The sequence below is a fragment of the Oreochromis aureus genome, linkage group 4, assembly GCF_013358895.1.
Source record: "Oreochromis aureus strain Israel breed Guangdong linkage group 4, ZZ_aureus, whole genome shotgun sequence".
In the NCBI taxonomy this organism is placed as follows: domain Eukaryota; kingdom Metazoa; phylum Chordata; class Actinopteri; order Cichliformes; family Cichlidae; genus Oreochromis; species Oreochromis aureus.
The window spans coordinates 20,574,345-20,638,717 of NC_052945.1; the positions used below are offsets into that span (position 1 = coordinate 20,574,345).

A 64,373-nucleotide genomic window follows, 5' to 3' on the forward strand; every position below is an offset into this window, starting at 1 on the left:
GGTGAGTATTAAACAAATGCATATGAGCCAAGAACAGACACATACATACATAATACAGTATGTAACCTTTAGTCAGATCTAAATGTGTGTCTGACTAAACTCGAACATGACAAAGGATTTTCCAACAGCATGTCAAAACTGTCATGTGTTTTAGTGTGTTTGTATGCATGTATGTGTGCAAGTGTCCTTTTCCTGCTCCTTTGACCTAATGAAAGGCCCCATTCTGGGCAAGGCAGCAGTCAGATCACAGAGCAGAACTGCAGGCAGCCAGCAGCCTGGGTAGTGAACAAATGTCACCACAATATATACAGCGACAGAAGGGGTAGGGAGCGCAGGGGGAAGCAGCACTGGAGAGAAGGCAAGAAAAAAAGCAGGTGCTGCTACCTCAATAGAAAGAGAGACACAGTAGGAATGAATGGAAAGAGACAATGTAAGAAAGGGGAATGAGTAAATGAGATATTTGATTTGAACATTCAACGAGAAGGTGAAGACGAGGGCAAAGAGAAGCGATGGAATGCAACTTGAACACAGAAACGGTGTCAACAAGGCCGAGTTCAGACATGATGGGATTAAAATGATGGATTTACTATTGCCTTCACTTATTAGATTATATCTCACAGGAAAAGACCAGAGACATTAGATAATAGGTTTGATTGACAGAAATGAAAGGCAGAGAAGAGAAGCGGAATGATGGCGTCTACACACATGCAAATGGGTTTACATTTTACATTCTCGCTCATTTGTCTGCGCTAGATTCTGTTTTCTCAACATATCCATCTGTTAATCCATCGTTTAAGCTGACTGTCAAATGTCATTCCTGCTATCCTGCGTGTTTCTATAAAGACACAGTAAGCCTCTTTTATGTATCTACCACTGCTACACACCGGTGTGACGCTGCAGGCTGATGTGATATAGATGAATGCGATGCATGAGTGATGCATTAACAAACGACAGTGTTTGCATGTCTCACTGTTGATGTTCAACCGAAACGCAAATTAGCTGCAAAGCATAAAAACTGCAAAAAAGCTAAAAAAAAAAAAAAAAGTAAACTGATGATATAAATCTATTTAAAAGTTGTTTCTTAACAACTTTGCAAATTTTAGCAGCAATACAATCACGTCGCTGTTTGGGAGTGGTGGCACAGATTGTCGTGTTGAGGGGATTATGTCCACTTGTGTGTGCATGGGGTGAATGGTGGGGACTTCATGGGTTAGACGAAGCAACCGGTGAATCCAGTGACTGCTCCTTTCTGCCCAAATTTCTCTGTCTTGCACAAGGACACCACACATGCACTGAGCAGACACTCAGTGCAGCAGTATGTCCTTATGCTTTAATAAGAGCAATCACGAAGCCAAGTTCCTCTCAGCATGGTGCGATAGAGCGACTGAAACAGAGAAGAGAGGTGAGAAGACAAGTGTCAGCACGACAGCAGGAAGTAGTGAAATGCCGAGAGGATAAGGAGGTACAACAGAAGGAAACTAGAATGTCCTTAAAGCTGATCTTTGATTTCTTTTGCCAATTTTTTCTATTTTACCACTCGATCTGTTGGTAGATTATTCTCAAGTGAATTGTCATTGGGGGGAGACAAGATTAGAAAGGAGTATATCAGGGGGATAGCTCAGGTTGAGCAGTTTGAAGAGAAAGTTAGAGAGGTAAATCTGGACATGTGCAGTGGAGGGATAGTGGATACACCAGACAAAGGATGTTGATAATAAAGATGCCAGGCAGGAGGAAAAGAGGAAAATCAGAGGAAGACTTATGCAGATGGTTGGTGTAAGAGAAGAGGATGCAAGGGTTAGGGTGAGATGGAAGCAGATGATCTACTATGCTGACCCTCTAAAGGGAGCAGCCAAAAGAAGAAGTGTTATCTGATGACCTCAGGGCAATCACTGTTAAATGGCACACATTGGGAAAAAAAAGCCAGATTTGTTTGAATGGATTATGCATACACTATTTTATCAGCATATATTAGCCTTGTTGACTACCCTTTCTAAACATAATGGCCTTCATTAATGACATCTATTTTATCCAAGTGGTTTTGTGGCCCTATTTGGAATCTAGTGTCATAAACATGTAGGATTTTATTCAACAATAGCTTGACGAAGAGTTGCAAGACTTTGAGATGGTTATTTATTTGCAATGATTTTTTGTTGACTTCTCAGAAAAATGGTCAATAAATAACAGCAACAACAAAACAAACAAATTAAAAAAACATCAGCATTGACGAGTGGAGTTTCACAGCGAGTCCATCACTAAAAGATGACTGACAAGTGCATCATGAGCAGTCTTGTTCTAGACCTGACAAATCACCCATGAAAATCCAATGGAAATGATGCTGTGCTGAGTGTCTGATACATTATGAAGCACTGTTTTGCAGGTTCAGGTATGAAGTTAGGACAACACAGGGGTCAGCACTGTCACCTTACAACAATAATGCTTCGATACAAAGGTGGTGGTCGAGGCCTTTCTGAGTGGAGTTTGCATGTTTTTCTTGTGTCTGTGCAGGTTTTCTTTGCATACTCTGGGCTATAGCTGTGGATTTAATTAAAAATGGTGAAAACCTTGTCATTGATTGACAACTCTGCTTCTCCCCAGTGTCATCTGGGTGTCACCAGCTCCACCCCATCTGCTGCTAAGTAAATTGATGGATGGGTGGATGGATGGAGGTGTGAAATGATCAGATTCAGGGATTATTTCTCAAAGAAGCAACCACATTGGTGTATAGCCTAAACAGCAGCCATCACGCTGTAACCCTCTCTGTCAACCAGCTGTGGTGTATAGCAATATTTACAGAGCAGCACATAGTGTACACACATAGTACATTCCCATGATGCATTGAGGACGCTGCCTGCAGTCAATACATTTTGCACACACGTGGCGCACTCGTTCTTTGTTGTGCTTTCTATGAATGGCCAGTGTGTTTTTAGCAGTCCAGCTCTTTGAAGATGAAAGGCTACTTGGCCTTTCTATCAACCTTTGGTGGAAACCTTTGATAACACAGTGACCACATGGGCGCGCGCACACACACACGCACAGACATTTCCACTTCAAACATTCTTTTCCGTGTCCTGCTCGCCCTCCCTGCACTTGCTGGCGCTCTCTTCAAACACATACAAAGACAAACACACAAATAGCACTTAGCATGTCTGAATACATCACCGAGATTAGCTATTTACTCTACGGTCTTATTCCAAGTCGTCTGATTTGTGGGTGTTGACCTGTGTGTTGTAGTTAATTGTCAGAGTGGCTTGGCAGTGAAAATAAGCTGGTTGGGTTTTTTTGTTTGTTTGTTTGTTTTTCTACACCCACTATTGATTATTAGTCTAGTTACATTTAATTTACAGCTGTTCTTGCATTGCATCCTCCTCTTTCTTTTGCCTTCCTGTACCCGTGTTAGGATTTTTTGATTAGATTCAACAGCTAACAAGAAGCATAAAAAATGAATGAAGCTAGAACGGCTATTTCAGTCATTTTGAAATCATGTGAAACTGAGTGATGAATTTGCTAAAACTATTTTTATACCAAACAATGATTTTTTGTCAAATCATGGTGTCTTCAACTGGTGTTGAAGACATTAGCTAGACCACGTTCACCTGGAGCCAATTTTAGCTGGGCAAGAGGTGCAGTACCTCCAAGAGGTCACAAGTCAGTTGCAGGTTTGACACATCAGAGTTCCAGCCTGGTCTAAATAATTATTTTCATTGTGAGCTTCCTAAGCAGAATTGTGTAATACTCCACACAGAAAGGACCGAGCTGGCCAGAAACCTCCATGCTCTGAGGTGACTGTGCTACCCACTGCAAAACTGCACCATCCTTAAGGAGTATGCCTTCCTGTTTAAAATGTGTTTTGAGGTTATTGCAATTCCCTGCAGCTTTAACATTCAGATAATTAAATACTGTCTAGGGCGGTCTAGAGGTACTACCTCCCCATTTTTAAAAAAAATGTGTCTAGAGTTGTGCTTACCAGACTAATGCAAAGCTGTATGTGATGCTTTATTCCCACAGTTTACAATTTATTAAAGGGAATTTCATTATAAAAGAGGATATGAATGCAATGAAAATGTATTTGCAGTCTAAGCAGAACTGTCAAAAACTGCTCAAATGTCCCTCTCCACAGTCACTGCCACCAGCTCTTTGAGGAACGAGGGGCATACCAATGTGCTTCCAAGCCAGCTGAGAAAAATGTTCTTTCCCGTGTGTCTTGGGTCTACCCTGGGGTCTTTTCCCTGTTGAACATGCCCAGAATAACTCACCTAAGAGGCATCTAAGAGGCATTCTATTCAAATGCTAAACCCACCACAACTGGCTCCTTTCTTGTGTAGGACAGTGGCTGTACTTTAAGCCCCTTTTGAGTGACTGCACTACTCACCCTATCTCTGAGGATCAAGCATTTTGTGTGTATCTGCAATCCTTTTCTGCACATTGCCATAGGTGAGGATAGAAACCCAGATCAGCCAGTAAATTATCAGCTTTGCCTCCTGGCTTTGGTCTCTTTTCCCTACAATGGATCTCCTGGCCCACCTGCGGGAGGAGACGTGGGCTCTTGTGAATTCTGGGAGAAATTCTGGGTGTCAGCTGATCGTCGAGGTCTGATTGGTGGCTTAAGAGACACTTAACATTTTATTGATGTTATAAAAACATTAAAGAGCATACTGGTGCATTTAATGCAAAATATTTGAATCATAGTCACAGACGCAACCAAGGAGACAAGGACAGATAACAGGAGCGCTTGGAGCAGAGATGGTGAGATTCAGTCAGTGATGTGGACAGAGATATTTAGCTGGATTTTAGCTGAAGTCAGCAGGAAGCTGCAGAGGGAGATAGCAGGGATAAATGTTGTTTGTATAATGCGTTGGATTCTCATCAGAAGTGGAGAGATGAGGTTTTTGTTATAGCGATGTTGCTTCATCTGATTCCCCTTAACCATTTGCTCTCCTTTTGCTTAAATGCAGGTGTGTGTGCATTCTGTGTGTGAATTTAAAGATGTACAGTAGAGAGTATCTGTTCCTGGCAGGGAAGAAATTGTTTTCCATTGATTATTCCAAATGACCCACTTTCCATTGTGCACACTTGAATAAAATTATTTTCTCTCAGTATGTTTTAGCTCCAACCAACACCCATTTGCTGTGCAGATGCGTGCATCTGTGTGCACGGGTGTTTTTGCATGTATCGGTGTGCAGATGTGCAGCGTTGCATGTAAGCTGCAAAACATTTACATTAAATAGAAAAGAAAACGAAAAAAACAAAACAATCAATCTAGCTCCTCCCTTGGCCCTGTTACCAAGGTGATACAGAGATTCTATCAATGAGCCAAGGTCCCTGTTGCCATGGAAACACTTATGAATGAGAAAGGACCCGGTAACCGTGGAGACAGTGTGAATGAGGAACTGCCTCATCGGTTTGACACTATTTGTGATGGCAGATGAAATCACCATCATGTTATTACCATCATCGTTGTTACTATCGCCATCACAGTCATCATCATCATCATCATCATCATAGTTCATTATCGTTATTGTCCAATCATCAGTGTTGTTAATGTTTTTTACTGTAATCATAGTCACATCACAGAAATAGATAAAATAATTGGATTTGTAATCGCAGGTTGTTTTTTTTGGCAAATAGTTTCTGTATTGTAATTCCAAAAATACTGACACAGGTACACGCGTTCACCTTTTATATGTAAATGTAGATGTGTTTCTTCATGCCAGCACACAGATGTTTTTGCAGCATGATATACAGGTTTTTCCTTCTACAAAATTCCACTATTCTCCTTTTTATATCAACACAGCTCAGTTTAGAGGGTAAATATTCCAGCTGAGCCACTGTTCTTTTTGCCCTTACATTTAAAATCAGTATTTCATCTATCGAACTCACTCTTTTCCCCCCAGTTGCACTTATGGTAAATGTTTTTTTCCCCTTGTGCAATACATACTGCAAATTTACCATCCTCGACTACATCATCTTCATCTTCCCTTCATGGCTATCCTAACTTGCATTAATGTAGCACTCTGTTGTTGCCAAGCATCTTTCAGGCTAATGTATCCTTGAGCAAAACACTAAATCTGTACTTGCTTTGTTGGTCATCTTGTGTAGCAGAGGGCAGCTCGGTCATTTCCTGGTAAAGCAGCGTTTTCAGCAATAAAATTCACTGGTTTTTTTATGCAGAAAACATAGTAAAGCAAATTATTATTATTATTATTAAGATGCGAAACTACAGTTATTTACTTGCATTCCTGAACTTATTAATTCTGGGCTTTCAGATAAGTCCAATGAGTGTTCTGATTCATTTTTTAAAAATATATATATACTCTTTTTTGCAATACTTAAATACAGTTTCTGCAACTTATAGGTTGAGTTCCCATTAATATAACACTGAGTATTATCTCTGTGTGATATCTGTTCTTTTAGAAATATCATGCAGCTGAAGTGCATTAACGCCTCCTACTAAACTAGGATCCTCTCAGTTACAGGTCAGCGTCTGATGAGGCATTTGATATCACACAATGTCATTACAAGGACCCCAGCCTATACACTCGTGATGAAGCACCAACCACTTGGGGGGTGGGCTTCCTGGTAATACAATACCACATTCGAAACCACAACCAGGCATACCTTCAACCAAAGACCTGGAGTTGGTGTCAATTTTCCGTTCTATTCAAATGTGAAGGAATCAGGCAGACCTTAAACCTGTGATTAAGGCTCTGCAATGTCACTACTAGGCCTCTTAGAGGAACACAGGCAGGTAGAAATGTGTCAGAGAGGCTGGACGAAAGAAAGACAGAGGGAGAGAGATAGAGAAGTGGGAAGTTTGATGATTCACAGTGTGCGTCAGACGATGGGACTGACTACAAGTCTGGTGGCACGAGGGAACATTTTAATCCTCTATACTTACCCATACGCACACACACTTGCTGTTTATGGCATTTATTTTGATGATGAGTGATTATATAGTTGCAGTAGCACACGCTAATATGTGTTTACTCAGAAGAGAAACATCAAACATGTAACAATAAATAAGCAAGTCACAATCTTTCTGTTTTTCACTCTCTTTTTATTTCCTTAATCCCGTTCCTTCCCTCTGCTCTCCATTTCCCCATCTTTCTCCTTTTTCGTTGCCTGGTCGCTCTCTCGTCTTGATACAAAAACACTTTCCATTCAGCCCATCCCTCTCTCACCCTGATACACTCCTCTGTCTTACTTCACTTGTCAGCCGTATCGATCAGTTCAGCTCTTACAGGATTTACATACAGAGCTCACCCAGTTGTTTGTAATGATCTGGCATGGGTTTGTGCATGTATGAGAAAATGGAGAAATGGAGAAACTGCGAGGTTGACAGACATTGACAAGCTCGGCTAGCTTAAATATTGATTCTCTGTGCTCACTTCGGTGCATTTGTCTTTTTCCCTTTAGGATTCTATCTACTGTGGGCTCACAATTCGACTTGCGGACACTCAGGGCTGTGCGAGTATTGAGGCCTCTCAAACTGGTGTCCGGTATTCCCAGTAAGTCGATATTCTTCATCTGAGAAAGATTTGAAAAAAAGACTTTCTTCACCTTTACCTTGAACCACATCTTTGTCGTTGCCTAACAATTGAGAAAGCGATAAGTGCAGAACATCTTTAAATTTTATTTGAGGATCAAAATAGCATGGAGAAGCATTTTGTGTCAAGGTTTTATGCAGCTTCTGTGTTGCTCTGCATAATGCAACAACAAAAGTGGTACTTCTGTGCACACTTTGCTCATTTTTTAAATGTTATAGTGGCAGTAATGTTCTAGCACTACTGCCACTGCAGTGTTATTAATAGCCTGTTCTCCACTATGGGCTTGAACAGGCATACCAGGGCTTACTCATCATAAAAGTCACTTGGGTTTCTATGAAAAGCCAATTAGAGCATCATACCAATAGGTGCTACAATATATATGTTTATGGTTTATTTCACTTCAGCTTAACATGTAAAAGTTTAATGATTGGATATAAATGTGTAATTAGGATATTCAAGTATTTCTTCACAGAAAGGTAGCTTAACTGCAAACTAACTGAAATTAGTTGTAGGATAAAGAGAGCAGACAGATTAAAATGAAAACGTATGAAATGATTCTTCATAAAATCTTAATACTCTATACCTGTGTGCTTTAGGCTTACAGGTGGTGCTCAAATCCATCATGAAGGCCATGATTCCTCTGCTGCAAATTGGCCTGCTGCTCTTCTTTGCCATCCTCATGTTCGCCATCATCGGCCTCGAGTTCTACATGGGCAAATTCCACAAAACCTGCTTCGACAACATAACAAGTAAAGGATTTTGTGTTTACACTTTGGCAATAATTCAGTCGGGATTAAGTTGCTCCAAGTTTTCCTCAGAGAAGAGTGCGCCTGTTCATGCTGAGGCAGACTTTAAATAGTTGCACTGCTGAAATTAGAACTTAAAATAGTACATTTTTGGTATACTGTGCAGTTTCTGCAGATGTAGCCTCAATCAACATCTGAAGTATTTGACGTTTCCTCAAGAGGGATTTAAAATTACTAAATACATTTGCGCATACATGGCATTTGATTGCTCACCCTTGTTTTATCCCACTTTTACGCATGTTTAGAAGAGATCCGGGAAGAGTTTCCATGTGGGGTAGAGCTTCCATCTCGGCTGTGTCCAGAGGACACCGTTTGTAGAGAGTACTGGCTGGGACCAAACTACGGCATCACCCAGTTTGACAACATCCTGTTTGCTATTCTCACCGTTTTCCAGTGTATCACCATGGAGGGCTGGACTGACCTGCTCTACTATGTATGTCAAGCTGAACAGCATTTGCAACACTAGTACACATTCAGCGACCAACTTTTTGGCCACACCAGTGCACCCAGGAAAGCAGAGGATGTTTATGTAAAGGTGTTAAATCTAGCAAGGCAAAAATAAAAGACTTAATAAAGAAAGTCTTGTTCAAGAGAAAAACAAATGTGCCACAGCATGCTAAAAGTCCACAAACCTGCTCTTATCATGTTTGCCTGTTAATTAATCTTAGAAAAAAAATACAGTATCTCATGGTTAAAACCTTCACATTAGCTAAAATATCTATAACAAAACAGCAAACAAAAAAAATCTAATGAAGTGCACCTTAGGTTAGCTTTCATGCTTGTCAGACTTATTTTTAAACAAACTTCTGTTAACAAACTGGAGAAAAATGTACGTTTGACTCCAGTTTGTTAACAGGAGTATTTTCAGTCAAAGCCATTTGAGAGTGCGTTCTCTAATCAAGTACAAAAATTAGACTGTTAAAACCTTCAACAATTTCACCTGTGCTCATCTACCTATTAAACGAGTACCAACAATGCCATCACTCATGTCCAAGACTGAATTGTTCCCTGCTGTCAGGGGCAACGGTTGCCGTGGAGACCAGAGGCAGATGAGGGTCTTTGACTGTTACTGTAGTCATCTGCTTTTCCCATCTCCTTTCCCTCTCCGTCCACCCAGTTCTTTTACCTTTCTCCCTCTGTCCTTCCCTTTCTCCCCTTATTCCTGCTTGTCTTCCTGTGTTCTGTCCCTCTCCCTCTGTGTCTCTCTCCTTCTGTCCCTCCTTCCCGGTGCTGCTCTATATTTAAAAAGGCCTGTTCAGCCCAAGTTATTCTTGCAGCTGCTCGGGAGGGGAGCAATAAAAGTTTAATGGTAGAAAAAGGGTCTGCGGTACACTGGGTACACAGCGGCTTACATGCAGGAAGAAGGAAAGATGGAGGAGACGGGAAGAAAAGGGGAGGGAGGCTATGAGAAAGAGAGCTCGAAACAGGAAAGAAAAGCTGGGTCTCAAGTTGGGATTGATAAAATCACTGTAAAGGTTGTTCAGTGACAGTGAGGAGATGGCTATGGAGAAAGGAATGAAGAAAAGGTTAAACTAGCATTGAAATAGATAAGGGAGGGATGAAAAGGCAGGTGGAGGGCGTTCTTAAGGGGTTCCATAGGAGGAGGAGAGACAAAACAATAAGAACTGAATAAAGAATGATAATGAAAGGATGGTCTGTAAGGGAGAATGGTAGGGACCGAGAGCGAGAGAGCAAAGCATTTGTTATACATTATTTACTCTGTCGGAGCAGCTAAGTAGAGTGGCAGATACGCATTTACTTACTGAGATGACTTAAAGTAAAATCATGTCATGCCTGCTTTTGTTTATGTTTCTATAAGTCGTGGACAGCAGTTTAAAGCACGTTGTTTCCATTCTTTAATGACAACGTCAAAGAATTAGTCACTAGAAAAGCACTAGGTTATTTTTAATTAGGCTATATAAAGCGTATATATGTACATGAACGTACCTCAATGTGACAAAGCAGGTATGTAGAAAATGAATTTTGATGCCTTCAGCTTTCGCAAATCAAAATGTATATATAGCTACAGCTGCTCAGTTTTTCACATGTACCCACTTTGTTGATTTCAATGAATGAAAAAGGGTCATTTAAAAAAAAGAAATTCAACCTTTGATTCAAATTAATAGAAAAGTTCGTCTTCTTAATATTAATCTTTGTTAAACTTCCCAAAGCTCATATTTACAAACCATCATCTAACATTATCTGTTTCTATTAACTCACTTTCCGTTGTATCAAATACTCAAGTAAAGAGCAAAACATTGATTACTGATTAATTATGTTTGTGTGTGTGTGTGCGCATGTGTGTCCTCACGTGTGTTTCCAGAGCAACGATGCCTCAGGGAGTGCATGGAACTGGATGTACTTCATCCCCCTCATCATCATCGGCTCTTTCTTTATGCTCAACCTGGTGCTGGGTGTGTTGTCGGGGTAAGTTTATGTGCATGTGTAAATATCTAAAAAGGAACAGTCTCAGGTGATGAATATTGATATCAAATGATGTCACACATTCGGTGTGACGTGCAGGGTATATACTTGTGTCATGTCTGTCTCTGCAGCGAGTTCGCCAAAGAGAGGGAGCGTGTGGAGAACAGGAGTGAGTTTCTGAAGCTCCGAAGACAGCAGCAGATTGAAAGGGAACTAAACGGTTACCTGGAGTGGATCTGTAAAGCTGGTATGTGTGACTGAGTGCATGCCTGGCAACATTTGACCATGTAAAAACACCTGACATGTATTACAGTGGAATACATGTCAGATGTCATAGCAAATTTCTGCTTAGATATTAACACTCAAAACACTGGAAATTCAGAAGACTTAATATATATTCAGCTGTAATTTTGAAGACCGGCTTGTGTGATGCTGGAATGAAAGTAAACCATCACTTTTTCCTGGAACTTCAACGTAAACACTTAAAAAATAAGGCAAAAAATCTCTTTTTGTGGATTTTGTCAGAAAAAAGCAGCCACAGTAAACATGAGTTATAATCACAGAGATGACATTAATACAATCACTTGCACAAGAGTTGTTATTCAGGGAAATAAGGATCCATATTACATTGTATTTTATAGTTATAGCTGAATACACACTGACACCTTAGCACTGACAAGTTTTGATTAGCTCTTATTAAAAGGTTTCCCATTGCAGCTGCTCTATATGGATGTGCTTTCTTTTTGCCATTTTTTCAATGTCATTTACCTTTAACATAACACATATCCAGTAAAGCAGTGACACACATTTAATGGAACTTATAACACATATTATATCTTAAATATCTTACAGATTACAGACCCTTGGATAGAGAAAATTAGTTTTGTCCACCTCTCCGGCCTGGTAGCTATCTATTAAAGGCAGGAAATGTGAGAGAAAATAAGAGTAAAGGAGGGTCAAAGCGGTTAAAGGGGCGGATAGAGGGGACAGAGCTTTGATCTTCCTGAAAAGACAAATTTTACATAAAAACACAGAAGCTAAAAAAAACAAAAGAGGGACTAATGAGTGAAACAGAGACTATGATTTAAAAAGATATATGCAGATGTTGTGGAACTTACACATAAATGTATAATATATTCACATTTTTGCTTGTGTGTTTTGTAGAAGAGGTCATCTTGGCGGATGATGAGAATGAAAATGAATACGATGGTATCAATTTCCTTCTTCTTTTCCAATATAACATATAAATATGCATAAATGAATAGCTGAACTGTTGTGTTGTGGGTAAATGTATAAATATATTTGTACTGTATAACAGGTTCTCGTAGGAGAGCCACGAAGAACCACAAAAGCAAAGCTGAGCTTCTAAATTCAGAGGAAGGGGAGGGAGACCTGGGAGTAGGTAAGATGTGTTGTGTTTCTCTCTGTCTTTCTACCACACACACACACACACACACACACACACACACACACACACACACACACAAAACAAAGCCATTTTACATCCCTTCAGAGAACATTGCATTTACTTTTGTTTTTTTTCTGCAAAAGCTCCCAAACCCACATTTCTACCACAGCTCTTAACCTAAACCTAACTTTATGATAGTCTTGCTTTAAAACACACTTATTTCCCATTATGACTGTAAAAAGGGAATTTATATCCCCACATTAAGAGTAGCACACAGGAGAAACAGACACACAGTCAAAGGCAAATTGCAGGTACACAGAGATGCTATCTTATCTTGCATATCAGCATTACCTGACCCTCCTCTCCATCCCTCTCCCGCCCTTCTCTCTCCTTTCTCCCTCTCTGCTGCTCTGCACTCCTAATGTTACATTTTCACTGTCCTCGAGCCCCTCATCTTTTTTCCCCCTATCTTTAACCTGCCCTTGTTATCTCATTCCCGTTTCTCTGCTCAAACCATTTTTTCAGCACAGTCATTCAAGGCATTTCTCTAAGATTCTGAAAATGAACTTTTTTTCTTCATTCTTTAGAGCAATAATGGACATGGTGCAACCTAGAAATTTAAATTTCATAAGACAGCTTTGATCATGTGCTACCTTTAAGTGAATTATACATCAATTTGTACTTAAAAAGCAGATTCAGTGTAGGAAGGTTGATTTAATTGTAGTGTTCCAGCAAATAGAAGGTCCATCGATATAGTTGACATCTTTGGTAACCATCCACTATAAAACCATCCACTATAAAACCATCCACTATAATGCATTCTTTTACTCTCCTAATAAGTTACAGAAATAATGGGATGGGATCTTTTGCCTGTATAAAAAAAAGCAAAAAAATTCCCTTACATAGCATTTTAGTCCCAGTGATTGTGTCACCTTTTTGGTTACTCATTGACTTCTTTTCATTTATGTCACAGTGCAGCTGTTGATACAAGATGTGCCTCGTTTATCCTTTGTGAATGGTAGGTTCACCGTTTGCTCGTGCCAGCTTGAAGAGCTCCAAGCTGGAGGGATCGACTTTCAAGCGTCGGGAGCGACGGTTTCGCTTCTTTATCCGTCACATTGTTAAGTCCCAGGGCTTCTACTGGACCGTGCTGTGTTTGGTGGGCCTCAACACGCTGTGTGTGGCTGTTGTGCACTACGACCAGCCTGAACCACTTTCAGATTTTCTATGTGAGTAGGAGGTGAATGCGTGCATACTTAGTGCAAGCATGGGCCGATTATCTCCACAAATGCACAAATACTTTCATCACAGATTATTGGAAAAGGAGTGGGTTAGCAAATTCTTCAGTAATGTGGCTAAATCCATGAAAGAGCTGACCCAGTCATTTACCACAAGCGCATCCAAGCACACACAGTTTTCCTCTCATGCAGACTAAGTCTTGTTCAAAAATGGTTCTGGGACAAATACACACACAGAGACTCGCTCAGGTTTTCACCCTCGTCTCTTTTTGTGTTCTTCCCTCTGTGCAGATTATGCCGAATTCATCTTCCTGGGAATATTCTTGACAGAGATGTTTGTAAAACTGTACGGCCTGGGCAGACAGGCCTACCTCAACTCCTCCTTCAACTGCTTCGACTGCATTGTGAGCCCCTCTCAGCTTGGGTCCACACCCAATAAAAAATAACACAATGTACAAACTCATAAGCGGGTCTATAGGCTTAGGCTTTATATCTGTAGGATGAAAAAAATACATGAAAAAAACCTCTGCTATAGACTTTACACAAACACAAATGTGCCATACTGCATGCTGATGTCTGTCGATTATTTGCTCAGTATAATAAATAACTATGTATGCTTGCATATGCTTAAATTTCTATTAGGTGATATGTGGTAGCATATTTGAAGTCCTTTGGTCCATCATCCAACCGGGCACATCGTTTGGCATCAGTGTGCTACGAGCTCTCAGGTTATTGAGGATCTTCAAAGTCACCAAGTGAGCCACTTGTAATACAGTAATGATTATACATTTAAATAAAGGACATGGTATTATCATCATTTCCATGTGTCTGTTTCCCAGGTACTGGGCGTCTTTGCGTAACCTCGTCGTGTCTCTGCTCAATTCCATGAAGTCCATCATCAGTTTGCTCTTCCTGCTCTTCCTCTTCATAGTCGTCTTTGCGCTGCTGGGCATGCAGCTCTTCGGAGGACAGTCAGTGTCTCTCTTCTTCCCCTTTAACGGCCATGATTTAATTTTCTGCTAACCTATTGGTTTTTGCTAATTGCCAGTTGACCTAAGGCAGTTTTTCAGAGCGCTGGTTTTTCAGACAAACATTTGTTGTGCTTGCCTCTGGCTCTCTCAGTCGTTCTCTCTATGCTCAATGTTTTCTCTGCTCCTATTATATATCTTTTTTTCATTCTTTCACTGCTAGGTTTAATTTTGAAAGTGGCACCCCTCCAACCAACTTCGATACATTTCCCGCAGCAATAATGACGGTGTTCCAGGTAAGCAAAGGAGAGCGATGTACTGTAAAAGGAGAAAAGGGGAGGGAGAGGCTAGTGGAGGGAGAAAAAGCTGCAAAATAGAAGACAAAGCTGGATTAAAGCTAAACGCTGAAAGGACTAAAGAGGATTTGCGCACGAGGAAGTGATATAAAATGTAAAATGCTACTCTAGAACCCTTAAAGATTATTAGGTGGAAGCATAATTCTGCTAAAACTTGTTCAAATATTTAAGTAGTGTGTATAAAAGAGGGTGAGTCTGTTCTGTGATTATAGCATTTTGAGCAAATATGAGGATGTGAGAGTGCTCGTCATAGCCTCGTCTGAATATTTGTGTATGTTTGCCAGATCCTGACCGGCGAGGACTGGAATATGGTGATGTATGATGGCATCAAATCTCAGGGTGGAGTCAACAAGGGCATGGCCTTCTCCGTCTTCTTCATTGTACTCACGCTTTTTGGCAACTGTATCCCTTGACAGTGACATTGCAGATAAGCCTACATGCATGCGCAGCTCTCAGATATTTAGAGTGGAGACATTTGTAGCTGTGTTTTACACATTTTTACTTTACTCTCAGTAAAAATCATACAAAGGTTAAATGCAATTTTTTTTTTACAGTTTTCTTTTCTTTTTTAGGACAGCTTCAAAGGTGGAATAGTCAGAATGCTTCTTTCTACCTATTGCTGTTTGCTTTTGTTTTGTAGTTGCGGTTACTCTGAATAGAAGTGCTACCTTTTTTTTCTTAGCCTGACTTCTTTTAATCTTTCTTTTGGCATATCGACATTGAAGCAACTAGTCTTGCATCGAGACATCGAGACATTGCACAGAAACCATCCAACAAATAACCTGCATGACGATCTGCCTGCAGGGGCCAGGCGCTCTCCAATGGTCACTTGCAAGAGCTTCAGTCAGTGTTGTATTTACTGTTTTATTCACTGACAGCCTGTTCTTCGGCACGGCTGACAAAAGATCAAAGTGAGAAAGTGTAAGAAAAAGAACAATCTCTGAGAAATAGTCATGCTTCTTCTATTCATGCTGGACTGAGGGCAGAGTCGGCTCTTCATCTTCAGCTACAGAGTGATATTATGTACAATCTCAGTTCTGCAAAGGTTTTGATGCAGTGGACAAACCCATACATAACATAGAAACACATGAAATGTTAAAACTAGGACTTTTTCCTGCTTTATACAAAATCTTGGCTCTTTTTGAATTTGGAGGTGTCAAAATGTCTCAAAAACATTGGGATGGGGCAAAAAAAGGCTGGAAAAGTAAGTGGTATAAAAAGAAACAGCTCAAGGAGTTTGCACCCAGTTAGGCTCACTGGCAACAGGTCAGTAACATAATTGGGTGTAAAAAGAGCATGTCAGAGAGTCAGAGAGTCTCTCAGAAATAAAGATGGGCAGAGGTTCACCAATCTGCAAAAAAAAAAATGCAGAACAGTATTAGAATGCTTTTCCTGTAATGATGCAAAATTTTGAGGGCTTTGAATATCTGATCATCTACAGTGCATAATATCATGAAATACAGAATCCAGAGAAATCTCTGTGCACAAGGGACAAGTTATGTAGCGCTGTGTGGAAACACAGGGAAGCACACAGCAGACAGGGACGATGTGACAACAAGCGGAGGAATACAGAGAACCTAAATACACACAGGATCACGAGAGGAAGGGAAACAGCAGGGAACACAGCTGGAATTAATACAGCCTAACAGGACAGGGAAGCAAAACTGAACACAGAGAACACAGGACGAGAGACTGTCAAAATAAAACAGGAAGTATGATAACACTTGACACTGCGAAGCAGACTAACTGAGGAGACAGAAAGGGAACACCGAGCGTGGAGACAAGAGTTAAACAAACATGAAGACAAGGCTGACAAAACATGGAACACAGGAGAGGCATGGAAACAGAACCTAAAGACCAGACGACAAAACTAAGACCAGAAACTACAAATATAACACAAATAAGAAAGACGACTAAAAGAACCAGAACCAGGAATATATACACTAAATCTTCAAATATTAAATAAACCAGAATCCGAAGGGTTCAAATACAAAAACAGGACAAACAGGACAGGACAAACCTGATAATCAGTACTGGATGCTCGCCTTCAGGTGGGACTGAATTAAAAACAGGCATGGTTCTGTCATTCTGTCAATCATTGCATGGGAATGTGAACACTTCTAGAAATCCCTTTCTTTGCCATGCAGGTTAAAGCTCTGCCAGGCACAGTTCGTGATCTAGATTGCTCTACATTTTATACAATGTCCCAATTTTTCTGGAATTGGGATTATAATACTAAAGTCAGTGTCAATCGGTATCTAATCAGCACAACACGGAGATGTCACTGTCATAATCCTAATTGAGATTCTGATAAATCCACTGTCCTGACAAATACTGACACTGACCTGTGTTGTCATCTCTAAGTCGAACCACACACTGTTAAGGGATCTGTATCAGGGATGATACTGTAGCAATAATGATATGCTGCAATCTAATACATCAATTTGCCAAGAGGTACATTATAATATAAGTGGCTTAGCCAATTATTTTATGTACATTTTGTATTCTCTTGCACAAACAATCTCCCAGATGCTGGATTGCTTTTAACTCTGTGTTCAGACACTCTGCTGAATGTGTTCTTGGCCATCGCTGTGGACAATCTGGCCAACGCACAGGAACTGACCAAGGTATAGTACAGTCTAATATGAGTACAGTTTCTTACACTAACACATTAACCACAAATTATCCTCCTCTAATCAATGAACTTTTCTTCTGCTTCCCTCATGTGAATTTTTCCTGCCTTTATCATATTTGGGTTTTGATTTATTTTCTAATCCACATTTGCAGGATGAACAGGAAGAAGAGGAAGCTGCCAATCAGAAGATTGCCCTGCAGAAAGCCAAGGAAGTGGCTGAAGTTAGCCCACTATCTGCTGCAAACCTCTCCATTGCAGCGTGAGTCTCTGTCTCTATTACTTTTGCGTCACCATCTGGGAGTCAAGCACTTATGTCGGACTCAGCACATTGGGAAGTGGACGGTATAGAACAGTTGAGTGTTTGAAGTCAGGAAAACCGTCAATGAACCATAATCTGTTCAAGTTTGGATTCTTAAAACATCACTTCATCACCTTATGAATGTGTGGTGATGTTGGTGATTGCAAATAGTCTTTCATCACAATGAGCATTATTGACTAATTACCCTTCAAAAGTACACAGCCCCTCTTTTTCTTTAGAATTGCAATATATTCACTGATCAAATAGCCTCTTCCAAACTGACTTTTTTCTGTTTCAATATAACATTTAAAGTTCATGAATGTAAAAATTCTCTGTATATTTTGCCATTTTGTCATCATAGTGGAATAAATCATGTCTCCATCTATCTGGCAAAAAGGAAATTGAGGATAGCCTAAACACACATATACTTGCTTCTTGTCCTTCTCTCTGTCGTCTCTTTCTTCTCCTTTACTTTTCGTCTTAGTCTTTGATCCCTTTTCTCTGTACACACAAGGCTCTGTACTTTCACGTCTGGTAAAGTTCACACACTCTGTTCTCACGTGCATGGAAATACGTTCAGCACAACACAGGGGTACCATGTTTGCTTTTAAATACCACACATAATAGCACAGTCGTGTCCTTACCGTTTTGGTGTGTGAGACTCTGCTCACTCATTGTCACTCGCAGGTACAATGAACAAACATGCCCTAGAGTTTTAGCTCAATACACTCACACGTACACATGCTTATTAACATTTCCATCATTTCATGAATCGCTTAGGTTCTTGTTACTGTTTGTGCTGTGTAGTGTGCTTCACTATGAAGTGACCATCTGTGTCTGTGTAATCAGTTTAATTTACTTGGAATTATGATATAAATATGTCTTATTTTCACTACGGTGTATGTGTATCTGTCTGTATGTGTGTGTGTGTGTGGATGCATGTGAGAGTGTAAGAAAAGAAGTTTTTTTGGTAATGTTGGTTTGGTATAATATCCAGCATTTCTTCTCTAGGTTACCATGGTTGTTTGTCCAAATTTATTCAGAAAAACAACCTTCACAAACCATGCTGCCTAATTGCTTGACTCTTTTGAAAGCAGACTGTAGGACAGAGGTTTACTATAGAGTCTCGGTTAAGCTCTAAGCATTGTAGGGCTGCAGATTGCCTTACGTTCTACTGTGCCAGTGTAAATCCAAATCCCTAATTTCTCTGGTGCAAATAAAAGAAAGAGAGAGATAGAGACAGGAAGACATTTAAATTCAAGAGGAGATCGTCCCTGTTTCCCCAAGGAGGGATTTTAAACTTGGGGACATCAGTGGTGCATGAAGAATCTCTTAAGAAGATATGGCAGACTCAGAGAAAACTACGTAAAGCCAGTTGTAAGGCAACACAAGTCCAGTTTGTACTCTCAAAAGGAAATTGCCCTCCCTTAAACAGCCATGCATTCTAAACAGAGTGCAAAGACATTTTAGGAAGTATTATTCTAATGATAGGGAATAATGTTTTAAAAAGTTTCAGCACTGTATTTTCAATAAGCTTAAAGAAATAATAAAAATCATAATAAATTAGGTTGTACTTATAGATTTGGTCCTTTAAATTATTAGCGTGCTATTTTGTGTTATGGAAGAGGATCATGCAGAAATTCTGAATTCAGAAAGAAGTTCATGACCAAAATGTATTAATTTTTTTAAGTGCCCGTAACCCTCTTTAAGACAAAGCAGAGCATTTTATATTTAAAATGTTTATTTTTAAATCTTACTGTAAGCTTTTCAGGGTTTATCAGTTTTCAGTACAGGTCAAAAATATGCAGATATTACATGTTTTATTAAGATTTGAAAACATGTTGTCATAATGCCAGTGTATGTTGTCATGTAGGGTATACCCACAGCACCATATTTTGGTAAGTATTTTTTTTTTTTTTTTAATGTAGCAGCTTCAGTGGAAAAAGCGAGTGAAGGGTAAACATGTGCAGTAAAACTGATCAGCACACAACAGCAGCACTTGGGAAGCAAAAATGAGTGATAGAAGAAAAAATGGATTTTGTTGAGTGTGTGTTTGTGTTTTGTGTCTGTGTACGAAGGGTTGCATTCCAAAATGCTTACATTTTTGACAAAAAATATTCTGAGATTCGCTTCCATTTTTGGATTTCAGGATTATAGTTTACTTTTTTAGTAGTTTAGTCATGTAACACTTTTGTCTTGGATAGTGATCATTTTTTTAGAGTCGGCGCTTTGTGGTTTTTTTCCTGTCTTTTAAAAAAATTCATGGATAGCCCATTTTGGAATGAAATCCTCCTTCTGTTCTTTTGTGTCATCTCACTCACCAGCTGTTTCCCTCCTCAGCAACAAAGTACACAGTGAGTGTCACAACGCTTCTGACCCCTTTCTGGACTGGTATTTATTTATTTGTTTATTCATTTATGACTTCCTTCTGTTTATTGACTTTACAACCATTCCTTGCTTTTTTCATGTTTTAGATCTCTATCCTTTTCTTGGCCCTTTGTTCGTAACGTCTTTTCTTTTTCCAAATTATTGTACATATCTGGCTTTTTTTTTTAGCTTTTTCTTTATGTTGGCTTATTTTTAAAAGTACTGTTTCTGTTGCCTACGGCTGTTGCTTTATTGTCATTGACTGTTGGCCCTGAGAGAAAAGTGAGTTAAAGTTGGTAGAAATTTTGGAGGTTAAGAAAGGAGGCGGTCACTGACAGTTTGGAGGTATTTTTATCTCATCTTTTTGCAAAAACAAGAACTCAGTTATTCTAACTAATATAAATCATTCAATTCAGCTCAATGGCTATTTTTGCTCTGCACAAAATCTGTCCATTAAATTGTATGTACTTTAGCATGGGGTGATTAGTTGTGTATAATTTGAACAAATTCTGACCTTGCCTCAGTGTTATCCTCCACACTGTTTCCCACGTGGTTTACCAAAATAGGGCCGTCCTGCCTTGTGCTTTGGCAAGCTGTGCAGATATCCAAAGCATTGTTCTGTTAAGAGCTGCCTTGTTTTATAGGTCCAGTCAAATGACCCTTTAAGTGTCTGTGGCCCCCAGTGTGTCTTCATGTCCTTGCTATTTGATGTATTTATGTGTTGGTTTCCACTTCATCATTCTCATCTCTTTGTGCGTTCATTTGCATAGGATCAAGTCTTAAAGCAGGTCTTAACGAGGCCAATCCCTTTCTCCCTTTTCCACCATGCTTCATTTTGCAGCAAGGAGCAGCAGAAGAACCACATTAAGGGAGTCAGCAAGTCAGTGTGGGAGCAGCGCACCAAGGAGCTGAGGAAGCAGACTCTGGCATCCAGCCGCGAGGCCCTCTATAACGAATTGGACGCTGATGACCGCTGGAAGGCAAGGACAGGGAGGGAGGAGCACAACAATGTAAAGGAAAAGGCAAAAAGGGCCCCTAGACTTGTGCTATCAGTGTACACAAGTTATGGCCACGAGTGTTGATGATGACTTTTATTGGTTTTGATTTGTTCTTGTTAATCATTTATCGGTGGCTTATTTACCAACTATGGTCTAAATATTGGTTGGAAATTTTCAATATATAACTGAAATGTAGGTCTTCTAAAGTTTTGCCTCCTCTCATGAATTACATATTTTGAAATTATTCCTTCTGTGCTGTTCCGCTATCCATTCGATTCCTTGCAGGTCAACTATTCACGTCACATCCGTCCAGACATGAAGACCCATCTGGATCGACCCTTAGTGGTGGACCCCCATGAAAATCGTAATAACAACACAAACAAGACCACTGCCAACAACTCAGACTTCTGTGTCAGCCAGCACCATCCTGAGCACCATGGCCAAGTAGGAGGGGATGGTGGAGGAGGTTCAGGTCCACCCAGACCTCCCATGGAGCGGGGAGAATCCACGGAGAGTAGACGGAGCCGCAAAAGTGAGCATCACCACAGCTCTCATGTCCGTCTGGATGCTACAGTTATTCCTGGGCCGGGTTCAGAGGAGAGGCTACCCAGGCGCCATCACCACACGCGGACTGGGAGTCGAGGAGGAGGGCAGTCCGAACACAGGAAGCCAAGGTCACATCGAAAGAATGCTGAAGATGGTGAGGATGGCGGGGGAGGAGCTGGAAAATCTGGAAGACATAAGAGCAAAGGAGTGGATGGGAGTGGGGAAGGAGGAGAGCATGAGCGAGCAGGCAATGGCGGTGAGAAGAGGTCAAGAAGAAGCCGTCGTGGAAGCCAAACAGAGGGCGAGGGGAAGCGGATGTGCTCACACAGAAGGAAGTATGTCATTCATTTTTCATTTTCCAGTCATCCTTTTTGCAATCTCCTCTAATCTGATGTCTGTAATTCTTTCTTTGACCTCTTCCTAGGGACTGCAGTATCCCAAACCTATCTACCACACGGCCCATCCAGAAGAGTCTCTCAAGGCAGAATAGCCAGTACAGTGAGGACATGGACAACCTCATGAACACCAAACTGGTGTCTGGTTCTACACCACCTAGCGAGGGTCGCCCCTATCCAGTGGCCAGTCACACTGTCACCCCTGGATTTGGATCTGCCCTTCATCTTGCTAACAGTGGCACTCGTGGAAGTTTGGTCACTTTAGATAGTTATGGGAATGTCGGACATCACCGTGCCAACAGTGTGATCAGGCTGCCCCACCCTGATTATACTGCTGTGGACATGCCCATTTTTCCATCCACCAATGCCATACTGCAAGGTAGGGGTGAATGGATGTGTTTTTCTTTTCTTTTGTATTTCTTCTGCTACTTTATAGCTCTTTACAATGTTTTCCTCCCACCTTCAGTTAATAAAAATGCCAACACTGAACCTCTGCCACCTCCTACAAATGATGATGAGGAAGGAGGGGAAGGAGGGCCTAGGCCCATGCCTCCATATAGCTCCATGTTCATCTTCTCAACCACCAATCCGTAAGTGATACGTACTAACAATTACCAAGAACATGCACATCCTAGCAGACGTAGTATAAGCACACAATGCAAACTGAAACACATTGTCTCATAATTACCAGTTAACCATATAAACCTTTGGCTAAATCCCTGTCCTAATGAGGACACATCTTTCCTTAAGTATGAACACAAAGTAAACAACACAAAGCAAAGATGAAAACCAGCCCAAACAGACTTGAAAGCATGAGAAACATGAACAGGTCAAAACAGAGGCTGCAAGCCTGACTGCTCATCACTGCTTTTGTTACTTGTTGAAGTTCAGGCTCTGGCTGCTGGGCTGGGGTCGACATGCACTCAGCTTTATCATCATTCTTGGCTAGCTTTGCGTTAGCATGCTGTCTGTGCAGATGTTTGCAAAGAGATGTAGCAGTATAATACTATAATGGATGCAGTTTCCATTTTACCTTCACGCTCTTGTCCTTTTGTGCAGTGAAAAAAAGTAATGTCCATATCTCCACTCCTCTAAAGCTGTATAGCTGTTTTCTGTTGCCTACACTTTGCACAGTCAAAAGTCAGCTTCATTGTAGCTGACTTTTGATCCAGAAGTATGAGATAAAGTTGATTGTTGGTATAATATTTTGAGGGTAGGGAAGGAGGTAGTTAGTGTCTAGACAGCTACTCTTCCCTCTTTAGTTAATTTGATGCAGTTTGGTGTGGATTTAGCAGTCTATTAAATTGTCTGTACCTTACAATGGTTTGCCCAATGGATGGAAAATAGAGGCATGAACCACATATCAGTTATCTGATCCTGATAGCTACACCAGAAACCAAGAAAAGACTGCCACTGCCCGGCCACTGACAAACTGATGGATTCCCAGATTGATATTTGGGTAAACCCTGCTTTACTTTAGCTTTTCTACTGTGGTCCCACAATTGCCCACAGTGCTGATGGAAAGATTGACTTGCCTGTCACTATCTCAAAAACTATTTCAAATGAAGCTCAGTCATTATGTCATGTATTCTAGACTGTGGGTTGGCATAGCATGAAAAGAGGTCATTTGCTAAAATTTGTTGAAGACACGAAGCCTAATTTTAGCAAATGAGCAGGTCTAGTTTGTATAAACATTAGCACAGAGCTGTTTAAACATTAGTTGAGTATTTGAGAGGGATTTAAATTTTGTTTAGCCTCCACAACAGCCTTGATTATACTTACAAATTAAACATAATGGTATGCATTGCATTAATGCAAGAGAAAACCAAATATCTTTGTCTGCTCCTAGGTTTCGACGAGCATGCCATTACATTTGCACCCTGCGTTATTTTGAGATGTGCATCCTGCTGGTCATTGCAATGAGCAGTATTGCCCTGGCAGCTGAAGACCCTGTTTGGCCCAATTCCCCTCGAAACGATGTAAGAAATTCATCATACATGTATTATTGTTTCTTTTGGCAACTAAAATATTATGCATATAATTTATCTATTATTTTTTGTATTTACTCTCAAGGTTGTTTTTGCCATCTCCCTAACCCTCCATGCGTGGAGGTTTGAGCAGTAAATGAAATAACTTTATAGAGTATGAGATAGAATGTATAAATCCAGCACTTAAAATTATTATTGACAGTTTTATAGTGGGTAGACAATTAAGTGGCACACGCAATATTCAGGATTTTCTGTGTTCAGACTCATCAAAATGATACAAACTCACAGACTACACATGCACAGTAAACAGTTTAAGTTTAAAGTACTGCCTTCTTTAATAATATAATATCAGATGATTAAAAAATAAGTGCAACACTGCACTTATTCAATTCTAATATCTTTCTAAAAATGTGTGCGGCTGACATCTAAAATACAAAATCATCATATGCTCACTTTTTCTTTGTGCAGGTTCTGCGCTATTTTGACTACGTCTTTACGGGAGTTTTTACTTTTGAGATGTTAGTAAAGGTGAGACAAATGAAGAATCAGCATTTTTCCTCAGTGTTGAGACAAACATTCTCCTCTTTTTGATAAACAACAAGGCTGTAATGGTCCTTGTTTTTGGTCTCTTTTCTAGATGGTGGATCTGGGGTTGGTCTTGCACCAGGGCTCTTATTTCCGGGACTTGTGGAACATCCTTGACTTTATAGTGGTTAGTGGTGCTCTGGTGGCCTACGCCTACGCCTTAGCGTAAGTCTCCCTCCTGCTTCCCCCTCTGCTCTCTTTTCTCCTCTCCCGCTCCTCTCCCCTCTCACTGGTACCTTGGAGTACAGCGTCCCCTGTTCTTCTTCACTCAACCATGGCTGATTTTTGGCCTCTACTTTCTCTATCCTACACACTTTTCTTTCATTCACTCGCATACATTTTCTCTCTTGGCACTTTTTCATTCTCTTGTCTCCTGTTATCCTCCACCATAAACCCAAGTCTTACCTTTATTTAGAGTGCAAAAGACCTTTCCTCTTTTTTTTTGGCCATGTTCTTACTTCATTTCTCTCACGGTCACATTTTGCTCCTGCAGTCCTTTCATTTTTAAGCTCCTCCTATTTCAAGCTCCTTCCAGCTTCTACATAAACACTCCCACATTATAAAATAGATCCCAGCATCCTCTCCCTATCTACCTCCCCATGTGAGAGGTGAGGACCACCCTTTGCACCTGTAACCCTTTAGTGCCCAGGGCGTTCTAAAGTAAAAGGCCCCATGCAAACCCCAGCCAGGTCACCAAAAATCTCAACACCGTTCTCTACGACAAAGCAGGTACTTTAATCTTTACTTGATTTGCATGGCTGTAAAGATAAAAATACAACTACACGTGGATTACTGAGTTAGGCTGTAGATAATAAGTGCTATGCTGGGTACAAAGCATGAATTTTGCTTTTGCATGGTTTGTGAGAATATAAAGCAATTTATAGATTTAGAAGTCTGCATTTAATGTGATGTCATGTTTTGGATATAATACACATATATATAGATATGTTTCCGTATAATATATTTGTGCTCTCAAGTTAATGATAATGATATACCATAGATTTTTACACAGGTCTGCAATATGTGAAGACACTGGATATTGTTTTTACTGTGGAAGTGACTGAAAGCAAACCTGCATAGCTTAAACTGCTATGAGCTTTTGGACACTTGGATTATAAGGCACCTAGCATTCTTCTGTGTTGGGTTATTGAAGTTGGTGGACTTGGAGCCTCTTGGATATACTATATACTACAAATTAATATGGGAATGGCTAGGTGATACAAATAAATTAATACATTTTAAACTACTGACTTTATAAAACTGACACTTGAATAATGACTTAAACTAAAGATGAGTCCTTGGATTTTCATAGTCCCAGAATGATATCTTGTGACATTGTCCCCTCAGAGCTCCTCAGACAGTTGGGTTTTTTTGCTTTTATGCCACCTTTACTGAACTGCTCCTCCTCTGCACTTTGTGTCCATTCTTCCACCTCTTTTTATCATACATCACAACACTCAAAATGTACTTACTTTTGTCATCATTCTGGCCTCGGAAAAGTCTGTGAAACAGTGCACTTTCACGGGTATTTCTCCAGATATACAGAAGAAAATATTCTGCACGCTTAAATGGAGAAATTGGCTTTTTTTGTCATTTGGTGTTTTGTTTACTGAAGTCTGAAACTATGGCAAAAATGTTAGAAATGTTGGCACAGTCACTGGGAATAGTCATGAATCATTTCACCAAGATTCAGGTCTGTGCCTCCAGCAGTCTATCCCCACCAGTGGGTAAGAGTTAAACCCAACAAGTTACCAATAATGTCAACTAATGAAAACCTTCCAGCTTTCAAATTCCCTGCATGCTGCTGTGCTAAAATAGTTTCAGTTTAATCTAACATAAACTAGGTTGTCCAGCTTATCTGCTCACTTTATAACTATGCCGTAGTACATTGTTAAAGTCCAGCTGAATTAAGAACTGATGAACATGGCAGGTGCTCCACGGTTCTGGTAGAGGTGATCCATTGTCAAGACTTTCACTCTTTGTGAATCATCTTTATATGTGTGTGTTTTAACCAACGCTCTTTCCCCTCATTTTAGTTGAATTTGTGTCTGTCTGTTTGTATATACAGAGATCTTTGTCCCCACCTGTCCTTTTCTGTGTGTCCCAACCTCTTTCTGTTTCACTGCTGAATTTTTTTCTCTGTGTATCTTCTCTGCAAGACCAAATTCATCCAGTGGAAATGTTGAGTATGAATTATGATGTAGCCTTAATCTGTAAAAACCAAACAAACAAGCCCAATTTGAGTATAGTAGAGGTTTATCGTGCTAATGGCTGATGGGAGATCGGAACCAGTAAGAAAAGATTCCTACCCATCCAGACAGTACCTTAATTCAATTGGTGGAAATCAAACAGCACTCCTGAAGCGATCAGAAGTCTTGTTGGAGATGTTTATCACTCCCTTAATCCAATTATTCTGGTCTGAGGGCTGCTGTGTCTTGGACCACTTATGCAGCTGTCCTTCATATTTCTGCAGTCAGACTGAGTTTCAGATCCAGACAGGCTTTCGAGTCAGAGATGATGACTAATCAAGTTTGATTTGCCTTGAAGCGCACCTTGACATTCTAAGATTTTTTTCTTCACCAGGGAGTGTTTGCTCTGTTATGTGCCTGAAATGAGTTTATATGTGGGCTTGCTGGCCCTTAATAATAGTAATTTGAATATTTAATTGTTAATCATGAAGTTTTACAGATGATTTTAAGAGTAGCAGTAGTTAGCATTTGAAATCTTGCAAACTCATCAAGCAGAGTTTTTTGCGGGGGGGGCCTAAATTGTGAATGTAAGAGATTATCTGAATGTGTATTTGTTATTTGGTAAGAGGAGTCTGTGGGTAGGTTGGTTGATCTAACAAGAGAAGGCTCTGTCTTTTCTTTTTTTCCCCTTTCTCTCTCATATGGATGTTTCCCTCAAAATCCTTCCTTTTCTGTGTCCCATTCTGTTTCTTTATCCCACCTTGTCTCCTCTGTCTTGTTGTTCTCACCTCTTACTCATATCTCTCTTCGGACTACGAGCAGCAGCGGCAGCGGGTAAAGTTCTCTCGCTTTTTCCTCCCCATTTTCTTCTTCTGCACTCTTGGTATCTGTTTCTCTGATCACGCATCTCTTTCCTTCTCATTCATCCATTGTCACAGTTGAAATGTGTATCTGTCTATATTATTTTTCGTTTTTTTTTAATCCATTGTTCACCATGGAACAACTCGGACTCAAACACAACTAAACCTCATCTTAACTTTTGTCAGGTCCTCAGCTGATTCAAACAGATGCAAAGGAGATATTTGTGCTTTAATTGCAGGTTTTTCCACACATTTTTATTTCAATAAATATGGATACGAACATGATCAAGAAAGAAACTTTTAACCAAAGATGGATAAAAACACAGACACAGTGATTTGCATATACACACACACTCATGCAGACACACACATTAGTGGTGGTTGTGTGCAAATACACACACAGCCACCACCAGTCTGCCATCTGGTCTAACAGCTGTAAGACACGGGCAGCTGTATACACAGCTGCTGCCCCCCTAAGGATCACTTTCAGTGACCTCTTCACCCTGATCTGTACACTGGATATGTGAGGATTTGTTAAAATCAGGGCATTTGAATTACAGTAACATTTTCTATGAAACTAAGTGCGGCCAGTTTACATAAAGTCAGCATCAGTTAACTCCTGTATTGTTTCTTTAGGCTCCTACAGCCTTGTACACAGTGCCAGCCCAAATCCAGTATTTGACATGTCTAGATTACAGAAACCTATTCAGAAAGTTTGGACAACAACACCTTTCACCTTAGAAGCTTTAGCAAATAGCTAGGGATCTTAAGCTACTTGCTATAGCTAGAGAGATACCTATGGCGTTACCACAGAAACCCATAAAGAGAGGTTGGTAATGTCTGGAAGCACAAATCCGACTGTAACACTTGAAGATAAGGAAAGTCTGATCATGAGATCTGATTTAAGGAACAAATCTGCCACGTCTTTAGTCTGAACATAGCCTTAGAGGTCTATTGTAGTTTAGCACTCTATGGCATACGTACCTGGAAAGTTACACTGCCAAAGTGAAAAAAACAAAGAGAGGTTTGGCTCAGCATTTCATTGGAAAATGCTTTATAAAATCTTTGTCTTGGCCAAAAACCATTCAAGACAAGATTCCATGCTGTCTGAACAATGCTGTGAAACAAGCTAATCCTGGAGCTTATAGAAATTAACTGGATGAGTCATCAAGAGAGAGTTTGGCTGTTCATTTAAAAAGTCTTTCCCATTTTTAAGCACAACGACACTACCAAATTGTGGCATACGCTTGAAATTGAAGGCGTTTTGAAAATGTGTTAAAACTTTTAACGCATTTACGGCGACGAGCAGAAGAGCCCTTTGCTTTGTTCCTCTTACTCAATGCCCTACAACAGAATACAATTTTGTTCTCGCTGAGACTACAACTAAACTCTCTCTCTAAATGTCTCTCTATAGAATAAATTTCTCCACCACTCAAACTGCTGCTTAAAAGAAGAAATACTGCAGCATGGAAAGCAAGGTTTCAATGCAGCATGAACAGATTTCACCATTAACTGCGCATGGGCAAACTGAGGCTTTAGTGTTTTTGAAAGGCATTGAAATACATTGCAAAACACTACACAAGGGAGATAGCATTCAGACAGGAATGATATCAGTTGTTCCCATAGCATGTACTCTAGTTATAAATCCCCACCTAATTCTAGCATGTAGCTACGATGTTATCCTCACACTTAGGAATAAGGCTAAAGCGTAATATGATAGCAATGCTGCATGCGTTGCTATGCACTTAACCCAGACGCAGTTACTCATTGATTTTGAGTTAACTCGGACGCACATGCCATCAAGAAATGGCTGCCCATCGCCATTTTGGAATCGAGAGGACTAAGGCTTTCATGTGCTGCGTATACTAAGTCTGCTGAGACTTGTAACTTTCACTCTCCTGTGTGTACATGTATGTCTTCTTTGTTTTTGGTGTGTAAACACGTGTAGGGGGAACAGCAAGGGAAAAGACATCAGCACCATCAAGTCGCTGAGGGTACTGAGAGTGTTACGACCTCTAAAGACTATTAAACGACTTCCCAAACTCAAGGTACGCTTACACAGCAAAGAGACTCCATTACTTAATTTTCACTTTTACACAGATTATTGATGAAATCTACCTTAATGCAAAAACCACAACCAAGGAAATTATACAGATTACACCCTGATCTACCATCATCTATTATTCTTTAACCCCCCTAATATTACGTTGTTCTCTTGCTTTGTCCTCAGGCTGTGTTTGACTGTGTGGTGAACTCTCTGAAGAATGTGCTCAACATCCTGATCGTCTATTTACTCTTCATGTTCATCTTTGCTGTGGTTGCTGTGCAGCTCTTCAAGGGGCGTTTTTTTTACTGCACTGATGAATCCAAAGAATTTGAGCGCGACTGCAGGTCAGGAAAAAAACCCTACTCCTTTCACCTTGCGCTGTGAAAATGTCCTGGTGACCTGCATAACTTTTGGTTTAATCCTTAAAGATGAAAGTGTCTCCTCTCCATCCTCTGTGTCATACCTAATGCACACATTTATAAGTTTTTTCCCTTCAGTCCTTGTGCTGATTCTGTGTATTTCAGAGGCGAGTATCTGGTGTATGAACGTGATAACGAAGTGAGGGCGCAGAAGCGGGAGTGGAAGAAGTACGATTTCCACTACGACAATGTGGCTTGGGCCCTTCTCACCCTCTTCACTGTCTCTACTGGAGAGGGGTGGCCGCAGTGAGTAGCCTATATGTGAATATATTCATTCATAAATAGAGCAAGCGTGGATATCGACAACCTCTAACAATCCTTCACTGTCACTTCAGGGTGCTGAAACACTCAGTCGATGCGACTTACGAGAATCAGGGCCCAAGTCCGGGATACCGGATGGAAATGTCCATCTTTTACGTGGTGTACTTCGTGGTCTTCCCCTTCTTCTTCGTCAACATCTTCGTAGCTCTCATTATCATCACCTTCCAGGAACAAGGGGACAAGATGATGGAAGATTACAGTTTAGAAAAGAATGAGGTGAGCGAGGATTCAGAAACTGGAGCGTTGCATAATGGAAAGGCACGATGCAAACCGAAAATGTATTTTTCTGCTGTTTTTGACAGAGAGCCTGTATAGACTTTGCCATCAACGCCAAGCCTCTGACACGCCACATGCCACAAAACAAGCTAAGCTTTCAGTACCGTATGTGGGAGTTTGTGGTGTCACCGCCATTTGAGTATACCATCATGGCGATGATCGCGCTCAACACAATCGTGCTGATGATGAAGGTAAAGGTCTGCAAGCCCCAAACAAGGAATAAGTAATGCACAGAACAACATAAACACCAAGACAGCCACCGAGTTGCTGAACTTAATGTCTAAATTTATACCATTAGCTCTTGTTGCCTGCGCCTTAAAAAAAGATACAAGCAGCTCTCACTAGTTTGGAATGATTCAAATACTTCTGCTTTTCTGAGGGAGGTACTGCCTATGTGTGTTTTTGTTTACAGTATTACGGAGCCTCTGACACCTATGAAACTGTGTTAGCCAACCTGAACATAGTGTTTACTTCCCTCTTCTCCATGGAGTGTGTACTCAAGATCATCGCCTTTGGAGCACTGGTGAGTGAGTATTTCTGGGTTTATGTGTGGCGACGATGTACTGCTCTGTAAAAATACGAGAAGCCAATGAGAACATATATACATTTTTATTGTTATGCCGTTTTTTGTGTATTGAATGAATTTTACCATTTATAATGAACAGAATGCCCATATACTAAACAAAACAAAAAACTGAAACATTGCCTTTATGAGGTGAGCTTTGCAGCCAAAAACAGCTCTTCATATGGGCCTGACTTTCAACTAGATTACCCTGTATCCCCCACTTTCTCCACCAACCTATTTATTACACTGTCTAATGCTATTGGGATTTTTTGCAATAATCAAATGATTTGTTTTCCAGTTACAAAGCAAAAAATCTAAACAAATCAGAAGCTACAAAAAATCTGCGATAAAGTTATTTTATTGGCAAAAGATGCAGATGAGAGAAAAAATTACAGACAAGATAGTTTGGCGATGAATGGGAGGTGATAACGGACAGAGGTGAGATTATAATATATTAACCTAAAAAATGAAAGTGAGTGACATATAGGCGGCCAAAAGAGAAGCAAAGATTAGAGAGCGGGTGGTGAGTAGACAGCATCAGCTCTGATTCATGGATAAACTTATGTACGTATTAGGCGTGTCGTAAGCACACATAATCCCAGCCCTCTGAGATATCAGTGTCCGTGTGTGTGTAGGTGTGTGTGCGTGCATGTGTGTGTGTGTGTGCGTGTGTGTGTGTGTCAAAGTGGTTTATTTTAATATCCGCCTCCCTTGCTCTCCCCTGGTCCCTCCACTTGTCTAATGCACAATTTGGCTCCAGGCAATATGTGGGTAAGCAAAGAAGCAGAGGCTTCTTATTAGCATTTTGTCCCGAGTATTACACGACTCGTTGTTTTGAGTGTCCCCACTTATTGAAAGAATGCTTTAAAAACATCTCTAATCAAATATAGATTGAAAAAACTTTTTTTGCACATATATCTATAAATAGAGGGCTGTGATACCGTTTTTAAAAGTTTTTGAAACTGAAAGAAATTCAGATTGGTTTTTGCTGTACTGTATGTGTTGTTTGATGGATGTTATAGCCTTGTGATGCAGTACAATGTGTCCCTGGTCTGCTGGTATCTTTCCAGCTTCCCTTCACTGATGGTCAATTTGTCTTATCTAATTTCTTTCCTGTTCCTATCCTACACTGACATTTGTTTTCTTCCACTTTCTTGTTCCCCTTCTGTATTTTTCTGTCCTTGTCTCATTTTCTAATTCTTTACTTCTTACTTTTTTTTTCTCCTTGGTATGGTTTTTCATTTAAATATGACTTCAACCTTGCCACATCCTTTTGCTTGTTATTTTCATGTGATCTGTCTGCGCTCCATCCCGTTGCGTTGCTCAATTTCTCTGTCAATCTTTATCTCTTCCCCGCCTTACTCTTCGTCTGCTTCCTTGCCACATCAATGTTCTTCTGCTTTTCTCTGTGTCACTCTCGCCTCATGTCACCTCATATCCTCCTTTTTTCTTCTTCATCCTGCTCGTTGTTCTTCTCTGTCCCTGTCTCGTCTCTTCTTCTTTCTCTCGCTTTCTTGTACTTCTTTTTTCCCTCTCTCTTATGCTGATCACAGAATTATTTCAAAGATGCCTGGAATATTTTTGACTGTGTGACAGTTCTGGGCAGCATTACAGACATCCTCGTTACTGAGCTTGGGGTAAGTACCAGGTTTTGTACAGATGTGTATGTTTTTACATCCCTGCATTGAAAAGTCAAACTGGAAACAAACAGATGTGATATTACATTAGCATGTTTTTTTCTTAAACAGGTATGACTTAGGAATTTGTTTGGTGAACTTCAGAATGTGTTTGTGGACTTTCACATCTGCCTCACCATCTAAAAAACATTAAGTAGACAAGACAAGGAGTAAGGAGAGAGCATGAGTTAGAGGCCACTGTTGAGTTGCTCAGTCATGCATGAGCATCTCTTGAAAGTCTTATATAATTGTCCCAGTTGGTGGGATGGGAATACAGCCAACCAGTGCCGAGCCACTGACAGGCAGGAAGGCAGGAAGCATGCTGATTACCTATAGTGAGCCATAGCCTCTCCAAGCAGCCTTTTAGTTTATTATAATATCAGGGTGGTCAGTGGGTGCATCAGTTTGCAACTGCATCAGAAGTACCTGAAACAACAACAGCATCAACAACATTATGGGTATATTAATATCAATGATGAATGAGTGCCCTACATTTGGTGTGCCGCATTACATTTTTGCTAAATATTGCACCAAATTGCCTGTAATGACACGCTGAACCAAGTAAACAAAATGAGTTCATTCGGTTTATTTAGGACCTGCATTCAAATTTTTCAAATGCTGTATTACCTCACTATGTCCATTAAGGAGATGAAATTGTGTGTCAGTGCATTTATTATGTGATGCATGAAACTGGGTTGAGCATCATTTGTGAAACACTTGTTCAATCCTAAAAATCTATTTAAACGTGACATTGTTATTTTCAGATGCCGTACAGCTGTATATGTAGGCAATGCAAAGTTGTTGAGGCAGTGTTTTTAGATACTTATTGACAGTCTGAGACAAAGGTATTTAATGTAGAACCCAAAAAATAGTACATTCATATAAATCTACATACAGCAGGTAATCAAAGACACTCAACCTAAAGCTAATATTTGAAGCTTGGTACTTTGACTCTTTGGTGAAAATGTTCTTTGTATATTGTTGGGTCATATTTTAAGAATAGCCTCTTGTTGCGTAAGAAGTGAACTCTGAATAACAGATGGTACTGATAGGAATACATAATCTGTATTTAGGAGATGAAGCCATTTCTTGGACAGAATTAATTTAAGAAGAAATTCAAAAACTATCCCCAATAATGTTGAAGTCAGAGTTGTAGAGTATTTGCAGCTGTAACCAAGAATCAAGAGCCAATGTAACAATTACTACTAAAAGGCTTTTCTCTCTTTCTTTTTTTTTTTTTTTACCATTTATTCAATAATGCAATATAAGCCGTGATAAGTGGAGGCTGCATGCTCTGTATATTTCTCGCCTCAACTATGTGGAAAATCCACCTACACTGCGAACATTACATTATTATAACCACCCTCTGCTCTTATTTGACAGTGACATCACTATTGTATGTCACATGACATTGGCAGTCAGTCCTATTGGGTGGTGTATGAGTTTTTGGTTACCTTGTATGTGGGTCACATCTTAGTGCTGTAGCTTGCTTCATATTTGGTTTGTCTTTCAAAGAGATGTTGTCTGTTGTCTCTCCACTCTAATGCCTCACCATTCTTACCATTATTATAAAAATATATATCCCAATTGACTGAGTATGGTTTGATGATTTCCTCTCCCCTGTGTTGTATTGTTTGTTTCTACCTGCCTGGAAATAAGAAAATCTTCTTTTGCTGAGTTTGGTTTGATTTGACTTGTTTAGCTCTTGATTATTATTATTATTTTTATTTATTAGTTTATTTATTTATTAATTGGTACCGAGCTTGAATCTTTGCTAATTTGGTCTTGATTGTTTCTATTCAAGATTTTATTCACCGTTGAAATTCTACAAAATATTCCTGAGACAAATTGATTATCATATTGACATACAGTCATGGATTTTTAGTATCCATGTATTTTCTTTTTTCATGCTGCCTTGATTCTTGGTATCAGCATTATGAATGTGTAAAATCTACAGACACTTACTTTTGTGCTAATTTGAATGACTGTTGATTTCTTTCTTGTTTTTATCTTTTCACATGCTTTCTTTAAATCGTCCTCAAACTTAACGACGATCTACTGTAATCTACTTCTCCAATCCCCTTCTCCCCTCAACACCTACTACTTGCTGTGGTTCCATCCAATCAAAATGCACTATGATTCCTCTGTGTCCACCCATGACAACTGGCTTGGTCAATCTGTCTGGTTGTTCTTCGAACCAACCAATAATCCAAAAATTTGCTGCTATAAACCATAACTCTGCAACATCCACATGTAGATGGTTTGTAATTTTTTGGAGATCTTATTTTACTGCATGTGTTTCAGCTGCATCCCAGCCAACGTTCTGGCTCTGGAATGTGTACAGTTTGCTTGACTGCTTTGCTATGATCACCCCGAACCCTCAACTTGAACATTTGCGTTTATTATCTCCCAGCTAGTCACTGTATATCTCTACATGCGTGTGCTGAAATATATCCTTTACTTAACACTGATATTCAGTTTGTAAAGGATTGTGTTTTAGAAACTCGAGTAGATGGTAAAATTTATCCACATATATGTATAAAAGTTGCTGGGAGAGTGTTTCTAGTAACAACATATTAAATCCAAAGCTTTGACAGTGGCAGGAAGAACTGAGTGATGCATGTTGCCCATTGCATGCCACTGGCAGAAACCCTTTGTTCACAAAACTCGCACACACAGACACACACACAAACATGCAGCAATGCAATGTAAGCAGTAATTGAATAAAGCCTGCATGTGCTGCTACCAGTTACTTTTGAGCACTTCACATCTCAACCTGCAGTCTAATAGATTTATCTGCTAAACTATGTACAGTTTATTAGTCACGTGTTCAGTCTGATGAGAGTGGAAAATGGCAACCTAAAGAAATTCACCTATGTAGTAATGACCTTTGTTGGTCCTTGAACCACCCTCTGCTCTTATTTGACAGTGACATCACTATTGTATGTCACATGACATTGGCAGTCGGTCCTATTGGATGGTGCATGAGCTGCCGTTTTTGCTTGCCTTGCATTGGCTGCTTTGCCTTGTGTTTGGTTCACATCTGCATGCTGCGGCTTGCTTCATTTGAAATGTTGCATATTTTGCCTTCGGAGAATTAGTGCATTTGGTTGTCTTTCCAAGAAGTGTCCTGAAGTCCCTGCACTCTAACTCCTCACCAGTCCTACCACAATTACTAAAAACATATATCCCAATTGGATGAAACTGGTTAGATCTGGATGATTTCCTTTCCCCTGTGTTGTATGGTTTGATTCTACATTACTGGATATGAAAAGCTTGTTTGGAGCCTTGCTGATTTGAGTTTGGTTTGCTTTGACTTGTTTGGCTCCTGATATTTTTTATTATTATTTGTATTGAGTTTGAATCTTCTTTCATTTGGATTTGACTGATTTTCTTTTGTTATTCATCTGTTAGGATGATTGCCTGCATAATTTAAAGTACGACTAACTATTTTCCTTCCCTTTCCATTCCCCAATCCCCCTTCTTGTTCCCTTTTCACAATCCTTTATTTCTGTTCCCTTTCCCTTGCTTTTTCCCGTCCTCAACTCCCCCATTTCTCTGGTTATACTGTGGCTGTATTGTAGAATAATTTCATCAACCTAAGTTTCCTAAGGCTGTTCAGAGCAGCTCGTCTCATCAAGCTGCTGAGACAGGGAGAAACCATCCGAATCTTGCTCTGGACCTTCGTTCAGTCTTTCAAGGTTTGCTTCCAATTATACAGCTTATTACCCTGAAAAATCACATGCACTGATGTGTGTAGACGCTACATGTCAGTGCAGTGTATTCACTGTATAGATTCCCCCCTTTTACAAAAGAGGTTTGGTGCAGTGCACAAGTGTATTTAAAAAAGAATTTGATTTTGATTTGAACCCTATATTAAACTGTAAAATGTGCTGTTAAAAGGTATTATTCATTTTAAATTGGCTGCCAGCAATTCTTTTAGAGGAAGCTGTTCATAACATTGGTAGCCTTGTCGTGCTTAAAGGTACAGTGTATGCGTATCATACACAGGAGCCAAGAGAGGACGGAGGTCTTTATAAAAAATTGTTTTTGTCACTGCATGTTTGAGCTTAAACTTTTAACTTGGATTTTAGAACAATCGTTTTCAGAAAGTCCATGGAGGGATTTTCATAAGACCAATAGAGACACTTATTAATTGCGAGATGTTCCACCAGGTGTCATTTAGATAGATAGATAGATAGATAGATAGATAGATAGATAGATAGATAGATGCAGGATCTAGGTTATTAGTTAACTATTATTGTGTCTCTTTTCAGGCACTGCCTTATGTCTGCCTCCTCATTGCCATGCTGTTTTTCATCTACGCCATCATTGGGATGCAGGTGGGTGAGAACCTCAACCTAAAACTTGCTCCAGTGCTGCTGGGATGCATTAAATATATTTTAATGTATAACTATAATGACGAGGAGTGCAGCATACTAAATGATAGTGAAAAGAGTGATCATATTGGTCATAAGCATTTGGAGTATAAAAGCAAGAGAAGGAACATTACAAAAATGTCAAAATGGGATTTATGTCTTAGTTTCAGATTGTTACTTATAATCTTTGTCTCTGTATGCTTTTGTGGCAAATAAGACTAAATGTTCAGTGATCAACAGCCATTGTCTAGTTTTCACTTTTAACAGTATCATTGTGTTTGACAGCTGTTTGGGAATATTGCAATTGAAGAAGATGGAGACAGTGCCATCAACCAACATAACAACTTCAGGACCTTTGTAGAGGCTCTTATGCTTCTCTTTAGGTGCTTTTATATGTAACTCTGTAAACCTATAATATACATTTCCATGCATGCCCCAGTCTCTCTTACGGTCATTTAATTCTGGATAGGTAAAATAATCTTTTTGTATGTTTGAAGGAGTGCAACGGGTGAGGCATGGCACGAGATCATGTTGGCGTGTCTTGGGGGTAAGGAATGTGACCCCAAGTCAGGGAATGTAGATCCAGACTGTGGCAGCCAGTTTGCCTACCTCTACTTTGTGTCCTTCATCTTCTTCTGTTCATTCTTGGTGAGCACCCGGGTTATCCCAGTTACTGATCGACATAGCATAATGTAACATTACATGACACAACGCAGTGCAATGCAATGCCACACAGCATGACAAAACATGTTATAACATACACATAACATAAGATGATATAACACGACACAGCACAACATAAGCTGACTTGACAAAACTTAACATAACATCATGTGACAGATCATAACATTGTAACATAATGTATCACAATATAGTATATCATAACATAATATGAAATATGACGTAAAATTGCATGACATAACTTGCTATAACATAATAGGACATAATAAGACATAACATGACAAGACTTTCCATAACATAAAATTGTCCATCTTTTAGTTAAAGCTAATTAAGTAAAGTAGCATTTCACGTCACAGCTATTAAACCAGTGATTTTGTGAAATCAGTGGCTGTTTGTAACTTTTCTACCTGTGTCTGTATGTATGTGTGTCGCTGTGTGTGTTTGTGTGCATGCATGCGTAGATGCTGAATCTGTTTGTAGCTGTTATCATGGACAACTTTGAGTACCTGACTAGAGATTCATCCATACTAGGACCTCACCATTTGGATGAGTATGTCAGGATATGGGCGGAGTATGACCCTGCTGCCTGGTGAGTTATAAAATGCCTATACTCAGGTGTAAAGAGGCACAAGCACAAGGAACAGATCTGTTTACACATGTAGTACTTGCACATATATTCATAAAAATATACTTTTAAGAGTTTGTACATACTCCAAAAAAGACACTATTTACAACCTGATATTTAGACACCTTTAATGCATCTTTTTCTGTGTATTTTAATAAGCTTGCCCACACAGAGAGACCCAAGAAGTTAAAGTGGCTACTTCTCCATAATTTTGAGATTTTTTTTTCTTTTTTTGGTGTGAAGACTTTTTTTTTAAGTGACACAGTGAAAAAGAGAATTGAACACATACAAGCATCAGCTTTTTAAAACATTAATTTACTAAAGAAATAGCTGCAAGGGGGCTGTAACGGATCTGAGTATAACCTCAGACATCTGGTTATCTCTCTCACACCGTACAACCTCTCCCACTCTGTCCTCGCCTTTACTGTAAACTCCCTTCACCCCTTCCTAACACTCTCCCTCTTCTGGAATCGGTATAAAGCCAAAAACTTAACACGGCAACGTCTACACTCCAAACTGAAGCCTCCGTGTAGTCCAAATGTATATTGTAGACATGCTAAGTTTCATGGTATCTGTATTCCAGTGCCTGTGTTTTCCCCTCATGCCTTCCTATAGAATGCACTACTATAAATAGGAAAATACAAATAATATGGTGTGCAATAAATATGGTGTGCACCATTTCTATTGTACAGTTGTGTTAGGATTGCCTTTCTTGAAACTAACTTGCTATTTTTTAACCTCTAAGGAAACCAAGTAATAAACAAAGAAGAAGAAGAGAATACAATAAGAAGGCACTGTTTAGGACAACTTTGAACAGAATGTGCCATTCAGTTATGTTTCTACTATTTCTGTATGTGCATGTAGAGTTTGTACAAGTGCATTCAAGTGATGTCGTAAGAGTCAGTTTTTACAGTTCTTCTATATTGTAAAGTATTTCCAGATACTGTGTTCTTGTCAATCTTGTATTCTTCCTCCCAATGTTCCCTCTTCTTTCTTGATGTGTATGCCTGTGTGTGTGCGCGTGTGTGTGTTTTTCTTGTGTGTGTGCGTGTGTTTGTTAACTCCCCTGTATTCTTCTTGCAGCGGGCGCATACATTATAAGGACATGTACAGTTTATTACGAGTTATCGACCCGCCTCTTGGCTTAGGCAAGAAATGCCCCCATAGGGTGGCCTGCAAGGTTTGACTTCCATTCAAACAAAACTTCTTAAACCACACTTGCTAGCCACAGCATCCGGGAATGGAGTGAATGCCGCTTTGTTTTCTTCTTCATTTCAACTTTACAACTTTGTTTCCACCATTATCGACTTGCATTCTGAACTGCCGAGAGAATGTGCGGGACAATGCAGACACCCAGAGAAGCATGTGAAATGCATTAACCGAAATGGGGAGGGGGAATTCACATTAAGGCGTTTTATCATGTTGGAAAAATAATCTTTTTTTTTTATATGAGTATTTTTTTTTCCTTTTGCTTGCTGTGGAGACATGGCTATAATGTAGCAAGCTACGGTCGCCCACTGTAGTGTTGCATTGTTCTTGGTTGTTGGGGGGTTGGGGGAACGACAGAAACTGCATTGACACTTCTTCCCTCACTCCTTCCTCTTCCTTTTCCTCTCCTGTCTGAGCAGGAGCAGCTTGGCGCCCGCTGTCAGGCTCTACCTGTTCTGTTCTTGCACAGAATTATCTTCTGATACTACAAGAGGATATTTATTCCTTAAATTCTTCCTCTTGCTTGCCTCCCTATCCACTGTCATTTACCCTGTTCTCTGATATGACAACCTGTTAGAGAGTACTGTTACTCAAAGAGAAGCCACACAGCCAAAACAGTCTCTCCAAATCCTCCCAATAACCTTGTCTCTCTGTTGTTGTTTTTTTTAAACATTGTTTCAGTCATCTCTCTCTCTCTCTCTCTCTCTCGCTTTCTGTCTATCTTTCTCTAAAATCTTTTCTGCTACTCTCTCTCTCTCTCTCCATTGTATTTCTCCTTCTTGGAATATCTGCATCTCTCTCTTTCTTGTTAACGGGGTGGTGGCATGGCTGATGATGCAGTGGCAGGATCAGTTGCAGGGAAATGTATGACATGCTGAGGCACATGAGTCCTCCACTAGGCCTCGGGAAGAGGTGTCCAGCTCGGGTGGCCTACAAGGTCAGAAAGGCCCCCATCTTCACCCAAGTCTTCTATGGGTGATGTGGGTTTTTTGGGGGGGAAGGCTATCTAGAACAATGATTTAAATTATCAACGTGGTGTAAACTTTTAGTGTCATTGTTTCTTTGGTTCTGTTCCTGTTTCTTTTTGTGGAAAGTGTGGGTGGGCTGGTCGGTGTTGTGATGTTGTGTGGTGATGTGGGACTTCTGGGTGGAGGTAGCAGGATGGTTAGGTTGACGGGTTTAGATAAGGGGTCTGTATCCACAGGAGGGGATGACAAAGAGGGACCTTCTCAGCTCATTTGCACCGTGTACAGCTCACATACACAAAAACACAAAAGGCACACGTCACGATCAGTAGTGTCCTCGTTTAAGTGTATAGATCAATGCTGTATGAAGACATTAAGACACCTATTAAGCAGATAAACATGTCACACATGTAGGCACCCTTAAATACATACACTTACACAGAAGCATGCGTGTGCAGCAGGGCTTGGAAGGTCCATTAGACTTATGTCCTCTGACTCGTTCCATCCTGTGGATGAGGTAGACGCATACACAGAAACACACAGAAATAGGTCATATCAACCTACACAGATATTTTCTGTTACTTCTCATGGTAGAGAGAGCAGAAGGGCTTGTGTCAGTGATGTGTTTTCCTCAGAGAGCCTTTGGTTGCCATACAGAAGCAGTTCTTTTTCTGTCACCCTCCATGTAGCAGCTCCAAGCCCCCAAGCAGCCTTTTCTATCTGCAAGTCCAATCTTCTCTTTGTCCTTTGGTTCTGTCGTCAATGCAGTTCTATTCTGTTTCCAGCCCCCCCCCCCATCATCTCTGCATATTGCTTCCTTCTCCACACATATACACTCCCTCACTTGCCCCCCTGCATGGCCAGTCACCACCAACACCACATTCTGCACATGCCCTGTTTGTCAAGTACAATACAGGTACAATGGATATCATGCAAACCGTTAGATTAAGAATATACTAAACATTAATAACACATTTACATTACATGCTACACGTGATCAGGTAAAAAAAAAATCTTTTGCAGATTACTGTTAGCCTGAGGAGGCAGCAAGCCACACAATCTGTAGGCACAGACGATCACTCCATTGCTTTCTCCACCTCCCACTTCACTTCCAGTAGAGCTGGGGCAAATAGTGCAGAGATTTTACATGATTTAAAGCTGCATGTGATTAAACACGTTTATCCGATTACATAAAAGAAGTCAAGATTGCTGACGTTGTGATCTGGTACAATGTGCTATTTGACCCAAGCTTTTTAACTCTCTACTTTTCTGTTTTTCAATTGGACATTTTATGTTTAACACCTGCCATCATCCAACTTGGGCCGTTAAACTGATTTCAAACTATGAGCCTCCTTCCTGAAATGTAAAAGTAAAAATACCAATATGTATCCTGGTAAGTGTGCTCAGCATTCTATAATGCTTTTTATGCATGGTTGAGCATCTTTGTCTTCTCTTTGATAAATATTACTTGATCCAAATTTATTTAGCATAAGTCTCAATTTGCTTTCCAGAGGAATCTAAATCTTAACTAGGACCTTCCATCCAGTCCATTTAATAGCTATCCTTTTAGCGTCATTGCTTTTAACCCTTGATCTCTTCTCTCTTGAAGAGAGACAGCACAGCTTTTCAGGCAGGACTGCTTGGTTTATTTTTTTTCCCTTTACAGACACAGCCAACTAAGTATGGCAGTGATTCCTTTTCTTTTTTTACATTACATTGTTTTGACTTTTATTTTTCTATTTTCGGTCACTTTTTCTCTTTATGTGCTCCAGCTCATAACCTATTGATTTTTCTTCCTCTATCATCTCTTTCCCTTAAGCTTTCCCTTTCAGTTCTTATTATATCTGTTTTCTGGCAGAAGAAATATTTCGCTTCACCTCATATTTCCTACACACGCCTGGATTATGTTCACCTGAAAAATCATTACGCGTCTTAGCACCAGAACAACGCTTCCATGGTGGGCTTTTTTTGTTTTTGTTGTTGTTGTTTTTTTCCTCTTTTTCCACAGAACGCTGCTCTCTCTCACCTATTAACCCTTCGAGTCTATACCCATTTTTTCACACATTTGACATCAGAAAATGTCAGCGTAGCCTCATTGTCTACTATTTTTCTTAATGCCTCCAATAATAGCCACATTAAAGCAACTCACAAACTCATTTTAATGTCGCCAACAGAGGATGCTTTCTGTGTACAGCTGCACAGCTGCTTGTCCTGTGAGGCATATTGTGCCTGCATTGCATGCTGCATGGGGGTGGAATGCGCAAGAAGGATTTGGGGGGGAAAGACGGATTAAAGGAGAGGCATATTTTTGGAATGTGGGGACGGGGGAGATGCATGGTGAGCTGCATGTCTTGGTTGTCGCCGGGTTGTTGTCTTTTGTCACCAAACATGCATGAACGTCACTCTGTTAGTGGATGTAAGTCGTATTATTCGTGTGCGTCTGTTACTAACCAACAAGACCCGCAAAGGATAAAACCAATAAACAAAAACCACAGTGTTCCTCTTTCTTAGACCAGTCCCTTGGTTGGCTTATTGGTTTATCATCCGGTCTCTGTTGTTTTCACTGTGAACCTCCAAAGCACTAGGGGGAGCTCTGGATAATAGTAACTGCTGCTCAGCCTGTTCCTGGACAGTTATGAAGCAAATAAGAATGTGATTCTGAAAAAGTCTCCACTAATCAATTTGTGACTTAGATGTTTAAAAATGAACAAGAAATTGGGTATTTTTACGACTGTCTTGTCACTTCAGCACTCATAATCGCATATGTGCCTAATTTGGCACTTAGGCTGAGCCATTATAGGCAGACAGACAGAGTCAGGGCCTGCTGCAGATGCTATGCACAGCTCCTTCAACTTCAGAACCCCCTTCCCTTCTCCCCACTCTCCTTCCCTGTTACAAGCTCAGAGCCCTTCCCCCTTTTCACCTGGAGGTTCCACATACACCCCATCTTCTCCTCAATGTTCTTACTGGCTGACTGGCTTCCTCGCAGAGATTGCTCCGTATGGATCTGCCCGTGGCCGATGACAACACGGTCCACTTCAACTCCACTCTCATGGCCTTGATCCGCACCGCGCTGGACATAAAGATTGCCAAGGGTACGGACAATTTGACTTTCACTTGTCACATTTTCACATGCTTTCTTCTTCCTTCTCTCTTAACCCCAACATCCTCAAAGCAGAATTGTCTATTCTGCGCTGAACCAGAAACTTCGAACTCTTCTTGATGCTCAATCCTCTATAGAGCAACTGATGTGTTGTTATTTCCAAGGCTTGAGATTATATATGTAGAATTTTTCTAGATTTAGTGTGAGGCTAAAGGTGAGACTGAATGTAGCTCTTCAGCTCACAAGTTGATTGCTTGTGTTTCACTTCATTTGTGATCTTATCCTAATTACAGGACTAATAAAAGGAACCTTTTTTTCTGTTTGTCTGTTTCCATGTTTGTATGTCTTTTTCCCCTTTTCCTTTCAATCTGAATGGCTATTAACAATGTGTGTTGTTTTGTGTGTATGGGTAAACTTTCTTAATGTGCATTTTTCTGTGTTTTGTGTTCATTTGTGTTCTCATACTTGGGCATGGATGTCCATACATCTGTGTGTGTATCTGCATGTGTGTGCATGCTTCTGTTTTTTTAATGAAAATGTCTAGGTGGTATCGACAAACACCAGATGGATGCAGAGCTAAGGAAAGAGATGATGGCAATCTGGCCCAACCTCTCCCAGAAGCATCTGGATTTACTGGTGACACCACACAAGTGTAAGTGACCAGAGTTTGGGTAAACCACAGCAGTGCCGTTTTCTGCAACCACCTAATCCTCCACCATTGTTCCTCTCCATGCCCCCTGAGGTCCACTTCTCCAGACCAGTCTTTTTCCAGTGCTGCACCCTCTGAATCAGCTTTCACATCTGTCTCACACATCAGCACTCAGATCCCCCAATTTTGTGAAAATGATCATGAAGAAACAGAAGCACTGAAACAAGCTGCATGGTAGACACAAAACAGCTCCGCACACCCACGCAATAGTGTAGTATCTTGAAGTGGAGATCAATAAAACTGACTGAGACTGAACTACACAAGGACAACAGCTCTTTACTGAAAAAACCCTTTCTCCATCATCACTGAATCTATCAAAAATGTCCAATGGGTGGCAGTGCAATACTACAGTCTCCTGCAATTCTAATGCATTACACTCCTCCCCTAATCCCCAATTACCCAAAACAAGGAAAAGAAAAACTACATTAAATAAAGTACAACACTGGTTCAAAGATTCAGTCTTTCAGGTGGCATTCATACTTGTTAAAGGCAGTGCTCTGCTTGTTGTTTCTCTGTAGAAACTGGAGTCTGTTAACTGCTACATAGCCTCAGAAGCAACCTGAGCTTACTGGGATGAATTTTGATTGATTGTTGCAGACCACTTCTTCTGGTTATCCATAAGAAGCTAAACATTATGGAAATGTGAATCACCCACTTGAATCATGGGGAAGTCATGCTTGCCCATCATATTGCCACAGGGGCTGGCCACTTCTATCACAGCAGCGGAGCCTCTGCTGAAAGTGTCATTGCCTGGCATGTGCTGCAGTTCTTTACCACCACCCGTTTCCAGATGGAGCCACCACAACTAGCTTCTTGCAAATGCTTTCTGTGGCAGATGGCCACATGTTCGTGATGTAGGCCATTCAGTGTATTTGCTCTTTGAACTGTAGGAGCTATGACCGTCACTTCCTAGAAGACCCATCTTTGAACCACACATAGCCCAGTTGGATGTCTATAAGAATGTCTCGAGTGCGTCATCATGTACGTGATTTGGCCATCTGTTCTAAGACCTTCGTGAGTCAGACAAAAAAAAGTAATATTCTTCTTCTTTACCCGTGTCACTGCTTCCCATCTAAAGAAATGCATCTGCATTTTCATTATCTGATGACTTTCAATAATACTCTGTCATGGTTAAATACCGTAAGTATGGATACCCAATGCTGCTTTTTCAATGCAGCCAGAGTGGGGATGGCTGGCTCTGTGCCCGGGAATTGCCAAGAGTGCTCTCTAATCATTAATGAGAGTAAACTTCCTCCTGTAATAATATTTATGAAACTTACTTTCTTATGCATTTGGGCGTATTTCCTCTCTGACTCACTCATGACGTAAATTCAGCTGACTTTTCCTCACGTCCCTCCATCAAATAAGAAATGACAGTAACAGACCCTGATGATTTATTTCGGGATAGCTGCAGTGACTTCCTGCTATGATTGTGAACTACTGCTGTGTTGCTTTTTGGCATTTTTAATGCTGCCTCACACTTAAAGGGCTTTCTTTACATTCTGCAATACAGTACAGCGGACAAATTCTGCATACGTTGGCCATAATAGTTCAGCAGCCCAAGGTAGTTGTAAAAAGGTAGTTGTGAACTTTTGCTAGTTCAGGGTTACAAGACTGAAGCTACCATCTGTGTCCAACAGATGGCGGTAAAGTATCCATTTGCAATCACAAAATTACAAAATGAATACTGCATTTATTCCCTCCTTAAACTCACAAAAGCAAGAGTCACCATTCCTCAACATTCACACTTCTACCCATTTCTGTGCCTGAGATCAGAGGGTGTCCTACTATAGATAAACCTTCTATAGATGTCTTTTCACTCCGTGGCAGGCAGCTTTATAGACTAGGGGCAAATCTCTCTTTTTATCATTAGTTATATTGAGGACAAACCCAGACAAGTCCTAAAGTATAAATCAGTAGTTGCTCTCATTCTGTGATGCTTTAATGTGCACAGATTGCATCTCTTTTTAAACAATTTTAATCATTTTACTAGAGACCATAGTTTGTTTAATATTACACACTAAGCATGAGCTATTATCAGAAGGAGATTGTTCAGTTACAGCGTTGTACTTGTGACACATAAAAGTGCTTTTTAGAGTTAACTGATATTTTTAATCAGCCTGGCAGTGAAAAGACTATTTTCTCGTATGTTCATGTATGTGTGTGAGTATGCAAGTACTTCTTGTGCGCTTGCCTCACACCTCTCTACCATTCCTCATGCTCAAAGACCAAAGAGCCTGATCCCGCAGGGTAACTTGTCATTCTCTCTGCAGCGACCGACCTGACAGTGGGGAAAATCTATGCCGCCATGATGATCATGGAGTATTACCGGCAGAGCAAGATCAAACGTTCCCAGGCTCTTCGTGATGAGCAGGTACTGCCTGTCTCCAGTGAAGTAACACTCTACCTGCATCCGATCCCTTAAAATTAAAGGCAGACTGACGTGCTGAAACCGAGGCCACAGGTCTGTAACTTCATCTATACAAGCCTGGGCTGTGACAGCATTCGTTCAGATTAGGGAAGCGTCTCCATTCAATAACCTATAAAGGCAGACGCAATAACTTCAAAAAGGTGATGCTCAGAAACAATGCTGCCACCTTCTGGGCAAAGTTTGTTACACTAGCACTGAAATTTTTGAGGGAAAAAAAAAGTTTTCCTCATACAGAATGTAGCAGGTTATTTTTTTCACAGTAAGCTAAAATGTTGTCACAATCCCAAATGTGCCCATGCCTGAACTTGATGGGAATCTTCATAATGGCTTCTTTAGCTGAGCTTGTGTCTTTCCTATATCAACTGCTTGTAACAATACACTACCTTCTAACTCCCTGTTACCCATGCTTGTCACCTTGGACAGGTATAGACCTCCTTCACAAGATGACATGTTATCAATGCTGAAATTTTGTGATTCCTAACATTATTATTCAGCCGTAATATAAAGGTTTGCTTGCCCTTAATATTGTCATTGCACGTGTTATGTATTATGAGATACTTCTCATGATGTTCCCGAAACATCAGCAAACCACTGCCTTCTTTATGATTTCTGATCCTTATTATTTTCTCCTGCCTTCAGTCCTTTGCAATGTTCCACACGCAGACGCATTTCTCACACAATCTTTTTTATACATGCTTTTTATCACACAGGCTGCGGTGTGACTTTACTAGAGCCTCAGATCTCAGCTACTATATTATGTAGAAATGCTAAGAGAGATCTCTGCAGTGTTTCATTATAGAAAACGCAGTTAGGTCAGACCGGATCACACAAGTTTTAGGTGTGCTTTACTTGTTGGGGTTCACATTGTGTTTATTCCTTGCAAACTAATTGGGATGCTTGCTACAGTATTTTCACATAAGTAAAGTGAAAAACAAAAGAAAAATAATAAAATAATGTAATAACTAAATCAAATTTAGATTTAAGAAAAGTGGTCATTAGTGGACATTAGGCAGTTGTTCCGACTTCTTCAATGGTTGACTGATAACAATTCTGGTAGCAATTCTTATTTGACACATGCCATTGTGTATTTTACCTGCCTGCTACTGGCTTATTGCTGTGTTTCTTTGCTACAATGTCCTCTGTCATTTTAGAACAGGATCCTTTTTTTTAATTGTCCTGCAAATATTTTTTTTCTTCTCTTTTTACATACCAACCCCCACCCATTAAATTTCAGCCTGTTAATGCATCAGATGACAACTGTTCATCAGACGAAATCCCGTAATGTGATAGTTTGCTGTGTGAAGCTCTGGATGCAGTGGTTGAATCCCGCTTCCTCACTGATCGTCTTTTTGCTTTGATCCCAGAATGACAACTGAGTCTGCTCATCTCTCTCCTTCTGCTAGCTGCTGGGCATTCATTGCTCTTCCATTCATCCCGCTTCCATTCTCCCGTTTGCCCGGTCTCGCTTCAACCGGCAGCCCCCTCTCTCTATCCCCTCTCTTCATGCTCTGCCCTTGTTCCCCCTCCCCATTTCCCTGTCAGTCTGCCTGATAGCTGGCGACGGCCATGTTGTATATCTCACACAGAATCGAACGCCATTACTATTTCAGCGCGTGGAGCCACCTACCCCCTCCCAGGATGGGGGTCCGGGACTTAACAATGCCCTGCCTCCTCCTGAGATGACAGAGACCACCAACAGCCTGTGAGTTGGACACTTCTGGATTATTTTCACTTTACAGGAACAGGTTTGCTGAAGAAAGACATACCCTTGACTTGTTTATATGTGTATATGTGTTTGTGTGTGTGTCACAGGCCGGTGGAGGGAGGTGTCCCGGAAAGCCAGTCGTGGGTGACGGCTCGCGCTCAGGAAATGTCTCAGAAGGTTGGCAGCTGGAGCCCTGAGGGACACCCTGTGGATGGCCTGGGAAGCATGACCAACTCTCAGGTAAAAGCGCATGCACACAAACACACACACACACACACACACACACACTGCAAATGGCACAATAAGCTGCCCAGAGACCACACAGATAATAGTTGGTGCCGTGTTACTTGATGTAACTCCAATTACAACTGAGGACAATTAAGTGGTAAAATTTTCACTGTTCAAGTTTGTAATCCCATATCCAGGCTCAGCAGTGACCTGCTCATTCATGACGCCTGCTTTTTATAGAGGATTTGATCAAATCAGGGCAGCTGATAAGTTTATTTAGTTTTTTTTCCCGGTACGTTCATTGTTAGGAATACTCTCCCATTCTTATGGTGTCGTAAGTTCAGAGCTCAGACTCCATCATCCTTACTGCACTGTTGCCTTTATCATTTTACTGAAAATGTTACGCTTATTTCCTGCAGTTCCTCTTTTTTGGATTCTTCAGCTATCACTAACATGGCTTTAACATTTCTTTGATTAGCTCCATCTCTCAAACCTGTCTCTAAACACAAGTCTTTTTATTTTATTTGATTTCTTTAAAATCTCACTGAATTGTTCAGTGACTATATATCTCTGCATCTCATTTGACTCAGACTGGTTCATGTCTCTGTTTTCATGCCGTTAAACATGTCTGCTTGTAGACCTCGTGCGGGGGGAGGGTGGGGGTCTGGCAGGTGTATGCATCTGTCAGCCCTCTTATCGTAGCCACCTGTCCACAATGATCAGCAGAGGTCTAAAGGAACGAATAACTTCTTTGATTATCAGTTCAGATTTAACTAAAATGCGATTTACTCCAAACAAAATCGAATTTTGCAAATTTGCTACATAAAATTTGCATGTTTCTGATTAAAAAAACCCCAACATACTGGATTTTTGATAACTGCAGTGCAGCTGACCCACCAGTGCAGTTTTCAGTTTTACATAACCTCATTTAGTGCCCACAATGTACCAGGACCTGCACCTGGCTAACATTATCATCCGATCAGATTTCTTTTTTTCTTTCTTTTTTTCCCCTCATACCTCTTTTTGGCTGCACGTGGTTTTTTCCTCCCAGAATCCACTCCTGCCATGACTCACAATCTCCTCCATCTGGCATTGAGTGCCACTAAACAAAAAGGAAAACAACAAATCACCTTCTGCTGGCATTTGTTGCAACTCAAGTGACAGCAGCATATGCAAACACAAAATTTGATTTTGGTTGGAGTATTTGCTAAAGACCAAAACACACAATTTCCTTTTTTTCTGTGCAATTTAAAATGAAAACAACAATTAAAGACCAAATCATCCAACTGACATGATTTTCCTTTGGGACCTTCAGCTTTCTGCTCTCTTTGGATAACCTTTCCACCTTACCCCCCTCTCCTCCTCCCTATTAGTTTTCATGGCAGCCAATCACACCACCTCCTGCTCTCCTGCTCTGTTTACAGACGGTAGAGATGAGAGAGATGGGGCAGGATGGTTACTCGGATACTGAGCACTTTCCACCAATGGAAGGCCACGGCAGGGCCGCTTCCATGCCCCGCCTCCCAGGCGACAACCAAGTGAGCAGCATTCTCACCTTTCCACTGTCCGTTGTCCTCATTGTGTCCGCTCCTTATCTCCGTTTGTTTGGAACGATGACATTCACAAAGGTCTGACTCATTGCTTACGGATTTCTTGCTGTGGTCTCTTGAATCCAGAGTGGAGAATGTTTGGGACGACAAACTTTTACAATCACTGGTTACAGTTTGCGCTGGGTGACGTGGTTGCAACCATGATGTCCGCTAGCATATCATGACAGTATTTCAAGGTAAAACATGGAAATGTTTTGCTGACATGTTGACCTCCAGGCTTGGGTTCACAAGGACCACAGCAAGGCAAAGTCAGACCTTTCATTCCTTTCTTTTTCTTTTCTCCCGACTGTTTTGCTTTTCTCTTCCCCTCATCTCTCTTTCACCTGCATGGAGGTGTTTTTGGAAATGCGGTTGCCTTGTTTTCCATCCCACACCCTCATCCATGTTAAACTGTTTCATATCCCGGTGAGTGCTCTGGTTGTCATTCACACACGACACATTTATAAACCACACACAGACATGCGCAGTTCTCTACCCCCACACCCACCCCACATTATTTCTTCTCCTTTTGTCAGGACCGTGATTTATTTATCTTTTTTTTTCTCGTTTTACTAAACTGTCTCTTCCTTCCTATCAGAGGTTTTCCAAGTGCCGAACCGGGCTTTTTTTCCCCCCCTTTATTAGCAGGACTGGTTCTAGCATGATGTTGAGTGTTACAGATGTGTGCGTGTTTGTGTGTTCTGGAGCTTGTTTTTATATGTGTTTTTCGCTGATTATCATCATTGATGTTGTGACCGTGTTTCTGTTGATTGAGCACTTTCATGGTGATCTTGTCCGTATAACACTCTCGTGGCACCAATCACCCCCAGTATTTGTGGTAAGTGTATCTCTTCCACCCTCGCTGCTGCTTCGGTGTCTAATCAGACCTTCTTTCTCTGTCCCTCCTTTTCTCTTTCTCTCTCTTTCATCTCTCCAATCTGGCGCCCCATCCTCTTTTTGGGTTGAACCTCAATCTAACGCTCTTTTTTTTTTAAACTTGTACTCCTCTTCACCCTTCCTCTTTGATCACTGCATATCACACCATCCCTGTCTCCCTTCCTTCTCTCCCTCTCCCCATCACTTCTCCTCCCCTCCTTGTTTTGTGTTTGCGCCACGTGTCCATACATTTGGTGTATTTGTGGCATTGTTTGTGTGTGTGTGTGTGTGTGTGTGTGTGTGTGTGTGTGTGTGTGTCTTCTCTGTGCTCATACAGCAGCGGAGGAAAGGGAAGCAACGTGGCAGTACCCTCAGTGTATGTACCCTGTCTTCTCTGTCTTCTCCCTCCTCCCCTTTCTCTTTATTCAAGTCCCCTTCTCAAACATGTCTTTGTGTTGTGTGTTTTTTTTGTGTGTGTGTTTTTAAGCAGGGGTTTTCTTAAGATGTATTAAAGCAACCGTTTTTAGCATGAACTCATATGCAAGTCCAGTTTCCAAACCAATCCTATTGACCCTTAACTACTTCACTCGTGCACTTAATGCAGAAAGTTTGGATTCGGGCTGAACTCTGCTTGTCCCCTCTCATCATTTATGGTCATACGACTGTCTCCGGGTCTGCTGTATCTCTGTCTCTCTTTACTCAGCTGCTGCTCCTGGTGCTTCGTTGTCTCATGTCCTCATGCCTGTGTGCTTATCTTTGTGTTGTTGCTGTTAACAGTCTCCATTATGAGTCTCCATTCACGACTGCCTACCTGCATGCTAGAACTTAGATCTTTTTGTTTGAGTGGGTGTATGCTTGCGTGAATGTATGTGGTGTGTGGTTAGAGTGTCAGAAACAAGGAGGGATATGGACATACGTGCATATGAATGGATATGTTTATAGGATTCTCAGTGCTACTTCTGTGAGGCCAGTTAATCTGCCAACCCATCATCTGTAATTTAATCTGTGACAATTCACAATGACTACAAAACTTGCTCAGCTCAGCTGCAAACAGGATTTAGCACTGAAGTAACCTGATATGATTTTCATGCCCAGGTCAGCAGCTTGTGGCACCATAGGCACTGTCCTGCTGTCCTGTCCTGCCTCAGGTCACGAGGCCTCGACACTGCAGAGGAATGTCGTTAGCAGACTCAGGACATCCCCTATGTACATGCATGGTTGCAGGGAAGCACGCTGAGACAGAGCAAAAACAGAAGAGTTTTGTGCAGCCTGGAATGCGCCATGTTCGGGGGCATTAATGGGTGGTGAAAATGGAGAAGTGCTGAATTGACCCTTTTGTCCCCCTTTTTTTTCTTTAACATTACAAGTTACAGAAGCATGGAAGGCATGGTCGCTTGCCATCATCTCTTTCCCTGTGCTTCCTTTTGATTTTTTTTTTTAATCTTCTGTATCAGGGGTCGGCATTTGAGCCCTGCACCAGGTTTGAATGTTAATACAACACTGCACTGGCCTTGCTTTAGCCATGCTTAGGTACTGAAATACATGGATGGATTGTTTACAAGCACTAAACTTGGCTAATGGGGGTTTTTTTGCCGACCCCTGCCTTATAAATTGTATGCAATGTCTCTGTTTTTTGAAGTAGCATGATTGGGGGTCTATGATTTGGTATAGGTTAAAGGAAGAAGATGCGTTGAGGGCTTTCATAGAAACAGACCCCAGTTAAACCCATATATACACCCCTATACATATCTGTTATCCCACTGTATAAGTGAAACACCAACCTGACATTCAAAGGAAACACCTCTCCTTGCATTTCTCTCTCTCCCTCCATCCCTTGGTGGTTTCTTTCTCTTTCTCTCTTAGACTATCAATGACAGCAGTCCAATGAAACGCTCCGCCTCCTCCCTGGGCCACAGCAGGTCTGGGCGTGGTCACAGAGACAAAGGAGGGGCAGACGACTACAACATGGAGCATGCAATTCCTGAAGAGGGAAGAAGTTCCAGGCACGGACACCGGCGAAAAGACCGGAGCCATCGGGCATCTGAGAGGTCCCTCTGTCGCTACACTGAGGCTGACACAGGTGGGTGAAACCACAAACACACACACATTTTTTGCATAATTGATCATTTGACAGGTACTGTAGAAGATATTTCCACTATCTAGAATTTATTTTCTCCAACCGTCTCACCTTCTGCAATAAATGAATCACATTTTTTTACAACTGAACAAAAAGCACATAAAAGTCTGTTTTTTGTTGTTGTTGTTATTTAGCCATTACTTCCAAGGGTTGCTAGAATGTGTCGCTGGAGTGCAATAATAACGAACCCCTCTAAACACTCTGTCATCAGGCCTGGGCACAGACCTAAGCACAACCACTCAGTCTGGCGACCTCACGTCAAAAGATAAGGATCGAGACAGGGATCGCGGCCGTTCCAAAGACCGTAAGCACCACCACCATCATCACCATCACCACGGCTCTGTGGACAAGGAGCGCTATGTAGCAGAACGAGGGGGCGAGTACGTCCACAGGCACTCTCGCGACCGTGACCGGGAGCGAGAAAGGGACCGGCGCTGGTCACGATCTCCCAGCGAGGGTCGCGATTGCGTGACACACAGACAGGTGGGCTCCTGGGTTATTGAGTGTACGTAATAGCTAGGCTGGAAAAACACACCTGTTGGTTTTTGATGAGAAAAATAAATAAATAAATATTGATCAAACACATTTCAAATGGTCTAATATTGGGCCTCTAATTTGACGGTAGTTAACTGGTGGACTATCAGCTAGAAAAACCCCAATAACCTTTTCTGGCTGTAACCAAACACAGTGCTGTACACATTAGGTGTAACTTTTTGATGTAGTTGTGTTAGAAATGTTCCTCTGATTGGAAACTGTATAAAAAAGACAGATGTAGCGTGACATCACCTGTTGGTTTGTGGACTACTGTTTTGAAGGCTTGTTTCAGTTACTTGAATCAGCAGGACTACCATATGGTAGTGGCTTCACAATTACACGCTAGCCGTACTTTAAAAAATACACAAGATATAAAATATAAACATATTCATATATTAAAATTAAAAATCATTCTGTAATAAATAAGAATTAAATATAACAATTAAGCCATAAACTCATTAGCAAAAGGAATTAAGTAATTTGTGACAAACAGGATCATTTTCTTGTTGAAAGCCAGAAGGGTTGCCCCCTGCTGGTCAATACAGAGAATGCAAGTTTAATGCACCAGTCTCAGAGCCTAGGTCCAACTGTTTAATGAGGTCTTCTCCCCTCAGATTAGAGGCCATTGTTTAATTGTTGGCATTATGTTAATGACAGCAGATAGCATGTGTATCTTTATGTATATTTGTATATACATTTATGTTTCACTATATTCACATAAACATGCATTATTGTTGGTATAATAATGCAGAAATGAGTAAAAAAGTGTTTGCTACCAAACCACCAACAACCAAACAAATATGCATAAAGAATGTATATTTGAGTACTGCTGTTCCCAGTTGCCCTGTCTAAATGTTCTGTCATGCCCTCCCCACTATGTTTCCTTATGACATTCTTTTCCAAGCATATTGCCCACTATACTTTAGACCTAAATTTTCTTTGCTCATGAATTTTTGGTAATGCATATTATTTAGCTAAACACGCTGATTTTGTAATATATTTTTATAATTACTGCAGGAACAACAGCTTTCTTTAAAGGGGAGGAAGTGGATTTTCTTATTTGAATTTGTGTTATACATACATGCTACACAGCTTGCTCAAAATAATGCAAAACCAGACACATTTTATGTATGTTTAGTTACCATATTTACCCTGTACTGCATTTGTTATCCTGGAAATCAACCCTTTATCCTTCTTTTCTCCTGTCGTCTTTTGTTTTCTTTCCTCTGCGTAACATGTTGCTTTTTTATGTATGGTCCTGTTTGAAATCTCATCTTTTTTATCCACATCATCTGCTCTGCTCCTTTTTAATGCCTTTCATTTCTGCCACTCTTTTATGAATGGTGCTTTTATTCTTATTGTTGCTGTGGATCTTGCTCTGGTCCTTTTCTTGCTTTTCTATCTGGACTCTCTTGCTTTTCCTGGCCTCTCTGTCTTGCGTTCTTTTCCTTCTCTCTCTGTTGGCTTCATGCTAAATCTTTACCATCCTCTACTTTATTCTACATGTTTTGTCGTTGAATTTGTGGTTCGTTCTTTTTATTTGCTTTATTTCACTTTTTGTGTAGGGCAGTAGTTCAGTCAGCGGAAGCCCTGTCCCCTCAACCTCGGGGACCAGTACACCACGGCGGGGCCGTCGGCAGTTGCCTCAGACCCCGGCAACACCCCGGCCCCATGTTACTTACTCCCCTGTAGTCCGTAAGGCTATGCCCACACCTCCTGGGGTGGCACAAGGCAGACCCTCAGCCCCAGCTCCTGCCCCTCGCCGCTTTTCTCCAGAGCCTTCCCAAGGCCAGGGTCCTCCCCCCGCTGGCCTTCAGCTGGGCCACCATGGCACACCACGTCATCAGCCCCCACTGCGCTGGGGAGACACAGGTGGAGGAGGGGGCTCCATAGAAGGGGATGGATGTTTCTACAACCAGGACTACCAGGACTACGAGCCCCATCATGAACCACCTGCCTATGAGCCAAACCCCGTGCAGGGGGGCAACCCGCACCCTCATGCCAACCACCCACTGCCACCTCCCTCACAACCACAGCAGCATAACCCCCATCCCCTACCTCCCCCACAGCCACACCCAGTCAACAACCCCCATCCTCAACCCAGCCGAACCTCGCCTAGAACTGTTCACCACGCGCCTCCGCCAACCACGGCTCTAACAGGGCCTGTGCAGGGCCAAGTTCAGTCTGCAGCCCAGCGCCGGCTACCCAATGGCTACCGTTCTTCATCACCTTCTACACATGTCCACGGACCCCCACACACTGGGCCCCACAAGGTCCCTCCTCCAGCTGGGCATCCAAGGGGTCCGCACAAAGGCCTGCATGAACCCTACAGTGAAACGGAGGATGACGATTGGTGCTAGCCTCTGGGGAAGGGGGTGGGACTTAACAAGGAAAAAAAGAATTCAAATACTGAAAGAAGATGAGCCAGAGCACTGACTGCCAAGGGAAAAAAATATAAACTTTTCTTTCTTGTCTGTTCCATTTATTTTTCCCTCTCCTCCACTGCTGTCTAAGTGATGGTGAGCTACATGAAACAACCGGTGTCATAGGATGGAACAAGAATGCAGAGACAGAATCTGGAGTTCCAAAAGGCGTTACGAGGTGGTAACGAAACACCTCTGCGCTCTGCTCGCGTTGTTGTCGATCATTTCTTTTGATGCCAAATGAGACCAAACTGGGGGAGCGTCAGACACTAGTCTTTGTGTCTTAAATTATGCCTCTGGCCATGAGCTATAGCCACTTACAAGATGTCAAGAGTTGCGACTCGACAAAAGACACTTTACAGTCAGAGACAAAAATGAGCGACCTCTTTTTTTGTTGTTGTTGTTGTTTGTTTGTTTTCTTTGCTTCTCTGAGCTAACTTCTGTTAAGTTAGCTGCAAAAAGATTTCAAACCAACCCTCCCAGCCACCAGTTGAATATTGATGAGTTTTATCATCTGTGTTTTTAAATACAAAATAAACCTGACACGGAGCCCTCCACCTGTAAGAGGTGAGGGAGGCTAAGTGGGTGGGAGAGTTGGGGAGTGTTGCACGGGGGTCGACGAGTCCCTCCGTAGACATCTGGAGGAGAGGATGGGTGCGTCTGGGGATGTTTACCCCAGTTACTGGAGAGATTGCACTCCTCCCAGAAACAATTTAACCAACCTCAACCTATGACCTATGAGAGGAAAAAAAAATAGTGGAGGATGGGTTTCAGAAACAGAGAAACAAACTGTTTTCTGCAGTATTTCTTCTACTCCTGGAGCTGCTTCTTCTTCCTCCTTCTCTTCTACTTCTTCAAAACATTGAAGCTTGAATCTTCTGTTGCACCCCCACACAGCTTCGTTTTTTGTAGACTTGCAGAGTTGTACACTCTATGGAATCCTGCATGAATGATACAAAAGAATACTAATAATAGCAACACTGAGAATCTACTGTCTGCAGAGGGAAAATGTTCTTCAGTCCTGTTTTTTTGTTATGGTCTGCAGGGTTTCTCTCTCTTTTTTGATTTATGATTAAAAGTGCTTTCTGTTTTTCTCTCTCTCTCCTCTGAACGACATTCCTCTCTCTGTACCTTCACATACGCTAAAAACACCAGTGGCCCGAAAGTAACAGGGAGATTGGATAGTTACTGTATGTATATCTAGAGGGAACAAAATGATAACTTTTCTGCTTGCTCGTCTACTGTCTATTCCGTGCCAAATGCCTGCCACTGATACAGCTGGAATTGTACTTATTTTTGTGGAAGTTACCTTTTTTGTAATTAAGGCTAAAAAAAATGGTTTAATGGGACGCAGGGTATAAACATGGATACGGTGAATTATGTCTGACAAATCAGTAACATCTCAAAAGTCTTCCAGGGTGTGGGGTTAACACAGAGGCAGCAGAAAGAGACCAATAGAAATGTGCAGAAAGGAGAGAAACTCTTCATCTTTGTTTTCTTTGTTGCTGAACGTATTAAGGGATAAACTTATACCATCGTTTGTAAAGATCATGATGAGCGTGAGAATGAGGCGAGTTCTCCATATTTGGTCTTATATTTTCTTCTGTGTGCTTGTTTTTATTTTGATCTTTGAAAATTTGAAGATAATCCTTTTTCCAACCCTTGGGTGGCGCTGGAACACACCACTACACTGTGGGAGAATGAGTTATCAGGAGGACAGAGCTGTCCTCTTACTCTGAGTCTTCTTCAAAGTTAATAACTATTTGAAATTTGTACATCAAAATGCACTGAATTACAGGTTTTACAATCCACTTGCCATCGCCTTTGACCTCCAGATGGCGCTGTGTGACAAATAGTGTCCCGCTCTATTCACTTCTGACTCAAAGTTATACAGTGAGTGCACCAAAAATGCAGTTTAGCTCATTCTCTCGCTAGTAGACTGCCTTATCTGTGTAAACGCAGGTGTGTGAGTCGTATTGTAGCAGACGGGCTGGAGAAAGGATGCCTGGGCCTCGCTGTAGTCCTAAAAATCACCTGCGTTCTGTGCGTATCACTCTTGTATAAGTTTTAGTTCTCTCTGTGTGCCTCAAACTAACACTTGTCACTAACGCACACCACCGTCAGACCCAACATTACTGTTATTTTTTTTATTTTAAGTTCCTTTTCTTTTCTCATTCTTTTACTTGACCCACATCTTACCTGGAGGCCTATCACATGTTGACCAGAGAATGCATTGAAAAAAAATAGAAAACACTGCCTATTAGTGTCTTTCCAACCTCAGTGGAATGTCACAAAAAATATTTCTCACGTCACTACATGTAAAATTAGAAAGCACACTAAGGTATGTAGCTCCTGGTTGTGGTGTGTGTCAGTGGGTTTTTGCGTGTATGTATGCACACGGGTGGGTGTGTTTCAAATAAAATTGTGTTTTGTTTTTCTGAATGCTTTTTTAAAAATTCTCCAGAACTCTTCTGAAATCTTAAGACATTCAAGTCAAATCATTGTAACGACCTTCAGCTCTGTGGTTGTGCGTGTGGTTGTGCGTGTGTGTGTGTGTGTGTGTGTGTGATGTCAGTAAAGTCCCTCCCACCTGCCCCCACCACTGAATGGAACGTGCAAAGCCCCAAAATGTTCACCTTCCATCTTTGTGTATATGCTGCAGTAAAATCCACTAACACGCTGATTAACCACACAAAGTCTTCAAAAAGCAATGTAAAGTCGCTACTGGGAGAAAAAAAATAAATAAATAAAAAAATGTTTTTTGTTTTTTTTTTCTTTTTGTTCGTTTTTCAAGTATAAAAGATTTTAAAAAAGGAAAAAATATCTAGTTCCAGAAATGCATGTGCTATGTGCATGCCACACCGTGGGTTAAAAAGTCATCTTCAGGACATAAGAGAAAAAGCAGATTAATTAATTCAGAGGAATTTAAAAAAAAGAAAAAGGTGATATATAAATAGATAGATGTTTTTAAAAAGCAATGTTTCCTTTTTTCCTTCTATTTTTGAAAACAAAAAATGTTTTAAAAACTTTAAAAAAAATCTAAAGAGTAAAAACACAAAAAAGAGACTTTGGCGAGAGTCAAAGTCCTGTTTGTTTTTCTTCTGTTACATGGGGTTGAGGCACAGCACAACCATGTTCAGGACACCATGAGAAAAAAAAAGAAAGAAAGAACTGTTTTTAATTTAACAGAAAAAATAAAAATATAAAGAAAGAAAAGAAAGTACAGTTCAGATGATGGTGTATTCTTCCTTATACTTTTGTGTTGGGGGAGGGTCAAGGAATGGAGGAGCTCGCCAAAACTGTTGATGTACTTGTTAAAAACTGGCTGATGGTCCTTTGATCTCTCACTCACTCTCTATTTTCTCTCTCTCGCCCCCCCCTCTCTCTCTCTCTTTCTCTACCCTGTCTCTCTCACGCTCTTACCTGTCACACTCTCAGCCAGTCTCACCGCTATTTCTACCAGTGCATTTTGTAATTCCAAACAGAAACTCTTCCTAAAGAATAAAATCCAGAGAGAATGCATACTGCTTTGTGTCATTTCTTTTTGTGTGTCAAGTCTTTTTCAGCTTTGAATTTGCATGTGTGTGTGTGTGTGTGTGTGTGTGTGTGTGTGTGCACCCTAGGAAAGTGCATAGGTTTCTCAGACCATTTCCTCTACCTGTCAGTCAGTCAAGAAAAATAAACGCTTGTAAGCATTACTCACAGAAAGTGAAAGCCACAGATGAACTTTAAAACTGTACTCATATTTCTTGACCACAATACCTTTGTGTAGTATTATCACTATAAAACAGCTAAGTAAACAACTGGTTTATTTTTTACAACAAAAAAGATTTGCAGTCATGGCGAAAGTCAGCACATGTTTTTTTTTCATTCCTTTTACTCTGCTTTTTATCATCGCCTTAAAGAAATACACTCAATTAGGTACAGCACGTCAACCACGGATGATGGAAATATATCATCAGCCAGTCACATGGCAGTAACTCAGTATAGGTGTGTTGACGTGGTCAAGAAAACCTGTTGAAGTTCAAATTGAAAATCCGAATGGGGAAGAAAGGTGATTTAAGTGATCCTAAATCACCTGGTCCACAGTGATTTTCTCACATAACCATCTTTAGGGTTTACAGAAAAAGTTATGGAGAAGAGAAAGTATCCAGTTAGCGACAGTTCTCTGAGTAAAAATGTTGGTGTGAGAGGTCAGAGGAGAATAGCCAGACTGATGTGGGCTGATAGATAAGTGAGGGTAACTCAAATTAGTATTCATTACAACCAAGGTATGCAGAAGAGTATCTCTAAATGCACAACATGTTGAACCTTGAAGCAGATGGGCTACAGCAGCAGAAGATCACACCAGGTGCTACACCTGTCAGCTAAGAACAGGTAACCGAAGCTACAATTCCCACCACTCACAAACACTGGACACTGATGTGTCTCGATTTCTGCTGCAACATTAAGATTTAGGGCTGAGAATTTGGCCTAATCACCATGAAAACATGGATCCACCCTGCTTCGTATTAACAGTTCAGGCTGGTGGTCATGGTGTAATGGTGTGGGGGATATTCCCTTTGCACACTTCGAGCCCCTTAGTACCAACTGACCATTGTTTAAACACCACAGCCTACCTGTAGTATTGTTGGTGAGCATGTCCACCCCTTTATGACCACAGTGTGTCCATTTTCTCCTGGCTGCTTACAGCAGAGTGATGCACCATATCACAAAACTCAAATAATCACTTGGCCAGATCTCATTCCTATAGAGCACTTTTGGGTTGTGGTGCAACAAGATATTCACATCATGGATGTGCAGCTGACAAATCTGCAGCAACTGCATGATGTAATCATGTTGATAAGGACCAAGATCTGTGAACAGCTCTTAAGGCAAAACCACTTTGTTAGCAATGTGTACCTAATAAAATAGCAGGTGAATGTATTACCACACGAAGAACTTTATGAAGGATTAGCAAAGAAAATGTGGGATAGTCACAGAATTGAAGGAAGTACAGGAATACTGGTATAAAAGTCTCAGTCCACTGTTATAAATGTCTGTGACTAAACAATCAGAAACAGACTTCATTAGGGTTGCCTGAGGGCCAGACATCATCTGGTGGACCCTGTACTCACTGCCCAGAACAAGGAGCCCAATTGGCATTTGTCAAAACTGGCAGGTCCATCACTGGTGCTCACTGGTGGTTTTCACATATGAGAACAGGTTCAATCTTAGCATACGTGACAGATTTGAAAGGGTCTGGAGAAGCTGTGAAGAATATCATGCTTCCTGTAACATCGTGCAGCATGGATATGCCTCCCCAGAGGCATATCCATGGAGAAACACAGCAGGCTCTGCAATGGCAGACTGACTGCCATTAGGTCTGGGAGGAAATATCCCCAGCACACCATCCGTCATCTCATTAGGAGCATAGCCTACATTGTCAGGCATGCATAAAAGCAGACAGGAGCTACACAAACTACTAACCCTAACCCATTTTAAGTTGCTGCAATGAAATTTTGGCATAGTAGACTAGTCTGCAGCATCATTTTTCAGGGTGTCTTTTAATTCAGGATTCTGTAGGTTGGTAATTTTCATTTCCATTAATCACTGTGGTATCCTTTCATTCCTAAAACTTTACCCAGTCCATATCGGTATAGCTATCCAACAAAATTTTTTCTTGTTTGCAGTAGTGATGGGACACATTGATAGATGAGGTCAGGCAGGAGTCTCTATGGACTACAATGTTGGCAGACTAGATTCTAATCTGTAGTGAGAGTAGGGAACAGGTGGAGGAGAGCCTGGACAGGTGGTGGAGGCACGCTTTGGAAAGAAAAGGAATAGAAGTCAGTAGAAGCAAGACAGAGTACATGTGTGTAAATGAGAAAGAGACAGGTGAATATGAAAGGAGAGGTAGTGAAGGTGGAGTTTAATACCTGGGGTCAACCACCCAAAGCACAGACAGTGCACAAGAGAGGTGAAGAAGAGAGTGCAGCCAGGGTGGAGTGGCTGGAGATGACTGTCAGGGCTGATTTATGACAGAAGGATAGCAGCAAAATAAAAAGGGAGGTTTGCAATGGTAGTGAGACCTGCTATGATGTACAGTTTGGAGATGGTAGTACTGACAAAAAGAGGACCCTGATCTGGAGGTTGCAGAACTGATGATGCTAAAATTTTCACCTTCACACTTTAATTACACATTTTGACTTTTATGAAGTAGTCAGAGGACAGAGAGATTGTCAGTGACCCTGCTATCTTTTTGGAGATTACTTTGGAAAAGTTGAGAAGCACAGTAAAACAGCCAGCTCCTTTCAAAGTGCTCTCACGATTGCATGAAAATTGGATCAGGGTTGCTCACATACTGATGGATAAAATCCAGTTACTCCCTTTTTTGTTGTTTGTTTTCATTCTTTTTTTTCTCCTTCGAGAATTTAAGAAAACTGTGGTATTAAACCATATTTGCTTTTACCATCAGCAGCAACTGGTGTGAGCACAAACAGCAGACACAGAAACCTTCCGGGCAGTGTAATGGCAGTCAGCTGTCACGTGTTCAGGAACACGCGTTTTGTTGAAATTCACGCGATTCACTGGTGAAACGTAAAGACTTCAGATGCCTGTCAGCTACAATATTCTCAGTAATCATAATAATCACACCCAGTATGATGATTCGCTCAGCATAAAAATGTCCTTGGAATCATTGGCATTGGGATTAAACAGGCCCACTCCATTCTGCAACACTATGCTGAGGCTCGCTGACACATCTGCCTGAAAAGGCTCAGTCAGCTCATTTAGCTTCCTCATTTTAACACAGCAGTCAGATCTAATTTAGCTGAAGATGCTGGCAAAGCAACAAGTCTGGAGTGCTGCAGGATGGTGGATAATCGTGGAGAGGTTGGTCTCTGATATGACAGTTATTTGACATATTTGGTGGCTTAAAATATAAGATAGAATATAAAATAAGATTTACAAACCATCATTCACCTCCTACATCATTCCCTCGCTCACCTGGAGACCGCTGGGAGCACTGTGAGAATCATGTTCTTTGATTTCTCCAGTGCTTCAACACCATTCTTCCCTCGGTTCTGAAGGACAAGCTGGAGAACTCTGGAGTGGACCATCACCTCACTACCTGGATTCTAGACTACCTCACCGACCGACCACAGTATGTGAGGACTCAGGGCTGTGTGTCGGACAGGGTCGTCTGCAGTACGGGGGCCCCACAGGGAACGGTTCTGGCTCCGTTCCTCTTCACCATCTACACTGCAGACTTCTCCCACAACTCCACCCAGTGCTTCCTGCAGAAGTTCTCTGATGACTCTGCAATAGTCGGCCTCATCACTGATGGGGACGACAAGGAGTACAGAGGACTGACTCAGGACTTTGTGGACTGGTGCCAGCTGAACTACCTCCAGATCAATGCCAGTAAAACCAAGGAGCTGGTGGTAGACTTCCGCAGGCACAAACATCCTCCACTGCAACCACTGAACATCCAAGGTATGGACATTGAGGCTGTGGACAGCTACAGGTACCTTGGTGTTCATCTGAACAGCAAACTGGACTGGATTCATAATTCAGACGCCCTCTACAGGAAAGGGCAGAGCAGGCTGTACCTGCTGCGGAGACTCAGGTCGTTTGGAGTAGAGGGCCCACTCCTGAAGACCTTCTATGACTCTGTGGTGGCCTCAGCCATCTTCTATGGTGTGGTCTGCTGGGGCGGCAACATCTCTGCTGGGGACAGGAAGAGACTGAACAGGCTGATCCGAAGGGCCAGCTCTGTTCTAGGATGCCCTCTGGACCCAGTGGAGGTGGTGAGTGACAGGAGAATGGTGGCTAAGCTGTCATCCCTGTTGGACAACATCTCCCACCCCATGCATGAGACTGTGACAGC

General features: G+C 41.1%; 2 protein-coding genes across 2 annotated transcripts; both read left to right on the forward strand.

The window, feature by feature from the left end:
- The first annotated feature begins 5,327 nt into the window (after positions 1–5,327).
- LOC120439847 (voltage-dependent P/Q-type calcium channel subunit alpha-1A-like) lies at positions 5,328–22,453 on the forward strand. The gene is made up of 20 exons (XM_039611127.1): positions 5,328–5,398; positions 7,414–7,505; positions 8,141–8,293; positions 8,596–8,783; positions 10,674–10,777; positions 10,906–11,021; positions 11,939–11,983; positions 12,093–12,176; positions 13,205–13,411; positions 13,712–13,824; positions 14,063–14,175; positions 14,260–14,391; positions 14,612–14,684; positions 15,029–15,146; positions 17,304–17,371; positions 17,532–17,638; positions 20,886–21,024; positions 21,328–21,923; positions 22,013–22,357; positions 22,450–22,453. Exons 1-20 carry the CDS (start codon positions 5,328–5,330, stop codon positions 22,451–22,453), a joined length of 2,868 nt encoding a protein of 955 aa, XP_039467061.1.
- Positions 22,454–22,461: 8 nt separating this feature from the next.
- Positions 22,462–60,011, forward strand: LOC116329204 (voltage-dependent P/Q-type calcium channel subunit alpha-1A-like). The gene is made up of 26 exons (XM_039611447.1): positions 22,462–22,573; positions 23,833–23,962; positions 24,440–24,499; positions 24,609–24,721; positions 29,554–29,653; positions 29,836–29,996; positions 30,177–30,317; positions 30,407–30,608; positions 30,695–30,859; positions 31,081–31,191; positions 32,787–32,870; positions 36,494–36,610; positions 37,187–37,252; positions 37,574–37,671; positions 37,786–37,936; positions 38,431–38,558; positions 39,678–39,774; positions 43,758–43,863; positions 44,416–44,523; positions 46,854–46,954; positions 48,598–48,713; positions 48,824–48,956; positions 50,369–50,482; positions 53,273–53,489; positions 53,758–54,029; positions 55,646–60,011. Exons 1-26 carry the CDS (start codon positions 22,530–22,532, stop codon positions 56,438–56,440), a joined length of 3,930 nt encoding a protein of 1,309 aa, XP_039467381.1. The 5' UTR covers positions 22,462–22,529; the 3' UTR covers positions 56,441–60,011.
- Positions 60,012–64,373: the final 4,362 nt, after the last annotated feature.

Bases quoted from the DNA above. Each gene is read 5' to 3' on its own strand.
- LOC116329204 (XM_039611447.1), top strand. From the start codon at position 22,530: ATGCCTCCATATAGCTCCATGTTCATCTTCTCAACCACCAATCC. The intron at 43,864-44,415 runs GTACGGACAATT...GAAAATGTCTAG, and splicing joins GGACATAAAGATTGCCAAGG to GTGGTATCGACAAACACCAG. The intron at 50,483-53,272 runs GTGAGCAGCATT...TTTCTCTCTTAG, and splicing joins GCCTCCCAGGCGACAACCAA to ACTATCAATGACAGCAGTCC.
- LOC120439847 (XM_039611127.1), top strand. From the start codon at position 5,328: ATGGAAACACTTATGAATGAGAAAGGACCCGGTAACCGTGGAGACAGT. The intron at 8,784-10,673 runs GTATGTCAAGCT...GTGTGTTTCCAG, and splicing joins GGACTGACCTGCTCTACTAT to AGCAACGATGCCTCAGGGAG. The intron at 17,372-17,531 runs GTATAGTACAGT...CCACATTTGCAG, and splicing joins ACGCACAGGAACTGACCAAG to GATGAACAGGAAGAAGAGGA.